This window comes from Melanotaenia boesemani, chromosome 10, assembly GCF_017639745.1.
Source record: "Melanotaenia boesemani isolate fMelBoe1 chromosome 10, fMelBoe1.pri, whole genome shotgun sequence".
NCBI lineage: Eukaryota > Metazoa > Chordata > Actinopteri > Atheriniformes > Melanotaeniidae > Melanotaenia > Melanotaenia boesemani.
In genome coordinates this window covers 7,109,967-7,182,055 of record NC_055691.1, presented here as the reverse complement: position 1 = coordinate 7,182,055, position 72,089 = coordinate 7,109,967, and the positions used below count along the sequence as shown (strand labels likewise).

The following is a 72,089-nucleotide window of genomic DNA, read 5'->3' as shown; positions in this document are numbered from 1 at the left end:
CTACACAAACACATACAAGCATCTGTGAGGCGTCACACAAACAAACATCACCACAGCAGAAGCTTAACGGACCACACACACACACACACACACACACACGCACCACTTTAGAGTATCCACCATAGATGATGACGCCCATGCCGTCTGGCGTGGAGGTCATCTGACAGGCTGAGCGTGGACAGGGGGCGGAGCCTGATGGAGTGAGGCGCGACCAGGAGAAGGTATCCAGCGAGAAAGAGTAGATGTCGTTGTAGTAGATAAAATCTCTACAGGGAGCAGAGGAAGAGGCAAAGGATACAACTCAGAATGACATGTGTTAAAATATCTGATAATATATAAAAAAATAAAAATTAAAAAAAAATTGTCCCCTCGCCCTCCGTGGGCGGTCTCTCATCCATCCAAGCTCGGGTCCTCTACCAGAGACCGGAGAGCTTGAGGGTTCTGCACAGTATCTTTGCTGTTCCTAGGACTGCACTCTTTGGACAGAGATATCTGAGGTTTGTCCTGGGATCTACTGTAGCCACTATTCCAGTATGGGGGTTACTGCCCCGAGTGCTCCGATGACCACGGGCACCACTATTGCCTTCACTTTCCAGGCCTTCTCAAGTTCTTCTTTCAGGTCTTGGTATTTCTCCAGTTTGTCATGTTCCTTTTTCCTGATGTTGCAATCGCGTGGTATTGCGACGTCAACCACAACGGCTTTCATCTGCTGTTTGTCCATCACCACAATGTCCGGCTGGTTTGCCATTACCATTTTGTCAGTCTGGATCTGGAAATCCCACAGGATCTTAGCTCGGTCATTCTCTACCACCTTCGGAGGTGTTTCCCACCTTGACCTCGGGGCTTCCAGTCTGTACTCCGCACAGATGTTCCTGTACACTATACCAGCCACTTGGTCCTTGTAAGCTTTTCCTGCCAGCATCTTACACCCTGTAGTATGTGCTGGATTGTCTCAGGGGCCTCTTTGCACAGTCTACACCTGGGGTCTTGTCTTGTATGGTAGATCTGGGCCTCTATTGCTCTGGTGCTCAAGGCCTGTTCCTGTGCAGCTATGATCAGTGCCTCTGTGCTGTCTTTCAGTCCAGCCCTTTCTAGCCATTGGTCGGATTTCTCGATATCAGCCACTTCAGTTATCTGTCGATGGTACATCCCATGGTGGGGTTTTTCCTCCCATGATGGTTCCTCCATCACTACTTGATCTTTTTTCCACTGCCTGAGACATTCACCGAGCACTTTGTCCGTTGAGGCCATCTTCCTGATGTATTCAAGGATGTTGGATGTTTCATCCTGGATAGTGATTCTGACACTCACTTATTACTTGGCATAATGTGGTTAGAATGGTGCCCATGTGGCATGTACTGTAATGCCATGTGACCTTGAGTAAAGAACAAAGGAAACATGATGTGAGGGGCCCCTGTGACCGATGACCAATGGGCTAGTCCAGCCCTGGACATCACCCAGGAGGTAGTTCCTCTTAAAAAATGCTAAAAAAGGTTTTTAATACATGATTAGATTGTAAGTAATGGTTTAACATCATCTGAGATGAATGCATGAAGATTAGGGGTCAAGGCTCTAAGAACTGTATAAATACAGCAGACAGGCAGAGTAAAATCAGTCATGAACCTGGGCATGACTGACTAATTTGTTGCCTGTAATTTTTTATGCTGGTTCAATAAATGCACCCTGCTTGCACCCTGCTGTTTACTATGGGTGAACCGATTCACCCTTTAATTGATTCATCACGATACGACACGTGCCGATTTAATCACGATTTGTAAATGTGCAACATCGATTATTTTTAGGAACACAGCTGCAAAGTGTGACAGGAGCCTAAAAGTTGCGCGTGAAGCCCAGACATGCATTGGTCCGTCCCCCTAAAGTCCAGGCGGCAAACAGTAAACAACAGAGATACCATGAAGGTGGCTGACAGCCAGTCTGTAACTGAGCGGGACATTTATTCTTCAGGTTTGAAGGCTAGCGTTTGGAAACATTTGGTTTTTATGGGAATGAGGATAACGGACAAGGCCTGGACAAGACTTACTCCATTTGCAAGTTGCCAAGTTTAAAGCCAGAATAAAATATATTAATACTGCAAATATGCAACAGCACCTCAAGGGCTCCCACTTAGGTTAGAGGAGGAGAAAAGCCGCTGGTTGTTATTCCTAACTATTATTAACACAGTTTTCCTGTAGATTTAATGGAAAAATATGTTTAATATATTTTGGATTTATTTATAGGTCAGCATAAATAAAATATAGTGGAGATGAACTTGTTTGGTTACTTGAATTAATGGATACTGAATGGAGTATAAAGTTGTATAAAGGTAGCCACGGAGTGAGAAAAAAAAAAAACCCTGAAAAGACAAATTAAAAATCCAGATAATCATTTAATAATCAAACCCAGGCCCCCTGAATCATAATCGAATCGTGAGGTTTTCAGTGGGTCATTAGACATTATTCAGAATAATGACTTTTATATAAGTTTATATGTTGTTTAAGTTATTAATGTTTGGCTTAATTTGCATTTAAGTTTTAAATCTATGCATTGATTTGAGGTTAAAACAGAGGAGTTTGACTTTACTAAAGACCAACACATTGTTTCTTCATTGGTTATTGTCTTTATACGACCGCTATGGTTACAGAAGTGTCTCAGCTATTAGAGATGCACTGACCAAAAACACTGAAAAGTTAACTTAATAAAGAAAACAATAAATATTTCCAAGCATGCTTTTTGTACATTTAAATAAAAATATATTTCAAATATCATGTTTAAGACAACCCTTTACAGTGTGTTTAATGCTCATGTTCATATTATCGAGTACCAGCAGGAGTTTAAAATGCAGCAGGTTTTAACAAGCATGCTTATACACACACACACACACACACGCACACAAACAGCACTTCTTTTAGTTTATTCTAGGCATCAGTTAGGTTGTTTTTCCGTTCATTCATTATAAATATCTGGCCCAACATAGTCACAATTAAACACAAATTGCTTGTTTACCTGTTGCTCTCATGGAAACCTCCAAAGACCAGCAGCTGCCTCTTGCTGAGGACCATCCGGTGGCCGCTGCGCCCTGACGGACCGCCGGGTGCTCTGGAAAAACAGCGCCAAAGACTCTCAGATGGTACTTATAAATACCAAACAGAGCATAATTAATCAGCTACATTTATTTAACACTGATCTCATTTTATTAACATCTTTAATGAAATAGTCTACAATTGATGAGTCATTATTTTTTTCTTTTTACTTCTAGTTTCGTACTTAATGTTTTCCCACGTGTGTGTAGCAAGGTGCAGCACCCAAAGGTCCTTGTAGTGGTAGAACTGCTCCCCGTTTGGAGAGGCGAACTCTCCCCCAAACACCCAGAGCTGGCCTCCACCCTGTGGAACCACCACAGCCTGCAGGGAGAACAGAAAAGAGGCGCAGCTACATAAATACAGAGATCAGGAGGTTTTTTTTGCCTCCTGGTTTAATTAGTTTCATGCAACAGGCTTCACTCTGATGAGTTTTAGCTTCTCCTGATCTGTGCTGCAGCAGTCTGCCCCCTTGTGGCCGAAATTATCAATCGGCTAAACATGTCCTGATACTTGTTCACTCATTGTCATACACAAGAGAGAACATGATTTTCTGTAACAGTTGTGCTAAAGCATCCTGTAACAGAGATAAACCGAGTTATAAGAGTCCTCGTGAAGTGTGGTGTACCTGGTGAGAGCAGCGGCGTGGAGGAGGGTTGGGGATCTCAGATTTAACCCAGCTGTTCTTCTTGATGTTGAAGAAAAAGAGATCATTGTACAGATACGTCTGCAAAAAAAGAGACAATAACAGGGTTTTGAAGCTGTTTATTCTGCAGCCAGAACATGAAAAGCTGCAAAGGCCTGATGGTCCACACAAGATGTCAACCGCAGCAGGACAGCAAGCAAGCCCACTTTAACTGTCACAAGATGCAGACTTTCCGTTTAGGTTACGATCATTTTGACTCAGAAAAATCATAAATAAAACATGAATGTACATTTTGATCTGTGTAAACAATATTTATAATAAATAGAAATGGCAAAAATACACGTGAACTCTACAGAAAACACTGATTTCATGTCTTTAAAATTGTGCATAAGAGTTATCAATGATAGACACAGGAAAGATTAACATACCAAAGAACAATTAACAAGTTGAGCAAACAAATCCTAATCTAAAGAGAGCGATGCATGAAATACAATTTTTTAGGAAACACTAAAACAGATAAATACTCTCAGTACAAAGCTGAAACAGACAAGTCAACAATAAAATAAACTTTAAATATGAGGAACAAGATGAAGTAGCTAAACAGAAACTAAAAGTCTGATTATGCAGGTTAGAAAACAAACATTAAATGTCGCTGAAGCAACTTATCAGCTGCTCCTTTCTTTCTTCATTACAAAAACGGACTGAATCATTTATGAAGAGAAGCATTGGGTTAGAGTATTTTACTACCTTCTTTCCATTGAAGTATTCTCCTCCGAACAGGATGAGTTCATCTTTCTCAGGATGGGCAGAAAGTGATGCATTCAGTCTAGAACGAGTAAAAAGACGACATGTCAGGCGTGATTGATGAGATGTAAACATATAGATAACTTCACCCTGCAGCAACTGGATTTCTAATCTAAAATGGTTAAGATGTTATTTGAAAAGCTGTAAAACTCTAAATATGTTAGAGTTAGTCAGCACATTTTCTATCATTATTTAGTTTAATAAGCCAGTAATAGCAAACACCATCATAAAGTTAAAAAGAAGACATACTTCTCGCTTACAGAAGCATCAATCTGGTTGAGCTTTTATTCTTTATTTGTTCATTTTCATTTTTAGTTAATTTTTGCCTCTTTTACCTCTACAGTCATTTTTCTTTGCTTCATTAAATATTGGTGTATTTTTGCAGGTGTACTGCACATATTTATGGTCATTTCGAGCCCTTTTTTTATATTTAAAGGTTTGCTTTCCATTTGTTTTGGCTTTTGGTCATTTTGCAATTTATTTTAGTTGTTTTCCTAATTATGTTATAATTACATTTCTGTAAGTCTTGTTTCACTTAATTTCAAATGACCCCTTCCTGGCTGGGGGTCAACATGAAATGTCATCTGTCACCTTGGTGATGGAGGAGGACATGTCGTCTCTACAACTTGGGTTTTCTTTGCATCCAGATTCTGAAACTCGGCAATGAGCGCCTCCAGATCTTCCTGCAGACAGAAATGAGGTGTAAGGACTTAATCAGAAACAAAGTTCACAAAACTCATCTTTAGTCACGTATCTGAGAAATATTTCAGAAATGTTTTTATGTCTTGCAGCATCGAAGTGTATGATCCTTAGCATTTGCATAGGTTATGACTTTATTTGGTGGTTGTAGCAGTTGTCAGTGTCAGTGAATTCTAGACTACATATATAGAGAGGGTTGTAGGTTTCTTCTAGGGGTCCATACAAGAAACCTACAACCATCTTGTAGGGGTAACATATTCTTGTAGGGGTCTTATGCTGCCATATAAAAGTCTTCTGAATGGTTCCAGATATCCACTTAGGAATGTTCTGTATTTGTAAAACCCTGCATAATGAGAGCTGAAACAGACAGATGCTGCAGATCTGTTTAAGATGTCACTTTTTGTAATAAAGGTCACCAGCAGTTTAAAGTATCACATCAACGCAGTACAACAACATGCCACAGTTTTAAGAATACTCTACATCTCACAAAAAACACAAATATTAGCATAATGCTGCAGATATCTAGTCCGAGCTGTTACCTCCTCTCTTTTCGACCTCTTTGAAACCTTTTTCTCCATTTTAGCAGCGGTCTTCTCCGCTCCCTTCACCTTCTTCTCTTTCTTGCCTTTTTTCCCCATGAGTCCTGTAACTCTCAGACAACTGCTATCAGATTTCCCTTTTTATTTAAAGAAATTATTTGCCTCATTGAAGCCCAAACATGCTCCACATGCCTATTCGTTGCTTTTCCTCTAACAAATGGGAATTACTTCCGGCAACAACCTCGCGACACTCAGGCTATTAGACTGAAACTGCGCCCTCTATCAGACCGGAGGAAGCACCGTTAGTCACCACACTTAATAAGCATAGAAACACGTTTTAATAAAATAATAAAAAAGACTAAAATAAATTTTAATGTTAAAAGGCTGATCTTAAATTTAATTTAATTTAATTTAATTTAATTTAATTTAATTTAACTCTGAGAAACATTTGATTTTTTATGAAGAAATTAATTACAAATAATTATAATAATTCCAGAGACCCTGAATTGGAAGAAGCAGTATAGAAAAATAAAGAATCAATGAATGAATAATACCAAAAATATTAAAGTCTAGTTGCAAGAAGTGGAAATTGTACAAGAAAACTGAAGATTCTAATATAACAAATGTTGAATCTAGAGGTATCATAAATAATGTTTAGGACAAACATCACCCCATTTCAATTAAGTATTTGAGTTTTCTTAAGCGTGGACAAAATTATAGAAATTATTCAGTTCAGTTCTGAAAGAAAAAAAAACCCTCCAAAAATAAAAATTAATAAAAAAAAACCTGATTTGACAGGTCTATTTAATGTTTAATGATTTATTTATTTATTTATTTATTTATATAAAATTCCTGACATGAACTGTACAACTGATAGCTGGTGTAGCGTGACTTTGTAACAAGTGGTTAATGTGTTTAAATGCACATATCCACTTATCTTCAGTGTGTGTGGAATGTCATAGAGAGGGACTGACAAGTAATAATCAGCCTTAAAGCTTCTTGACATTCTGATACAGCATCTGCATGTCACTGAAACTCCTCCGACACAGCAAATAGTCACAAGCCTGCCTGTTTACTGCATGTTCTGCAGTATTACCTGTTTTGTTTTCATATTTTTGTAGAATACATTGAGTTGCATATTGCATAAAAAGTGCTACACAAATAAAGATCAATTGATTGATTATACTGTTCTAAAACCAGCTCAGAGCTGAAAACCACAAAGAAATCCAGCTTAAAAGTAAATACTGGAAACTTAAAATAAATGTAGTGGTTCTCCATGCTATTTAGATTTTCTGTCATCTTATCATCTCTGCTAATTGTTGCAGGGCTACAACAAATAAATACATAAATTAGGAAAAAGTGTTTCTTTGAGTGGAGAAATGTTATTTTATTGATGGAGCTATATACATATAATGACCAGAAGAGGTCAGCTGTGAGTTTGAGTCAATAATTAAAATAATATATTTTTATTTATTTAGCACTTTTCTAAACAATCTTACAAAGAACTTAACATGGCAATAGAGAATCAAAATCAAGTAAAACAACCTGAGTCAAAAATATGAAACAATGAAACTCTAAAGCAGTATTCCACTTAATAAACAAACAAACTCAGAAAGTTAAAAAAGACTTGGATAACAGCAACAATGAAAATGACAACCACAGCAAAAACAATGAAGTTTATGTACATAGCATGCCTCCAAACAAAGTTACCAAATTTCTCTCCCAGAAAGGAGGGGGGCAAGACAGCCAGATTAGCATGATTAGAAATAAGAATATATATTAGATCATTTCAAAAGAACTTTGAAAAAGGAAAGTTTTCAGGAGGATTCAAGTGTATTGGATATGTTTTGTCTTTGAGTGCAGCAAGCAAAGATTTCAATAAGGTGGGAGCTCTTATGGAAAAAAGTCAACCCCTGTTTGTCATAAGCAGTAATCTGGGCAGGGCCGGACCAAGCCTTTATGGGGCCCTAAGCAGAATTTGATCAGGGGAACACCACTGGTATTCAACCATTATTGGTGTATATTAATTTCATACATTGTAAATGTAGCACACCCATTCATTTGTATTATTTGTAGTGGGCATACATCATACCAGTATGGTTTTTAACTTTACTGGGGTGCAAATAGTAGTATTAATTTGCACTTTTTAATATTCAGACTGATGTATGAGTGTGGTATACTGAACTTTTTATTTGAAATAGAAAACATCAGCAGACAAGACATTTACTGTAGAATAAACAAGTTAAACATGCAATCTTCCACTACAAAATAGCTTAAAACCATAGCTGATTGTCCTTGACTTCTCACATTTGTGAACCTCAGAGATTCTAGAGCCTTCTGGAGCTTAAAGCTATGTGCATGCATCATATGAAAGAGGCAGTAGCCTGCAACTGGAATTATTTGGCATGTAACATAATGGAATTTGACATTTGAAATGCACTTAGGGCCCCCCTGGTAGCTTAATTTGCTTATGCCTGGTCCTAGTCTGGACCTGGGGATGGTAAAAGTGCATTATCTGTGTATCTCATTGGTTGGGAGGGCACATACCAGGTTGGTAAGCAAGAGATAGATGTCGACGCCATTTGAGGCTTTGAAGGTGAGCAGTAAGGTTTTGAAATCAATACAAAGTTTAACAGGAAGCCAGAGGTAATATGCTCATACTTTTTTGTACCAGTAATGAGTTTTTGTGCAGCGTTTTGAGTTAGCTGAAGGCAACAGAGGGAGGTGACTAACACCTGAAAACAAGTAGATACAGTAGACAAAGTGAGAATAGACAACAGCATGCATAAGCTTTTGTAGTCAGCATCAAAACAAAGGTAAGAATCAAATGTTACTCTTAGATTTAAATATGTACATTAAGTAAAAGGTTGCCAAAACTAGAAACAACAGAAGTAACAGAATTTAGGGACCAAACATGATATTTATATATATATATATTTTTTTTTTTTATTTTTTTTTTTGTCATTGAACTGGAGTAAATAAAGACCCATTTAGGATTTGAGATCAGAAAGAAAAGCTGTAGGATTTGTAAAGTTGCAGGGCTCTAAAATTTTATGGGTATGTACCATTTGAGTACATCTGATTTAAAATGGTCATTTATATTATGAGGTTGAATAACCTGGCCAGATGGCTGCTTCTAAATACGGAAAAGAAGGGGACCACAGACTGAGCCCTGAGGTATACGACACTAAGCTTAGCCACTGAAGAGGTTACTTTATTCAGAAAGGTGGAAAAATTCTGTTAGAGAGATGTGAGATAAATAAACTAAGAGCAGAATATTTATTTTTGTCACCTATGACTCCTAATTAATGGAGGAGGAGGATGTGGTCAACAGCATCAAAAGCACAACCTCAAAATCTAGAAGACTCTCCTCTAAGGTCATTAGTAACCATAACAAGTGTTGTTTCTGTCTTAGGAGTTTGTTTTTTAATCAGGCTAAAAGCTGTTAAAACATCGTTTTCATTCATTTCATTTCATTCATATCATCTGTGCAGAGATTACTTTCTCCTAAGTCTTAAATTAAAAGGAAAGTTTGGAGATTATGTTGTTTAGTTGGGATGTTTTCCTTAGCCATTAAAAACCTTAAAGATAACAGGGTTGACTGGAGGAAAAATTCCTTAAGCAGCTGAGCAGGAACAATATCCAGAGTGCAGGAGGAGTGTGTGTCCAAACTTTGTAAAAGTGTAAGAATTAACAAAGGGAATGGAAATTCTACAAGAATCAGGATGAGTTTAGACAGTTTCTGCTTTATTTATAAGATCAATTGGAATTTTTTTCAGCAAGTTAAAGGTCTTGAAACAACATCAGTTACCCTGAACAGCATCCTAGGATCAGGATAGCTACTGGGTTTCAGTTGGGACACGTAAGCTTCATCCTGCATCTTTAACAGATTCTGATTAATCTGCCTTGCTCCTCATAGATCAGGGATCTCCAACTCTGGTCCTCGTGAGCTACCGTCCTGCAGGTTTTGGATTCTACCCTGATGCAACACACCTGACTCAAATCACAGGGTCATTAAAAGGCTTGTGCAGAGGTCTGTTGTAGTAGGAGACATCTAAAACCTGCAGGACAGTAGCTCACGAGGACCGGAGTTGGAGACCCCTGTCATAGATAATTTGCTTTTCACGTTTAGGTCAGAGACATGTTTCATTGGCTGAGACTCACAGAGATAAAGTGTTTGTGCTTTGAGAAATATTGCTAACCGTTTATCACTTTTACTTTATGAGCCTTGATTCCTACTCCTTTGAAAGGATCAGCTTACTCTGAATGAATGAATGTTTACTATCTCTTCTTCATCACTTCTAATTATTTCATATCACTTCAGAGATTCAAAAGGAATCACATAAGACCAGCTTCCAATGTGACTATCAGCTTTTTCCATCCATCTGTCAGCATATTGTGATATTCATTTCCCTTCCCAGTGTCCACACTCACAAAGGCTCATGCACACACACACACACGAGTCTCAGCTGACTTCAAACACACTCACAGCACATGACTTCTCTTCCTACCACTCCAATCACTCCTGACCAGTTGTTGTTTTCCTGAGGCTCAGGGTTGTACCCGATTGACTGAATAAAGGTCAAAACGTGAGGGAAATTTTATTTCCAGGCATATTTATTCCATTTACAGGCATATTAAATAGAGAGAGTGTGTGTGTGTGTGTGTGTGTGTGTGTGTGTGTGTGTGTGTGTGTGTGTGTGTGTGTGTGTGTGTGTGTGTGTGTGTGTGTGTGTGTGTGTGTGTGCCTTTCTTGTGTAGAGTAAAAGACAAAGAGAGAGGCCTGTTTGAAGAAAAGGTTAGCAGACATCTTAAGAGACTTGATGATCATCACCACCTCAGGCCATGGTAATCAGGAAGATCAGGAGACAGAGTAACACACCCAACAACCACATTAAGCCCACAACAGATGAAAATGCCACTCTTAAAATCACTCGTGTGGAGGATGTTTGACATCACTGGTTCGTATTCTTGGCATTTATACCTCAGTAATACAATTTAACTCTAACTGAACACAGGTACCTCTCAGGCAGTGGAGCTAAAATAGAACCTGGACGTTTACTCTCAGCTCAGAAGAACAGATGGCTGGATTGCACCTGTGTCCCTCTGAATGAACACACACACACACACACACACACACATATGCGCTGTTGTGACTCAACGCTGTTGCGTCAATACTGCCATCAGCATCATGTTGTCTGCCTGTTAGCCTGAACGTCTGGTCGTGACTGACGCTGCAGGAAGGGAATAAAGGACAGAGGTGATGAGATGAGCAATGATGCTGATTCCTGATGACACGGGAAATGACTTTCACTGTGATCATAAAGGTTTTTCAAATTGACATAAACAGAGAAAGAATTAATTCAGGTGGAATAAAGAAATAACAAACAAAACAAAAAAAATTGATTTCAAAAACAAGAAAATATGTATAAAACAGAATTTCTCTCACTGATTCTTGTTAAAGTGTTAGTCAATATTCCATTTGCTGTGTCTGGGATTGCATCTCTAACCTCAACCCATTTATAATATGGTTTTCAATGTTATTCTGAGCCCACAGCTCATTAAACATCTTTCTCAAATGAGTCACATCAGTACACACCTCTGTTATATATCTGTTACTGTTTCTTCATTGATAATATACACTTGTCAGCCATTTTATTAGGTACACCTGATCAATAGCATGGTAATACAAATATCTAATCAGCCAATCAAATGGCAGCAACTCATTTAGTCATGTAGACGTGGTGAAGACGACTTGCTGGAGTTCAAACTGAGCATCAGAATGAGGAAGAAAAGGGTTTTACATGACTCTGAACGCAGCAGGTTGTTGGTCTGTGCTCCTGAAACTGCTGATGTACTGGGATTTCCAAACACAACCACCTCTAGAGTTTACAGAGAATGGTCTGAAGAAGAGAAAATATCCAGTGAGCAGCTGTTGTCTGGACCAAAATGTCTTGTTGATGTCAGAGGTCAGAGGAGAATGGGCAGACTGGTTGGAGATGATTGAAAGATAACAGGAATTCAAATAAGCACTGGTTCCAACCAAGGTCTGCAGAATAGCATATCTGAACACACAACACGTCCAACCTTGAAGAAGATAGGCTACAGCAGCAGAAGACCACACCAGGTTCCTCCTGTCGGCTAAGAACAGACTTACCAAAAACTGGTCTGATGAGTCTCCATTTCGGCTCCACATTCAGATGGTAGGGTCTGAATTTGATGGAAACATAAAAATGTGGATCAATCCTGCCTTGGATCAATGCTTCAGGCTGCTGCTGGTGTAAAGATGTGAGGGATATCGTTTGGCACACTATTGTTGTGTCATGGCATTTGTGTGACAAAGTTATGCAGCAGTAGGACCCCACACAGAGATATGTAGATGTTTTAACCTGTTCATGTACAGTCAGACTCAAGTGCATTATTAGAATATACAACCACTTTGGACCCCTTAGTATCAACATGGCCTGGTTTAACCAGCACAGCCTACCTATTGCTGACCATGTCCATGCTTTATGTCCACAGTGTAGCATCTTCTGATGCTACTTCCAGCAGGATAATGCTCCATGTCACAAAGCTCAGATCATCTCCACCTGCTTTCTAGAACATGAGTTCACTGGCCTCCAACAGCCTCCACAGTCACCAGATCTCAATCCAGTAGAGCAGCTTTGGGATGTGGTGGAACGGGAGTTTCTTGTGCAGCCGACAAATCTGCAGCAACTGTGTGATGCTGTCGTGTCGATGTGAAGCAAAACCTCTGAGAAATGTTTTCTATACCTTGTTCAATCTATGACACCAAGAATTAAGACAGTTCTGAAGGTAAAGAGGTCCAACCTGGTTCTAAGAAGGTGGACCTGATAAAATGGGTGATGGTTGTATGTTCACATTAAATTTCTCAGATGCAACAGCAATAGGTCAAGTTCCCATATTTTAGGTAAGAACATTAAAATAACTCACATGTTTGTATGTTCAGTATGAAACAGGAGCCACATTTATCTCATTTAAATCAAAGTAACTTCCTTCTAACAAATATATTTGAATCTAAGTAAGAAAGAAAATGATCTAAAACTCCTAAAATGGTTAAAAGTGCTCTAAAGCTGGATTCAGACAAGAAAATGATTTTAGTCTCACAGGAAATTGGCTGCAAGGCTTTCTTGTTCTATCTGTCTTTATTTGACCCAGAGTCACACAAACGATGTCCAGATGAATGAAACGATAATAAGACAATAGATGCCTGTCAAGGCTTTCCCACTGTTTCTGCATGGAAACAAATCAACCACAATAAAAGAAACACACAATGATCAGAAACGGATGTGTTTGTGTCTTTTAGTGGTTAGTCACCATTGGTTTGTTTTTGCAGCTTGTGTTTATTTTGCTTTTGCTTTCTTGTGTTGCTTTACTGTCCTGGTCATTCAGATAGATTTTTATTTATTTATTTATTTATTTTCGACTGAATTGCTTGTACTATTTTACAAATTTTGGTAATTTGTATCGAATCAGCAAGTGTTTAAAAAAATCTTTTTTTTTCAATGTAGTGATTTTGCAACCATTTTTGTTAATGTTTCATCTCTTTTGAGGGTTACAGATTGGCTTTTCTATGTCTCTTTCTTTTGATTCTTTATAATCTTTCACATCTAAAGCACTGTATTGTCTATTTGGTCTATTTGAGTTTCTTTGTTGTTAACATTTTGTAACTTTAAGATGAACAAATAATGGAGGGGTCAGTGATGAGCAAGGTACAAATGGACACCAAATATCATCAATCTTCATGAAAAACAATATTACATAAAAAATATGCAACACATTAATAAATAAAATATATATATATTACACAAAAAAGCAAATGTGGTATCTTTTACTTGATGCTAAGTTGAACATGTAGCTTCTGTTGAATATTTTTGTTAAGCCAGCTCATGTTTATAAATGAGAATTGATTATGAAACATTTTACCTCAAAATAAAAGGAAAAAACTCTTTTGTAGTTTAACAGTTTTAAAGAATTTAAGTCATGCAGTTTTAGCATAACATGCAAGAACCTAAAATATCACAGAATAATTAATGTTAGCACAACATAATTCTAATGGACTTAGTTTGCAAATCACTTCCACTTACAACCCCAGAACACAGGGGGGCAGTAGTGTGCAAACTCTCTATTATTCATAAAGAGCAGCCATTTTGAGATGTTTGTCCTCTAACATTTTTCTTTGCAGGGACCACTTTCTGCACAACTTCACCAGCTTTGAGTTGTATCGCGGTCATGCAAAAGTTCGACATTCAGACACATAATGTTCATTTTTAAATGGTTTCTGCTTGAAATCAGTCAACATGTTCAGGAATGTAAAGTACATTGCAGATGGATTTTTTTTTTAAAGCCGTTTGAGCTTTTATGGCAACGTAGTCAGAAAAAAATAAAGAACAAATGTTTATAGGTTTCTACCATGATGTGTGCCCGAGTTTCTATACATTTGTTTTACTGAAATGAGTTTATTTTATATATTGATGACGAGTACAAGTAATATATTAACTTGGGAGCACAAACCATTAAAAAAATTTGAACTTCTGTTTAGTTCTCTCTCTTTTTTTTTCTTTTTCTTTTTATCTTTTAAACACACATGACACAATGCACAGCTTGTTGGCTTTTAAGTTTAAGGTTGGTGTTTTCACAGCAACATGTTCTCAAGCAGTTGCTAAGTCATTGTTGCCTTTTTTGGTATACAGTAAAGCTTATTCCAACAAATCCAGCTTGCTCTGTGTTTATCTTTCCCAAACTTGACACCAGCTGCAGGGAGCCTTGGTAGTTGCTGTGATCAGTCGTTGGGTAACAGGTTCATTGTTATGTTTCCCATGGTGCTTTGCGGCACCCTCAGTCTTTGTTCTGCAATGATTGAAATGAATGTGAATATTTGACAGTCTCCCAGTGTGTATTACTAAAATAGTGGTCTATGTTGTGTGATTCTTTACCCAAAACAGTACATGCTACAGTACATGTGATGTTTGTCCTTAAATGTGTTATTTTTACAGAAAGTAATGTCTATCATTTTATCTGGTACACATATTCAAAATATGTGTTTAGTATTAACTTTCTAGGACAAAGTTCAATGTAATGTACTCATACAAGGATAGGGACATACTTCATAATATATCCCCACACATACAGAGTAAAAGCAAGAAGATTGAGTTTCATTGGATTATGGTTACATTCAGTAAGACATTTTAGGTCACCAAGGCCCTCCAAAACCTGCCAAGTGGGTAAAATTATGAAATGCTGGGAAAGAGGTAGCTTAGCATCAGTCATCAGAGGTAGTGGAGCAGTCAACGTAGAAAAGTGGTTTGACAAGAAACCAGTTTTTATGCTTTCTGCTGTTCAGTGCTAAACAATCTGAAGACATCTACCAAACAACAGTCGTCTGAAAGAGACAAACTATGTGAGTGTCACACAACCACATGCTGTGTGCTAGTACAACTCAATTATGTGTAGTGTTGACTTGGTAGATGGGTGATGAGTTCCTACTGAATCAATTTCCAACCCAAGAAGTAGACAATTAAAATGCATTTCATGGATTTTGCTTGTCTATTAGCTGGTTATTGTATCACCGAAACAACGTGGAATTTGGTATGGCATTACATTTCAGCCAAATACATTGAAGGAGCATATTTATCAATTCAACATTGTGTTTCTTAAAGGAGTTTTTAATTAATCGCGGGGCTGTGAACGCAGCACAGCTCTGCTCGCTCTCTGTTCAGCAGATGTATTTGTCAGTTGGATGCAGCAACTCTTCTAATTAATCTGATAGGCAGGATTTTCAACTCAAATCTCGTGACGGCATGGGACTTGGCTTTACTTATTTCATTAAGTTTTTTAAGGGCTTGGTGCAACTTTATTGCACCAAAGTTCAGAAACATTTACAAACGTGACAGTTTAAACTGAAAATAAGCAAAAATCTTATGGGACCATCAGGAAGGTTTCAAATAACAGTTTAGGAAATAAAAATAATGTGTTGGAGACACAGGCCTGATTATTTATGGGTCATGAATGTGGTGAAAAAAAAAATATGAACAGGCTCTAAAATACAAATCAGAGCAGAACCTTCACTAACAAAGTAGCTGACAGGTGGTAGAAAGGATTTATACTTCAGGTATGCCAGGCAGGTCTAGAAAAGTTTAGATGAGGGGCCAGGCGAGGGCACTGACCTGGGAAAGGGAAACAAATGAGATATTTTTTTAAAGTCATCATTTTATGTGATATTGAACTGATTAAAGTGATCATCTAATGTAAAAAATCAAAGAAAACCCCAAGTGAGCATTGCCTCTTTCTGTTGATACAACACAGTAAAAATGGGTGTATTTCAGGCCTGGTGATTAATCATGCTTAATCATAATTAAACATGATTAATTAATTTGTAAAATGTGATTAATCTGATTACGAATTGTAATCTTTTGACAGCCCTAAATATTTTTTATTTTATTTTATTTTATTTTATTTTATTTTAAATAAAAAATATGTTTAATTTATTGTTTTATTTCATTCATCATGAATAATTTTTTTTTTTTTTTTGGAAACTACTTCTTGTACCAAGACTAAATTCACATGTATATTTATTGTGCCCATATTCTTATCGAACTTCATGAAAAAAAAAATGCACAAAAAATAAATTTCAGGTTTCTGAAGGTTAAAGTGAATTTCTAATAAATGCACTTTACTATGTTATGATGGATCGACGCAACTAAGCCAAGTAACTATTCTATTTTAAAAAGTAGTTGTAACTACCCTATTAAAACAAGTACTTCATACTAGCATACAAGTTTAAATAGCACTCTCAGTTGGGTAGTTGGGCTGACCCAAGTTTTTTTTGTGTGTGTGTGTGTGTGTGTGTGTGTGTGTGTGTGTGTGTGTGTGTGTGTGTGTGTGTGTGTGTGTGTGTGTGTGTGTGTGTGTGTGTGTGTGTGTGGGTGTGTGTGTGTGTGTGTGTGTGTGTGTGTGTGTACAAGGGGGCAAAAATCATCATCTGGTAAATTTCCTGTAAAAAATTCAACTAAGCAGAACATGTGCAACTAGATGCATTTACATCTGGTGTCTTCTTCCTCTGGACTCCTTTAAACCTCACAAACAATAGAGAAAGACAAACACAAGTTAACAGTGACTGTTGGATCTCAGCGCTCCACCCAACAGCTACGTGTGTGCATGTGTGTTCCTCCACACTATGTGTAGACGGTTAGTGTGTGTGTTTGTTAAGGGAAGTGAAAATCAGAGCTCACACCTGTGGATGTTCCCCCTCGTCTGCAGATACAGATTGTTTGTTATACTGCCCTCAGCCTCTTATCTGGTTTCCTCTCACGCTGCCTTTTTCAGCAGCTGTGAGCGAGTGTGGGAATGAGAACAGGCACATGGCTCCAAATGTGTCTGTGTCTGTGTGTGTGCGTGTTTTACAATAACTATTTTTCTTTTTATCATTTCTTAATGTTTCAGTTGATCTGGAGATATTTGTCTTAAGTTTGTATGACGACGACAACCAGGGGTCAAATTGGACTGGGGCTAAACTGGTACTTAAACAAGATGGTCATCTCTAGGATTCATTTCTGGGAAAATGGTTCTTAGTAAGTCATGTGACTTTATTGTTTATGGGCACAACCCAAACAGCTGGTTGATCATTTTAACCTTCATCAGGTCTGATATGACTCTTAAAAGAATTTTTACTCCCAGTAATGTACAACATGTCTTCTTCACCACCTCAGGAGAGCCATTCATTTTATTTCCTTTTCATTTGTCTTGTTCACATCATCTAAATGTAAATCAGTACTTTACAGCAGTGGTTTCCGAACTGGGGGTCGGGACCCCCATGTGGGTTGCGAGATAATTTCAGGAGGTCGCCAGATAATTAAAAAAAATATCATTAATCTAATAAATTTGTGATTTTTACCAGGACTGTGAAAATAAACCACTAATGAAGAGATAAATCTTTAAAATTAGCATCTTCATTTTTCAACACATTAGCTCAAAAACAACAAGGTTAGTACACATGTGGTATTAAAAACCTAAAGTTGACATTATCTTTGCGAGAGAAGCTTATTTTGGGTGTGTATGTGTCTTGTTGCAGCGGTAAACCACCAAAAACCATTTTATCCTCCTTATTTATGAGGATTGTGACAGTTTTCCAGCCTTACATTTAGAGGATGGCAGCATGATTCATCACACAATTAACCACTAAGTTGTCGTGTGGGGGTTAGGGTCACAAAGACCTTTGTCTTATCTTGGGGGTCGTGGCTCAAAAAGTTAGAAAACCGAAGCTTTACAGAATCTAACTGTGTTGTTTCTCATGCTTTGTTCCCAGTTCATAAAAAGAAAAACAACATTGTCATTCATAACCAGAAATATTCATAAAACTATTTGGAAAAAGTGTAACTGAATGCTAATTTCCTCCCACACTTTCTCATGTCATAGGTATTTGACCAGCAGTCTCATGATCTACTCTCACACATGCATTTCTCGGGCTGTTTGAAGACAGTACGGACACTTTCTGCAGCAACACTCTGGGTCAGCTGAGGCCTCGCTGTGAAATGTTGCAGCAACCTGCAGCAGTTTCCATCGTGCTGCAGTTTCCTGAAACCCTCCTTCAGAGTAACACATTGTGTTTCTGCTTATTAAACCCTGCTGGTGCATGAGACCACATGTTTTTGACTTGGCACGTGCAGTGGATGTGAATTATTGCATTTGATACAGAGGATGTACAATGGCTTCAGAGCACTGGAAGAATTACAGACGTTCCAGCTGCTGAGAAAAGGAGGAAACATGAAAGACAGTGAAAGAGATATATTTACTGTTGCAAAATCTGCACATTGCACACCTACCTGCTAAATACTTGTGTTTCATCTCTGTTGGAAGTTTGTCTAAAAGACTTGCAGCTTCCAAACTGTTACATTTGTCAGGGTCCTGCAATGTTAACTTTAATTTTACCAGCGGTCAGTAGGCCAACACACACTTCCTGTGACTTACTGAACAAGAGAACACAAGTGTTGAGAAGCTTTTGTAGAGCAGAATGTCAATAAAACCAACTTTATTATTAGAAATTGAAAGTCCATTCAGTTTTTTAGGAGCATATTCTCATTCGTAGAAAAAAAAACTCTCAGTAAAAAGTAGAAATTGGGGGGGAGGTATTAAGATTCAGCTGGTACTGTATGTGTGATTTCATCATCTGCTGAAGCCTCAGCTTGGCCAGGGACAAAAATACCATCATGAAAACATCAGAAACTGTTTTGATGACACTTCCCAGTACAAAGAGTCATGGTGACACAATTCTAAGAAAATTCCCGGAATCAAGACATGTACAAGGACTTTTCCTTCAAGTTACTCTAAGATTGCATCTTGTTAAAGATACAACTACTATCTAACATTCACCCTGTACGAGAGGTCCAGGGGTGAGTAAATGATGAAGGACCAGGGTGTGCGTGGCAAACCTGTTCTCTATCAATGTTTAATGTTTGTGTCGTAGTAGTTCAAATCATGAAACCTGTCAAGGCTACTTCAGGGTTCTTTGTGGAATAAAAACAAAGGAGAACAAGCTAAGAATTTTACCAGAAAATGTAGAAAAAAGTAGCTTGCAAAGCCTTTATTGGGATCAAGTGTTTGAAGTGATTTTGGAAGAATAAATCATTTTACTTCAGCTGGCTATGGATTTGTCTTGGTAAGCTATGTTGTGGCTAAATTACAGCTGATAAGGGAGATTAAAATCCGTAGTTGCTTTCCTGTTTAACTCCTGTGGTTCTTAAGCAAGAAGCTAACAACATAAGTTAAGCTACTTTTAACTTGAGCTCATTTTGTCTTCATCTACCAGGATGGCCTAGCAGTCTTCATGATGAAGACGACTTAGACTGAGAATCTAGGCCATGACACACCTGGTCGCAGTTTGTAACAACACCGATGGTAAAAAAAAAAAAAAAAAAAAAAAACATACTCACAGGTGCAAAATCAATGCAGGATTTTTTTCAGGGTTTTGACTGCTTACAGTGATGTTGGACTTGACCTCATCCTTTGCTACGGTTGATCATCACATCATGCTCGATAGGCTGAAACACTGGGCTGTCTGTGTCTGGACCTTGGAACGGTTTTTCCTTAAATCTGTCTGGACAATCCTTTTCTGTGAGTCCTGCTAAATTTAGGTCCTCTTCCTCACCCCTAGCTTATGATGTCCCATGAGATATTTTTAAGGTTCAGATCTTGCTCAGGTGTTTGGACTTTGTCAGAAACAGGATGTCTGACATTTTAAGAAAATTGAAATCCTTGTCTGTGCCCCTGATAGATTTCCGTAGAGCCTTTCAGCCCACTTGCCTCTTATGTTAAACCTTCAGTTAGGACTAAGTTAAAGACTAGAGGTGACAGAACCTTTGCAACAGCTGCACCTACTCTCTGGATCTTCGTCCCGCTGAGGCTGACATCGATGAACTTGGTGATCTCTTTTCAAAAATTTGCCAAAAACCATCTTTATAAACTTGTTCTTGCTTAGCTTTTGTAGTTGTGTTTTTCATCTGCTTGGCAGTGTAGAAGTTCATCTGAAGATAGTTCCAGAAAGCAGGGAGCTGTACTGACAAGTACTGCATATCCTGGCTTTGCTGTCCCTTAACAAGGTTTTTATTTCAAATCACACCCTAACTTTGGAAACACTTGGACGACATCCTGCATCTTCTTTGCACAACAATAGCTACTGTGGTTTGTTTGACCACCACTTTGTTCAGCAGGAGACGCAAACCAACAAAATCATACAACTGAATACTATTAATTTAAATGGAAATTAAGCTCATTGCTTCCTTCTCACTTCAAATAATTTTAGAAATGGATCTCAGTGGCGAAATAAGTAGCATCAGTTCATTTTCAAATCCAATTTTGGCTTCACTTTTCAGACCCTGAGGGTCCAGTCCATTTTCTATTTGCAAACTGTAATTCTTCAGCAAACAGCTTTTATTAAAACCCTGAAGAGCTGTTATGTTTTTCCTCTCTGATTTGATCCACAGAGGTTGAAGGTGTTAAGGATTTAAACAGATTCGTACATTTTCTGAATTTCACAGGTGATTCTTTTCCATGTGAAGCCATGATTCAAACATGTTTAACAAGATCTGGTGTTTACGTGTCAACACAAAATCACCAGCCCAGCCACAAGAGAAAACAATCCCACTGCTCAGCATTTTATTAAATCATCTCAAGACTTGGACACCAAAAGGGGACAGTGTTTGTGAAGTTCATTCAGGGTATTAAAATAATATAAAAGACATCAGACCACAAGTTCTTTTGATGTCTAAATGTAACCAAATTAGTTTGCTGGTGACTGAAGAGAAATGACAGATGTTGTCAGTTAACATCGAAGATCAATTTAATTTTTTAATCCGTCAGCACTTGCTGTTTTTTTCACTTTTGTTGCTCTGTTTTGTTTTGTTTTGTTTTTGTTTTGTTTTTGGTTTTTTTTTAGAGATTTTATGTTTAACATATGTTTCAAAGTTTTCAGTCTAAAATACCTATTTGTCAAGTCACAAACAATCCACTTTCTCTATTGATGGACAAAAAGACAATTAACTTATTTTCATTTGTGGTAGTAAATCAGCTTCAAAGACCCAACGAAGAAAAAAAAAAAACACATACTGTCCCTATTCTTGCAGCTACACAACCTTTCCCAAAACAAAAAACTTTCAGGTTTTGTTTATGACTTCTTTGTACTGTTAAAGGTTCACCTTCCCAGACCTCGTTCTTAAGCTTTAGCACAAGACTGTAAACTGGTCTTGATTCGGTCAACTTCCACCCTTTGGTGCTTTGAAAGCTTTGAATACTTGACAGGATTAGGCTTGTTTAATGAACTTTCTGTTGTTAATCTGACTATACACACACTTTCACGTGATCATTCATTACTCCAACACCCAAATCCAACATCATGCTCTGATTTCCCTCTTCTAAAAAATAAAGAGAAAAATCATTTTAGTTTGTTTTTCATTTATTGTCCCGATTAAAAACAAGATATACAAATTATACAAATATCAGGAAGAAAGAAAGAAGACAAAAGCAGCACAGTGGGCTCATTTTTGTTGCTTTCATGCTCTTCCCCACAACAAAACCAAAGTAACATGGACTCACAGCTTTTATTCATCATGTTTTACTCTTTAACACAAACAAGGTGCCATTTTGTTCACAGATCTCCTCTGCAGAGGCACAAACAAGACAACATCTATTCATCTGTAACTCACATCGAATGAGTGGGATGCAGGAATTTCCGACCACTCGAACATGTTCGCGGATACCGTAGTATCCGAGCATCAGTACTGATCCATGTGGAGAACTGTGACAAGAGCATGTGAAGGCAGAGTAAGACAAGAAAGAGCACTTTTCCCACAGACAACATGCAGCATAACGAGGAGCAAGTCTGAACCTTTGCTTTTTGTCCTTCAACATCACTCTTAAAGAGTTAAAATAGTCCACTCATCAGGCCACAAGGCTGAATTAAAGGCAACACAAGTAGAAAGAGAGCAGATTGAATGCTACAAACAAACAACTATATTCAGTATTTAGGCATTAACAGACCACAAAAATCAGTAGTTGGTGATGTTTTTGGCCGTATTACAACATCTGTTAGATGGATAGAGCTTCTAAATAATTATGCTCCTCAGAGGATGAAGAAAAATGTGCTTTTGAATCATGTTACATGTCTGTTTGAAGGTTTTTCTTGAATCTTTGCATTTGTAGCACAAGACAATGAAGGCAGAAACCACATTTAAAAGTGTTTACTGCATATTGTAGAAAATAAGACATGGTTGTTCAGTGGAAAAGCAAAACAATGCTGACGTTTGATGAGCAGGATGCTGCAAGCAAGGCTGAAGATCAGACACATTACATGGAAACCATGGAGACGGCAAATGAGGCAAAATCAAACCCGGTTAACATGGAAAGACTAGATAGCAGCAAATATGAGAGTCAATGTTTTCACAACACATTTTCTATTAGTTTAGTTTGTTTTTGGTAAATACAATAAATACCAAAGATAAGGCAATAATTCACAATTGTGTCTTTTTTTTACTGTTGTTTCTTTCTGCCTTAGAGGTTGAGCATTAAGTTTTTCTAAAACCATTTAGATTTTAGGAGGTTTTCAAATGCTTCTTGGGTTAAAGTGTTATTACTTAGAGGAAGTCATAAATGTTAAATTGGTTAGAAATAAAAAATCTCAAGCACACAAACTTGTTTCTTTGGTTGTTAAATGAAGGAGATCATAAGTAGAAGAACATCAGCTGAAGGTAACAGCTGGTTGGCAATAGTCTGATGTAGAAGGACTGAAGTGTGGTAAGGCAAAATGAATCAGACTGAATTTCATCATGATGAACTGGATCTAATAAGATTAAAATTAATTGGAAAGAAATGAATTGATTTGCATTAAAAACAACAAATTGTTATAAATAAACTGGACTGAATTGAATTACAAAGTTAGATCAAATTGGACTGAAATCAACTGGATTCACTTGGATTACAAATCTGAATTGTACTGAAATTAATAGAATTTTATTACAAAGTTGGATCAAATAGGACTGAAATTAATAGGACTGAATTGGATTACAAAACTGAATTGAATTGGATTTAAATTGAGTTTGATTACATAGTTGGATAATTGAATCGAAGTTGCCTAAAATTAATTGGATTCAATTGGACTACAAATATTAACTGGACTGAATTGAATAGTTTATTACTAAATTGGATCAAACTGAATTAAATTTAATTTTAATTCAATTTGATTATGATGATTAATCAAGTTATGATGATTAATCACATTATAGTGCATTATAAGAAATTCAACTGAAGTGGAATAAAAAGAACTATTAATATTGGATTAAATTATTTCAGAAATTTGTGAACTAGACTGACTAAACTGGGTTGAACTGAACATGTTTTAAACTTGTTTACTGTAATGTGCAATTAAAATTAATTCTTTTGTAACTTATTACATAATATTTAACTGAATCGTTGGTTACTGTTCACCATTAACATTTGAGTCCCATCCAGGTTTAATCAAAACTCAGACATAAAGTTTACATCAAACAGAGGAAACCAGGTTACTTTATATTTGTATGTGGCCATTTACGTATCCAGGTCAGTGATTACGCTAGTTGAGTTGCGCCAATTTTCTTACTATCTCAGATAATTCAATCTTTACCAGCAGAAGATGATCAGGATGCTGGATCAGGTGTTCAACCAGACACCATGCCCCAGTTTCTACTGAAAAACTCCAGGTTTCTGATAACCAGGATAAGACCTGTCCCGGGTCTCTAAAAAAAAGCAAACAGTCAATGTTGTTCCAGTTTTAGTGCAGTATACTGTTACTCTCTAATCCTGTAAAATAAAACTAAATACAAATAAGTTGTTGTTTTAACTCCCTGGTATAACAAATCTTACAAAGGGTATAGAGTGAATTAGCTAGTCATTAACTTCACCAGTTATGCATTAATTTTTCTGGCCACAAGGGGGCAACATGTAAACAATTTATTCTTCCAGCTGATTAGCCACATTAGCATTCAGAAAACGTTGCATTTCCTGCTATAAAACGTCATCTGGGTTTTGTTTTAGCTTCTGTTCATTTGTTTGATGCGAACGGTGAGGGTGAAGCAAATCAGTAATGTTACAAACCGGAAAAAAAAACAACAAAACAATGAGCTAAAAGATGCTAAAGTGCTGAACTGAGCAGTAAACTAACTCACTTTTTTTCTGTCTGAACTTTATTTTCTAAATTAATAGTAAGAAATAAAGAGGAATAGGTGAACCAAACACAAAATAACACAAGTGTGGACAAAAAACTCAAAATTTATTGTAAAACACTTTCCAAAAAAAAAAAAAAAAAAAAAAAGACAAACCCTGTAAACAAATTAAAGGACTACTGACAATAAACATAAAGGCTTTCTAAAAATAAATAAATAAACTTTCTACAGTCATATTCACGTTAGTCTTTCCATCAGCTCTTGCGATGACTGGAGTGTTAGAAAGGTTCTACCTCTAAAAAACATACGCCTTAACTCATCCTGCTTGTTTCCATGGCGACACATGTACTTTTGGTCCATTACCAATGGTGGTCAATGTCAATGAAACAAAATTAAACTTCTTTTCTGTCTTAACAGTGTGTGAAATGAAAACAAAAGAAGAAACAAGAAAAAGAAAAATAATGAGGAATTAAAACCAGCAGTTCATTGTGTCATCCGAAAGTTTGCTCCTTCTAAACTCAAACAACTTTCTCCTCAAAAAGGCAGAGAAACAAAAACAGAAACTCTTCACACATTTCTCCCCACAAAGCTCTTCTCATTTCTCTGAGTTGTGCCTTTTCATCCTCGTCTCCAGGATGTCTCAGTGCCCGAAAGGCTGCAGGGGGAACTGCTACGGTGAATGCTAAGTCTGACATCATGAAACACAGCAGAAGGCTGTAATTTTTAACTGGCACCTTTTAAAGTAACATCTGAGCGATAAATAAAATTCCCGACTCATCTCTCTGTTTCCTCCCTTTGTTCCTAGGTGAAAGGGAAAGGAAAGGAATCAAGGATGTACAAACTGAGAAATGGGAAGAGAGAATGTGCAAACCTCTGAGTTTTTTCTCCCACCTCCTACACGAAGGATCCTAAAAAACACAAAACGCAGCAAAAATAACAGGAAAATACAAAAAAAAGCAAAAAAAAACTCAGAGCCGCAGACACACGTATATATGACACACTTTCTCTCCCTAAACATGAACAAGCATTGGGTTTGTCTCCGCAGCTCCACTCCAACGTCTTTATGGTGATCTGAAACACTGTCTCTCGTTGTGGTGGAGGTACAACTCTGGAACACGGGGCTCAGAAAGCTGACTTATTGATTATCACGATGAAAATGTGATCACTGACCCAAAACATAATCGAAAACGTAGCACATTCTGACTCACTTTTCAGCAACAGCTAAAGTACTTTCCTCCACCTGCACCTCATTTAGCCTGACATGACCTTCATCCACGTCTGCTGGCAGAAACACTGGCTCTGAACGGACAAATTGTAAAAACCTGAAATCTAACAGGAATGTGAAATGCAGCAACGAGTCAGTATGTTATGGATCCCATCTAATTAATAAAAGCTTTCATTTAATTTCTTTATCTGCTCACAACTGCAAACATGAGCATCACAGTGACCGGCACGCCACGAAAAACTGATCACTAATCTTCGCAAATATCTGAGTCCTGCTTCCCTCCAGCTTCTTGAGAAAATGCTTGATCATTCACATGAAAACAGAAAACAATGGCTGTAAAAACAACAACAACGATGCATTCAACAAACTACAAATAATTGTGCCAACAAATCCTTAAAAACCTAAACATGTCAGTAACATGAGAAAAATAGTTGGTCAAGTCCTTATCAGCAACCTGCAGACAGGGTGTGTGTGTGTATGTGTGTGTGTGTTGTTGGTTTGGGGGGGGTCAACAGAGGTCAAGCTTCATCAGTTGTGATGTCAGAGCTCAGAAGTCACTGTTGGTGGAATCTGATTGGCCACTGGCTGAGGCAAAAGGCGTTGGGTGGGGGGTACTTTTAGGACTCCTGCGGCACAACCTCCATCATCTTCTGGCACATAGCTGTGGTGGAAACTGCAACAAACACAAGGGACAGACCACTGGTGTTACAATCAAACTGGGTTTTTAGATAAATAATAAATACTTGAAACTTTTAAAAGAGCCACAAGCAAGGACACAAAGTTAATGATTGGATGTTCCGGCTACTGTAACACCACATCACTACATTGTTGTAATTTTATCCTTCTTTAGAATGGAGTAAAATAAATATGGAGTATAATTTAACCTCTTATTGACTCAAGCTTCCTGCACAGGAGGCAGCATGAGATACGTGCAGTACAGAAGATCTTTGCACATGTTGGAAGCAGCAAACCTAACATGTGCAAACTAAAATCACAGGGTGAACTCAGCTTAAAGACTCTACGAACCATTACCACCCAAACGAAACGCAATTCAAGCCCCAAGCAATTACATGGAAATGTAAGAAAAACATGAGAACAACACTGTCCACTTTAGAGCTTCTGCTAATTTCTCCACTTCAAGCAAACTACACAAACACGGACTTACAAAGACCTTTTGATTTATCACTGTGGGACAGAAATTTTGGGAGCTATGAGTAAAAATCATCATCATCTCTTACTTTTGCTGTTTTGGAGTCAAAAGTTTGATACCAGCTCTAAAAAACTTTGCTAATGTGTTCTCCTGTGACTCTGACTTTGTTTGAAATTAATCATAAAGGTCCTGCTGGTTTCCATGGAGATGAAGGAGGTTTTATAGTGAAGGATTCACTCTTCCTATCATAGACTATCTTCACTTCTTTCTGGATCCTGATTGTGTTTCTAAGGTGAATGTGGGGGCTATCCTCTGATCATTGATAGAGGCGTCCATCATCAACATCAGCTGATGAGATATTTACCTGCATAACACGTCTATTAAAACATCTGTAAAACTTTTTTTTAGCTTGAACTTTTGCACATTTCCTCACCATCACCAGACATTACTTTACTAACTCATACATTAATTAGGCTGCTGAATTTACTCTGAAAAAGTAACATATAATTCTGATACTTCTGTGGTAATTTCACATGTCTCAGCTTTCTTTTGAGACCAAGATCATAAACTGTAGTTGTGAAGATATTTTTAATTTATTTTGGGTATGTCATTTCAGATGGGAGGCAGAAAAAACAGGCCTTGACAGGTAGAGGTACCGAAACGTACATAAAGGTAAAATAAACACAAAATGATGTACAGTACTCTGTAAAAAGTCCTTTCTTCACATTTTTTTCCTTCTTTTAAAGTGGTCTTGGATAATAGCTCTTCAGCTTTCTGATGGTTTATTAAAGTTTTCTTTGGACATTAACGACTTTCAGTCCAGTCCTTCAACATGACCATTTTCAGATTGTTTTTCTTTTAAGTGACTTAACTTTGACCTATGAACCATTTAAGCATAAAAAAGGCTCCTAACTCAAGGGATGATTGTTTCAACAGATAAGAGACAACTTAGCAAAGAAACTTTATTAAATTGGATCTTCCAGCTCTTTGTTACTAACAGACTGTCATCATGACAAATTATGTGTTCCCATTTCTTTGGAAAGTCCTTCAGGAAGGAGAACTTTTCCTGAAGATTGCTTAAAGAAATTGCAAAAAGCTTCTCCAGGAGGATTCAGACTGTGATGAAGAATAAAGCTGCACAGACCAAATATTTACTTTTAAACTCACCTCATGTACAGTATTTAAATGTATGTTTGTATATTTCAGTAAATCTCTGCACACAGTTTCATACTCCTATTAATATATAAACAAACAAGGAGTGGCTGAAGACTTTCGCAAAGTATTTCAGTATTTAGAAAATAATACTAAATAAAAAGACATCTTTTAAATTATTTCAGCTTATCTTTTATAGTGTCACATTAATTCTTATCTCCTGTATTCAAATGAAGCATCATGAGCGCTAAATGTGATATTAGCCAAATAAAAAACATCCATGGAATGAAATAAATATGGCTTTTGAAAAATATAATTTCAAAATAAAAAAACAATAATTTTTTTAACCAACTCGTCTATATATCCACAAGAAAATAATTTATTTATCAATTTAGTAATTTCTTTAATTCATTGGTGTGTCAAGAGTTGTGTCATGACAAATTTCTTGTGACCATAAACACCATAGAAGAAGAAACACCTTTTAAATTAAATTAAATTAAATTAAATTAAATTAAATTAAATTAAATTAAATTAAATTAAATTAAATTAAATTAAACTTTCTATCTATAAAAAGAGACATATGCTGTACTCACAGATTCCATGCAGCAGCCACTTGGGTTTGTTCTGCCACCACACGCCGATCAGGTAGACGGGTATTCCGGTGGCGATGATGCCGAAGCCGATGGCACATTCCACTGGAGTCTTCCAGATAGACACGATGATGAGGAAGAGGCAGGCCAGCACGAAGCTGATCGGCAGCAGGATGTTCACCTGTAGTGAGGGGATCAAGTCATCAGAAACAGCCCAGAGCTTTTCTTTTTATTACAGGAAAAGCTTGGAAAGATGTCAGAAAATAGGCTCATTCACTCCTGGTGGGATGATACAGAAGAGAAAACGAACACGAAGGACTTCTTGGCCACATGCTGATTAACAATGATGCTTGTCATTAAAATGTTTCCCATTTTATTAGTGGGATCAGCAACAAACAAGCTGAAACCTCTGAGTTATTAGGATTTCTGTGTTTGTCTTTTTGTTTTTACAACTTATTACATTAAATGTAGTCGTGAGAAGTCTAATTGTAGCAGATATATAACCGGTGCAATCACTGGAACTACATGTGCTAATACATAAAAGATGAGTGTTTCATCCAGCTCTTTTCTAATAAAAAGTATGTATAATTACACAAAACGACTCCAGTCAGCTCAAATCAATGTGATCAGGCAGTTATATGTTCCTGGTGGTGGTCAGGTTTTTCTCCACAAAAACTTAAAACTCCATGCCATTTTTTTTTTGGTCCACTTTTTTCATTTCTTTATGTAAAGTTACATGTAGAAACTGAACCCTTTTAATCTCAGCCTCCTTTTTTTCACAACAGCCTCAGATTATTGGGCTGAAATGATGTAAAATGAATGCATCAGTAGATCTAGCTGTTTTTATTTATTTTTTTATTTTAACTATTTACAGTTATTTTATGCTACCATTTACCTACTATCCAACCAACTCCAACTCAGCTTGTTTTTGCAGGCATGGTGCATCAAAAATGTCTCCTGGCCTTTATTCCAGCCATAGAGGAGCATTATTTTTGTGAGTTTTCCAGACAGACAGAATTTCCTGCTCACGTGTTGATCTTTGGCTGCTCCTGATTGGACAATACTGTCACTTTAAGCTGATTGGTTGAAAGTTTGACAGGAAGTGGCTTTATCATTTCTGGGTCAAAATAGAAGTTTTATAGAAACAGAGTAGTGATAGTGATATTTTATTATTATGAAAATGTTTTAAATAATGTTATAAATCCAGTTATAAGGGATAAACGTCCCTCAACTATGGAAGCAACTACAGAGCTGCTTTTCAGAACTTCATTCTCATGTGTTTAGTCTGGTTTTATTTTTTATTGTTAAGGCCCACAAGTTCTGGTTTTAATTCTACTGCTGGCTTCAAAAGCAACAGTTCCCATGGATACAATGTTTAAATAAATATAAGCATGTTTACAACCAAAGGAACCAACTGCTTTGGTTTATCTTGCTCAAATGCATGGCTTGCCCATTACTTCTTATGGCAAAAAACCCAAGAAGCATCAGCAAACCAGCGAATGACGTCCCGGTGGCTCCATCCATTATGTCATATGGAGTCTGTTGGAACATCATGTTTCAACATTTGCACACAGCAAGCGGCTCAGTTTGAACACAAACCTGTAAACCACCTCTGAGTCAAACCTCATTCATTCTCTATCAGTAACAAGTTGGAGAGAGAACAGCTGAACATAAAGAGAAGTTAAAACATGCTTAAACATGATTAAAAGATGTTTAATGTCAGCATCTCAGACTCTGCTGCCGTCAGCTGGACTGCAACTAGACAGGATGTGGTCGACTTGTTCTGGGACAAAGTGCTTGTAGACGAATGGATGTTAAGGGCAGGAGACGACCTCCCTTTGTTTTCCGAATGAAACGTCACCAACCACATACAGTAAACAACCTTCAGGCATCCACGTATCTGCTGAACGTAAACCGAGAGCATCGTCAATCAGCTCATACTGATGCTCGGTGTCTCGGTGACTCTCTGCTGCAAATCTGTTGAGCAGCAGGAATGTGACAGTCACAGAAAAGAGGAAGAAATAGGGTGAGAGAGGAAGAGGAAAGAGATGAAGGTCAGCAGAGACAGTGTCACCACTGTCCCAGCACTCACACACTCAAACACCAATACATCCATCTGGCTCTTCGATTCACTGACAGCACAATACTGTGCCAGTAGAGGAGTGGAAGCGGCCAACAGGCTCTAACGAGGGACACACTTTTAAACTCACATGCACAAAACAACACAATAGTCTTCTGTGCTTCGGGCAGTCCTGCAGCAACCGGCTCTGTCAGGAGCCACAGTGCACGCTCTAACATTTGTGTTTCCATTACTTTAAGTTAACTATAATTCATCTTTTAGAAATTACAATACAACATCCCAAACTTTACACAAAATTTTCAGCTTAAAAATGTAACTTGAACAGAAGGAAAATGTGCTTTTGTCTGGAAAATGGTAAGCTAATTCTCTAAAATAGTCCTCACAACATGAGAACACACACACACACACACAAAGCTACCCAGTGGGCATCGAGACCAGCTGACAAGCATCCAGCTTCACTTCTGTTCTTTAATCTGCAATCAGACCCTTTCCGACGGAGCAGCACTGAATGGATCTTTGTAGTGTCGTATCGGCCTTGTGCCTGTCCTCCTACCAAACTCCACACAGTAGACTCACTTTGATCGGTCTTTCCAGATCGGGCTTCTTATAACGGAGCCACATCATTCCGACGATTGCCATGGCGATGCAGAGCCAGTTGAAGAAACTGAAGAAGTTTATGACGGAGAAGATGTCGTTGGAGAAGGCGTAGAGCAGGGTCATCAAGCACTGGACAGAGAAGAGCAGAAGGTGTGTGAAGAAACAAAAAACTCTAACTATGATATTAAAGATGTCAGGTGCAGAATTACTTTTTCCCTTAAAACTCCAAGTTATTTTTTTTATTTGTGGTCCACATGGTTTGTTTTAGTGTAAAAATGTATGTGGAAGCTCAATTCTTTTAATCCCAATCTACATCCAGACATGATGTTTTCTGGACAGCCTCAGCTGTCTCATTATAAGGCTAAAATGATGGAAAATAAATGTATCAATAGATATAGCAGCATAAAGGCCAACCTTAACAACAAAACACAATTTATAACTAACAGAATTTTGCAGAAATAACACACAGATCAACAGTGACCAAGCCTTTTCTCATCTGCATATCATTCTCTCAAGTCTTGGCTTTCAGGAGAAAAAATATTGGCATTGAAACAAACATATTTACATATTTAAATTTTTTTTTTTTTTACTATTTACAGTTGTTTATGCTACTATTTTCCTACTATCCTCACTAAGCCATCTCCAACTCAGCTAGTTTTTGAAGGCATTGTGCATAAAAAACATCTTCTTGCCTTCATTCCAGACATAGAGGAGCATTATTTTCCTTCTTTTCAGACACACATAGAACTTTCAGCTCACTTCTTGAGCTTTGGCTGTTCCTGATTGGACATTACAGTCAATTTAAGTCATTCTGATTGTCAAAAAGTTTGACAGAAAGTGGCTTTATCATAATTTCTGCATCAAAACAGAGGTTTCTTAGCAGCATAGTGGTGATAGTGATCTTTTCTGTAACAAAAACATGTTTTTGAATAATGAATAATGGTGTTATCGTGTGGATTTACCATATAGAGTCTCTGAATATTGTGGCTAGATTGTAAACCTCCTGGACGGGATATATGTGCCTGGAAAGGTTCTGTGGATCACTTAAAAGGGTAAGCTATCCATCACAGTTTACCCCACAGAGTTACTCACTGTACACAGTGTAAGTGTTAGTGCTAAGGGGCACCAGCAGTTTTAATATAGTTTTAAAGGTTTAGGCTTAATTCATTAACACTTAACAAATAAAGGAGATTACGCACAGTGAATATAAGCGAGGGGAGCGGGGTCAGCAGAGTTGGGTGGATCATCGACAGCAGGCTGGGCAGGTGACCCTCACGGGAACCCACAAAGAACAACCTGAGAAAGAAAACACATGGGAACCTGAATGATGGCTGTTTTAAAAGATTCAGCAGCTTCTCCTTAATTCTTCTTCTCCTAAAGATGATTTTTTTGTAAGTTAAAATGTTTTCACAGTGTGTATGTTACCTGGATGATGTGAACAAAGATCCATTAACTGATCCAAAACAGGAAAGGCCTACAAACACTGGGATGATCCATGCCATGGGGCCCAGGTGGTGGTTTCCAAAGTCCTGTAAAACACACATGCATAATCAGTAAATATTCTGAAATAAACCTATGTGAAAGAAATATACAGTTGAAAGATTCATTGGTCAAGGTATCATCAATCGCTGGTAAAAAAAAAAAAAAAAAAGCAATCACAAAAAATGTGGAAACAGGATTCTACTACTATTCTCCTAGAAGGAATCTACAACTTCAGGAAGCTCAACTTGAAGAAGAATGGAAAAAAGCAGAAGAGCAACCAGACCACAGAAAAGACAGCTGATGGGGCAGGAAGACAATAGAAAGAAGGTAACTACATGGAGATGGGCAAATTTTAAATCTAATACAAAAAATATCCAGCTGTCTTGTTTCAATAGTAGTACTACATAACTTCCAGACTTAAAGCTATGTGCTTCTGACTTGCTTTGATCCCACATTAGCATTTACTGTGCCCATTCCTGGAACCACTGTTGCCCTGTAGCATCCTGAGACCCGGAACATCACATGACAGCTGTGTTTCTCGGCACTGTATCACACGGTAATAAACGGAAATCAACACACTGGCTGTTTTAATGACTGATTCAGCAGAGAAACGCAAAAGGACACTACTGGAGGAAGCAAGGAAAAGAAAGAGAAAAATGACAGATCAGGAAAAGAGACAAGAGTCATCATCAGACTGACTTTTACTGACTGGAGTGATTTAAAGAAAAGACAGAATGCAAGATGGAAGCTGAATTACCCGCCGTTGGGCTGCCTCTGAAAGTACAGTAATGGGGCTTTAAGATGTGTAAAGATCTGAATGTGTTACTGGTGATGAATAAATGAAGATGGCACATACCACAAATGAAAAAAAATTCAGGCTCGTCTACAAAAGATAAATAAATAAATAAAAACTTTCAGAATAAATATGAAAATCCCTTTGGAACAATCTAGCTGAGTCAAATGGGACTGATTTTTACTGACTGAAGAGAGCTCAGAGAAGAGACAGGATGAAGATGATGCTGAATTAACAGTAGTTAGGGGGCAAAAAAGTCTGCTAAAGTTTTCAGTAGTCCAGCTTTAACCTGTACCTGGTAATGATGTGTCACTACCACCACAAGGTGACATCAATTCACAAAGCTGTTTGCTAACCACCAGGAAACAATAACAGCTAAATGCTTCGTTTATGCTCGGCTCTGGTACAAAGTTTGTAGCACTGTGAGATTTGATGCTAATAAAGAATAAATATAAGAAACATGCAGACTGAAAGACAGAAAATGGGTTAAAGGTTTTGTGTGAAACTTCTCCAAGAAATTAAACAAAAAATAGGTCAAGGACAGCCTCTGCCAGGTGAAGCTAGCTCATCACAATACTATCACATCTATGGTAGCTTTGTCACCAGATGAAGTGAGTGTGATGTTAGGCATGAACAGCAAACTGGACCCCGTCTCTAAGTTTCCCATTGGTTTTGTTGAAGATGAAGGTTTTTGAAGTTTGGCTGAATATGTTGAGCCTGAGCTTACAGTCCCCTCAAGAAAACCATCAGCACAAGACTAAAGAAACTGTATGATGATACTGCAGGTGAGCAGAACACTCAGCAAATATTGAAAAGCTGTCAAGTCATTTCAGTGATTTCAAGTTGTATTTTTGTTTTAAATGCTTATCTGTATAACCAAGGGGTGGAGGAAGATCTCACTTAAAGTGGAATAATTGGTTTCTTATTGAAAACATTAAAACGTCCAGCTCAACCTTTGCTTGTAAAGGCAAAGTGTTTTCAAAAAGAGGATATATGACTACACCTGGTTGCAGAACATGCCAGTAAATCAAAGAAATACGAGGTATATTAAGTATTTCCAAGTTGTGCACCTTGTAAGTTGTTGTGTGCTGTGCATGTGGTGTGTTTGTAAAACACAAAGAGCTGCACTATATGGCAACAGGTCCATCTCCATAGGTACCTGTATGACCCATTAAAGCCCAGGAAGCTACATGCTTCATTGCAGATGTTACAACATCGTCAGTCATTGCTTATAAGTACAACAGTTTAGCTAAAACTGCGTAATTTTGCAGTTTTGTTTATGAATGAACGATATACTTCTTGAAAAGTCTTCTTTAGTGGTACCACTGCAGAACAGCAGTGTTATTTGCTCAGCAGTGACATCTACAGTTTAGCAATGACAACTGCAGTGAATCCAGCCCACATGAGGATTTTTTTTGTACTGCACTGTTTACACTTCTCTACAAAAAGGGCACAGCCCAAAAACGGCAGAGAGACCGTTATCGTAAATAACAAGAAACTAAAATCATCAGGGAAACACACCACCACACACTTCTAATGGTTCAGAGGACAAAACATGATTACTGAGTATGCTTTCCAATATGCAAAATGAACATTTATATTGCCTTGAACAGTCCTGGTTTCTGTTACTGACGCACCAACATGCACCAGTGTTTATTTTAATACTATGCATACTGTGGGCTCAGTCTCTCTAACATGAGGAGTTGCTTTGTCTGTTTTCAGTCCTTTTAAACTCTCAGTTTTGTCACCATAGACTGACAAACTCAGATGATCACTTCTGGTGAGTGTTGTGAAATTTCCAAACAGTTCAAACAAACAAATATATGGATTTTTACATAGATTAGCACTTAAAAGTTACAGTGCATTTTTTTTTCCAGACCATTTTTGTCTTATCTTCCAATAAGTACGACAGTCATAAGTGTCATCCATGGTGCAGTGGATTGTGTTGCAACAGCAGTGAGTATTTGTGCACCAAAGACTTAAAAAGAAAAAGATGTGCTTGTTTGAGGCTTCTCTGTGACTGTGTCCAGTACTGCGTGTTTGTTGTTGGAATTCTGGTTTTGATGCTTTAGTTTTGAAAGTGTTTAACAGTGATGTACATGCAATGGTTGCCAGTGCAGCGATGGTTTTGCTGGTTGAGTTCCTGCTTCTTGAAGTTTTGTGGTGAGTTAAAAAATGAGTAGAAAAAAAACAGCAGCTGGACAAATCCGTCCATAGTGTAAAGTTTGAGCCACAACAGAATGAGCAAACAAATTATTTTGATCAAAGAAGAGAACTCCGGTTTGCCTACAAACGTAGCTCTCAGTTCGCTTCAAAAGAACCAAATACAGGAAGCGGACTACAGCAGAAAGGTATAAAATATACGCTTGTGTAGGACAATATGTTGTGAGAAATGGCTCCCTGGCATGAAGAATGTTGTAAAAGTTCTGATATAAATATTATCATATTATTATATTATTATAATATTATCAAGACCGCTAGCATCTGATTCAGCTCCATTTTGAAAACAGAAGTTGTCCTGCATTAACCAACAGATGAGCCAGTTTTCTTCTTCACTGTTTGTCTTGACAAAACCATGTTACGCATTTCCACTCAAGAAGTAGTCATACTCACACAATAATAAAAGATGCATCAATAATCGTTTTATAATTGCATCATAACCATAATTGAATTGTGGCGTCCCTAAAGAGTCCCCCTAATTCATACCAGGATATTCTGTCTTTAAATGGGATATTCCAAAAATTTTGCACCTTCCTTTGGTTTGGTTTGCTTTCACAATGGATTTCACTCATCTAGACCAAACCGCCTGAACATATCACAGTTAAAAAAACGGCTTCTTAGGGGGCAATGTTCCCCAAAACAACCACTGGCCAAGAAGGAAAAATGTAGGATGAAGATAAAGAATCCGGCTTATTTATTGGTCAGAACTGACAGCGGCTCATTTACTGCAAGTAAAATAAAAGATTTCTGTTTTTACTTTGGTATTCAAACCTAATACTGTTTTCACCAGAATCTGTCCAGTATAAGCAGCGGGACAGGCAGAAAGTTATCCAGCTGTGCCATGATACGTTCTACATCCCTTCCCCTCTTTGGCTCACTGGATGGTCTGTTTGCTTTCACACTGCAAGTGAAATGCACCACGGTTCATTTGCAAGTGAACCGAGTTTTCAAGAGGACCAGGGTTCACTTCTTTGGTCCACATCAGAATGTGAATGAGTGTTCACACTACTCCAAATGACCTGGACTATCCATGGAAGCTGAGCAGGGTTTGTTTAAAGTAGACCAAACAGCACCAGTGTGAAAGCTCCCAAAGTCAAATTTATTCTATCCCTGACATCTAGTGCTATCATTGACTTAATAGCTTTTTTGGAAGCATGTGCACTCACCACGGCTACAGCCTCCGAGCCGAGCATCTGGTCAGGGGAGAGCGTGGTGAAATACGCCAGGTTGGTGAGAACATACACGGCTGTTACGATGGGCAGAGAGATGATGATGGCTCGAGGAAGGTTTCTGAAGACGACACATAAACAGTCACAAGGTGCACCACTTCAATCACTCCTCTACAAACACTTAAAGCATTTTAAAACACGGCAGCTCACTTGTAAGGCTCGATCATCTCCTCTGTGACGAAATTCAAGTAATTCCTGGAAGGGGATGACACAGCAATTACACATAATGAAATTACAAAACAATTTAAAGTATGTGGATAAATTGGAGGATTTTAAACTAAGATATCTGCTTTATTAAAGTAATAAAAACTATTATTTACAGGTGACTAAATTAACAATTCCATTTCAGGAACTGTGATCACATATTTCAAGCTGATGTGCTGACTCACCAGCCGCCGTAGGCAAACAGACCACTGTAGAGCGCCAGGCCGATGCTACCAAACTCATACTTAGATCCCTTGAAGGAATTCTCTGGGAGAAGATCATCTGTATCACCTGGGGGGAAAAAGGGGGGGGAGAAATAGATTTAGATCAGAAAAATCTTATGGTGTCTCACTGTGCGGTCAGGTTCAGCAGCATGTCTCAGATGTGGAACATGTACAGTATGTAATGAGCATAATAATGGCTGTTTGCTCAACACAAAACCCAAAAACCCTAAAAGTAGGAGAACTATTCAGCTTTAATTTGTCTCCTTGTATGGAAGAACTGCAGGGGCACTGACGTTACGAAGGAATGAGACGACCAAAGATTTTCCCAGATTCTGTCAATGATGCCTCACACAGAACTCAGACTGGGCTGGAAGATAAAAAAGTTTAACTCAGAGAGGTGGTCCTTTTTCAATACCTTGTTTAAAGGATCATTTCACTTCATTTAAACTTGGACAAAGTATTTTTGGGGCTTTCTGGGTCAAAACTTTAAAACCGCTCATCTATGCCGTTGAGATCTGAGTGGATAAAGATCCATCTGTCTGAACATCTGTTTTTGCAACACACTTCTTTGGAAAGTTGCAAAAAACTTGTTTTTTTTTTTTTTTTGTGTGTTGTTTTGTTGTTTTTATTTTTATACCTATCTGTGACAGTATAATTATTTTTGGTGTTAATCAAAATGTTTCAAACATCTTAAGTCTGTGTAAATGCCTTCAAGTTTAAGCCCAGCCAACATTACTTACACTATCATTCAAAAGTTTGGGGTCACTTCCCTATTGAATCCCATAGCAAAGTGACCCTAAACTTTTGAACGGTAGTGTATAAAGAACTTTAAAATATTAAGTACTCACCAAAGTGCTGAACAGTGAGAATACATAAAATATTTAAAAAATATATAAAATAAATTTAAAAACATAATAAAACAATGTAAAATAAGACCTCAGCTAAAATAATAAAAACAAGAATAGATAAAACCAAAAATAATATTAAAATAATAATAAATCAACTCTTGAGCTGGGTCAAAGGCCAAAGAGAAGAAATGGGTTTTAAGCAGAGATTTAAAAATGGACAGTGAGGAGGCCTGTCTAACATGCAGTAGCAGTAAGTTCCATAATCGAGGAACTGCCACTGCAAAGCTCTGAGCTTACATTGCGTCCTTGTCACATCCAAGAGAAGCTGCTCATCTGATCTGAGTGATTGGGAGGGGGAGTGGACATGCAACAGCTCAGAGACCTTTCATGTCTTAAAGGTCCCATATTATGCAAAATTCACTTTTTAATGGTTTTGGAACAGTCATACTGGTCCCCCCGCATGTGTAGGAGACCCGTAAGTGTGAAACTCTTTCAGGCGCTCTCTCTCCCCCCTGCTCCACCTCTAGGGAAGTAAGCGCTGAAATGAGCTTGTTTGAAAGCGTGTACGTTATGACGTCATAAGGGACAATAACCACTCCCCACAGAGCGATGGACCCGTCTACCGGCTCCAAAAGCCCGCCCTCTAAAAATCACCTAGCGCCCAGTGTTTTTCCCTCTTCGGCAACCCTCGTTAGCGGACATGGCTAAGCGACAGAAGCACTGTTCTGTTTGTGGCTGCATAAATGAACACGAAAACGTTTTTTTACTTCCATCCACTGAACCCACGAGGACTGAGTGGATTAATTTTATTTTTGGAGGAAATGTACCCGGAAAACTTCCAAAGGTTTTGCATGTCTGTGGCCAGCATTTCAAAGAGGACTGTTTCCACAACATGGGGGCATGGAAAGCAGGCTTCGCCAACCGTTTGAAGCTGAAGCCAGGTTCAATACCAACTGTCCGTGACACAGCTGGAGAGGTAAGAGCTGGCAGTTATTTTATTCGGCCTTATTAGTCTGATAGCTTGAAAATATATTAACCTGTCAATCACCTCATGACGGGCGATGCGATGGGCGGAGCCAACAGCTGAGCTGCTCCACCAGGGTTCCGCCCACCATAAACGGCACATTTCTGAAGCTGCTAAAAAGAGGGAGGTGAAGAGAAGCCGCTGCACTCAAACTGAGGGTCGATTTGTCCATACCATGGCGGAAATATTTCATTTAGATATTAATGAATGGTCTCAGATTGGGAATAAAGTGTATAATATGGGACCTTTAAAAACAAATAAAAGAATTATGCTATCTCTTCCGTGAACCGGAAGCGTCAAAAGACATGCAGCAGTGTTTTGCACCAGCTGGAGATGGGATAAAGTAGGGATGTAACGATATTGACGATATCGCGATATCGCAGTAATAAAAGTGTCTCGATGTCGTCGTGGTCATGTTACGATATTTAAAGGCCAGGAATCCGTCAAAAAACAAGAATAAGCAGGCTCCCTTGGAATAAAGCACTGTAAACTACATAGACCATGATCCTTTGCGCTTACGAACCGCTGTTGAGCCAATAGGAGTGCACGCTGTTCATACAAAAGACGAGCATGGCGGATAGCGGTGAACACAGCGCGACTCACGTGAACGATGATGAAAACAACCCCCAACTTGAGATGGTGCAAGCCCCTGCAGCTTTTAAGTCCGATGTATATAAGCATTTTGGTTTCGCCGTGTCACAAAACGCTAAAGGAGAGAGGGTAGCGGACAGACAGTGGACCATGTGCAAGCACTGCCACGCTACAGTGCGATACAACACAGGAAACACAAGCAACATGCGGAGTCATTTGACGACCCATCATCCCGAAAAGTTTACAGATTCTCTTACAAAGAAGGTCCCGTCCGGCCAAAAAACATTACAGGAGGCATTTTCAGCAACTATGCCACACAACAGCGCAAGGGCTCAGGAAATCACGAGGTACATTGCTGAATACATGTTTGCACTTAAAGGGAATTTCCTATTGTTCACAGTTCTAGATTTAATTTGAACATTGCACATAAGAAGAAACAGTTATGTGACCAAGTATTACCAAACATTGTATTAATGTTCCTGACTTGAATTTGCACTTTAAAAGCATTAAGTGATCAGTGTTTTATGTTGTCATGATCCATAAATATAACAATAAATGGCATGGTGACTGGCAAAAGCAGATTAAATGTCAGTTTTTTTGTTATTCTCATCATAAACACAATATCAGGAACAATTTTACAATACCGTGAGCCCCTCCACAATATCGCAGTAAATATCGTACCGTGAGATCAATATCGAAATCGTATCGTACCGTGAGATTTTGATATCGTTACATCCCTAGGATAAAGGTAACTGAGAAAGACCAACATAATGTCAGTTGCAGTAATCCCGCCGTGTTGTGATGAAAGCATTCACTGTCTCAAAATCATTTCTTGAAAGGATATGTTTGAACTTGGCCAGTTTTCTTAGCTGATAAAAGCTGCTTTTTACCACTGCACTGATCTGCCTGTCTAAAATAAAATCACCGTCCAGTTTTACACCCAGATTAGTGACAGTCAGTTTGACAAATTGTACCCAAAGGGCCCAAATCAACAGGAGACGATCCAGTGGTTACACTAGGACCAAATAATAAAACCTGAAATACAGAAAGTTTAAAGCCATCTAGGACTTTACATCTTCGGGGCACTTTATCAACAATTTATGGGAAGTGGAGTCCTTTTGTTTCAGAGGCATATAAACCTGGCTGTCATCAGCAAAGAAATGGAAAGCACACTTGTGTTTTCTAAAAATAGAACCTAGATGGGGGATATATAAAGAAAAAAGCAAAGGCCCAAGAACTGAGTCCCCCCACACGGCAGAGAAACACTGCAGAATTTAAAAGCTGACAAAAATTCTGAACCAGTCGAGGGCAGCACCTTGAATGCAAACATGATGCTCTAAACAAGGTCAATATGATGTGATCCACCGTATCAAAGGCAGCTGGTAAGTCCAATAAAACTAAGATAACATAATCTCCAAAGTCTGTGGCTACAAGAAGGTCAATAAAACCCCTCAGTAGTCCAGACTCTGTGACTATGAAAAGACTTAAAACTAGGCTAAAGAACCTCTAAAATATTATTTACCTCTAAAAACCCTTTCCACTGTATATAGACTATTTTCTCTAAAGAAATTTTAAATAAAAAGTAAGTTTGGAAATTGGTCTAAAATAGGACAGCACATTGGGATCAAGGCTAGGCTTTTTTATTTAATGGCTGAACTATGCCCTGTTTCCAGTATCTTGGGGCGACACCTGAGGACAAGCTGCTGTTAATAATAGACAGAACATGTGGTCCCAGAGTAGAAATTACCTCTTTAAATAAACAAGGTGGAATGATGTCGATAGGGGAACCCGAGGGCTTCAGATGATCAACAATCTCTTGTAAGCAACCAAAGGATACAGGTTCAAACTGACAGAAGACAGCAGAACAAGAAACAGAGACTGATGAATAAGAGATGGGAGAAGATTTCTGATCCCTAACGTTAGCTACGTTATCCACAAAGAAATTCAGAAATTTCTTCAAATGAAGGTTTAGTGCAGACTGTCTTAGTACTATAGCTAATAAGTAAAAAAGTATGTGGGGTTTATTGGGGTTTGAATAATATTTGAGAGATATTTTCTTTTAGTATCTTTCAAAGTTGCCTGATAGAAATGCCAACAGTCCTTTAAGATTTGAAATGACACCTGGCCATGACCATTTTTGCTGAGCTTTGTGACATTCACGTCTAACAGCACAAGTTTTTTCATCCAACCACAGCTCACATTTTGTTTTTGGCAGCCTGGGTTTTAATGGAGCCACCACATTAAAAACTATCTGGCAGGTGAACTGAAGCTAAGAACTGAGCCAAGACTCAGGAATTACAAACTTTTGATCGAAATAAGACAATAATGTACACGAGGTTTAAAAAGGCTACACATTTAGCATTTGAAGCTTTTAAGATGCTAATAATTTAAAAATGTCATTTAAATTTCTTCATCTGAAGAGATCAGGACCTTACAGTCTTTGTTCACAGGAGTCTTTATTATCTCCCTTTGCCTTGAACAAACTGCAGAAAGCCTTGAAACTTCATGACTTAATGTTATTAGACGCTTTTAGATGTTTGATGATTTGGAGGTTACATCTGCTTAATTTGGGGTTTTAACTTGTTTTTATTTATTTATTTATTTTTCTTATTAAGTGTGTTGATGTGTGTTTGTAAAATTTATAACTGTGCTGCTGCTGTCTTGGCCAGGACACTCCTGATTAAATAAAAATTATATGGATAAATAAAAAAATGTTTTACATGTAAACCAGCTGTAGACCCTACTGTCCAAAGATGTAAAACATTAGTGGTTAGGATTAATGAGATTCTGATCCCAGCCTGGTTTCCCTGACTTCCAGGTTTTTGCTGGATTGAGGTCCGTGCCACATTCCTGCTCAGCTCAACATCCATGCACATTCTCAGACACAGCGACGTTTGTTAAACCAACAGCTCTGGGTGGTGTTGGTACAGCGAGGGTTAGGCCTAAGCCAGGACACAGCGTGGGAAACACCAGTGTACTGTACTATCTGTCGAATGGAGAGTCTCACACAGTCCAATGAGGCGGTGCTGGGGATCTCAAGCAAATTCTGAAGACAACTAACTTACCTTGAGCTTTTTAGGTTGATGCTCCAGTTCCCAAATATTTATATTAAAATACTCTTTGGTATTGTGTCAATAGATTGAGGATGCTGATGCACTAATCTACAGAAGCTGAGAGCAGCCATTTCTGCAATTAGTTAGTTTTGATGGTGTTATCAAGTCAGGACCACCAAATCCAAGACCATGATCCTCAGCTGGAAAGGGGTGCAATGACCTCTCCCGGTTGGGAAGAATGGAGCAGGAGATCATCAGGTGTGGTGGTGAAGAAGAAGCCAAGATGAAAGGCAACACTTTACTGACCGATCAACATTCTTACTTTCACCTATAATCACAAGCTGTAGGTAGAGATTGAAAGAACAAAACCATGGATACAAGCGGCTGGAACGTGCTTTCTCCACAGTGTGTCTGGGATTTTCCTTTAAAATAGGGGTAAGAAGATCAGTCATTCAATAGGGCTCAAAGTAGAGCTACTTCCCCTCCACATCAAGTGGAGCCAGATGAGATGGTTCAGACATCTAGTTAGAAACTCCCCCGATGAGCCATAGAGAGTGAAGTCCAGGCTTCCTTGCTTAAGCTGCTGACTTTTGATTAGTGGTAGAAGAGCCATCATCTTGAAAAAACTAAGCTTGTTTCAACACATTACATTATACTTCAGAAGTCAACATTTTCAACATATTCCGACTGGTTTCTGGCTGTTTTTTGTGTTTGTTTGTTTTGTTTTTGTTTTTTTTTACTTGCGATCATGACTTGATCAAAGTTAGCAAGTTAGCATAACAAATGAATTTATTTCATAGGTGTATTTATTGATTTCATCACTTATTTGTTTCATTTAAAATAAAACAAAATAAACAAATAAAATTGAGTTCCATAGGTAAGAGGTGTTGCAGCATATATATCTTTATGTATTAAAACAGCATTACATAACTTTCCGGCCTTAAAACTCTGTGCTTCAGACTCGTGTTGATGTCATAGTGATATTTATTATGTACATTCCTGGAGCTCTTGTTGTCCTGCAGGACCCCGAGGCTGAAAAACTGCACTTGACAACATTTTTTCCACCCTGGCGCATTACTTAACAGCTGCATTTCCTTTTATGCTAGCAACTGGAAATCAACACACTGGTCATTTTGAAAGCACACTTTGGCTGATTCTCAAGAAATTCAAGAGGACATTATCAGAGAAAAAGAGGAAAAGAAAGAGACAGAGGAAGAGAAAAGACAATAGTTGACATCGGACTGACTTTTGCTTCCTGGAGGGAGCTTAGAGAAGAAACAGTATGCAAGATGGATGCTGAATTAGCCGTCATTAGGCGGTGCCTCCGAGAAAATCTGTTCAATAGTAGAGTTTTAAATAGTATAAATATGTTAAAGCAGATGTTTAAAACAAATTGTGATGTGCATGTGCTCTTTATGGGCTGTTTGACTCAGCAAGTGGAATGTGGTCATTGAGCGTACACATGTACGAGTTTTAGTCAAGACAAAAAAAAATGTTTGGCATGAATGTGTCCTTTTTTATGTAACAGGCTTTTAGTTATCATGTGCGTTTCACAAAATCCTAAGCAAATAAATTTATTGTTTACTTTTCATGCCAAAACATAAAGTTCTCTCTTGAATGGTGAAATCTATTTGCAGAAGAGGGTGTTTTTAAATCCACCTTAGCTGTCTGCGATACTCAGATACATGTGATTGCTCACCACCTCAGGCCTTGTTAGCCCATGTCTTGGCTTGTCAAACTTATTTGTCATCATGCAGCTTTTGTGAAGTTGAAAATCGATGTGACACCTGACTACTTTCTAACCTTTACAGCTTTTCATGGTGGTGAGATCTGACTCATCCCTAGCATTAACTCTCCCTCCTCCTTTAGATGCTAAGATGAGGATATATATATATATATATATATATATATATATATATATATACATTAACGTTAGAAATTTATATTAAAAGAATTTCAAGAAGACTTAAAGAAATAAAATGGATAAACCTCTTTATGTGCATTTAGCTCAGTTTACCCAAAAATCTTGCCCATCTTTACCCAAAAAAAGCTAACATGGTGAAAAGTCGTGACTGAATTTGCATTCTGGTTTATGTGGAACGTGGATTAGCTGTACTCTAAAGTCTTAGATAAATCAAGGGAGGATCCTTCAGAAAACATTAGTGTCTAAATTTTTACTTTGCTCTTTGAAATTGTAGTATATCAATTGTGTTACTAATAAAGTAGTAAGATCACTAGAGGGAAAGTCTGTTGTTACACGAGGAGTGTGACATGATGACTTGATCTGAGAGTTTCACTTCCAAACAGCGTGGGTGGCTGTCAGATTAAGAAAGCAGGGGCTAATCTGATTAAACTGTTCTCCAATCTAAAACACCAGCAGACTCTGACCTCAGTGATCCACTGGCACACAAGCAAAAATATGTCTGCTGTCGGGAAACTTGATGAAATCTACATTCCTAATGACACTCTTAACTTAATTCTGAGTTTAATTATAAAAACTATTCTCACAGGAGCTCGGTATGGTGCTCTCAAAGTCTGATATATTTAAGTATCAGCATGGCTCATGCCTGATTTATGCTACTAAAATTATAATTAATCAAATAAAAAAGAAAACTGGTCCCACAGCCTACAGAAGGCACATTTAAGGCACACTTCAACAACCAATCAGGAGGGAGAGCCACAACAGTTGTGTGTTGATATAAGCTGTGCAGCCCGACTTTGATAAACAGTTATTACTGACTCCATGATGGCAAAGACAGGCAGGAAAGATTTAAAATAGACATCAAACTAAACACCAAATCACAAAAAGCTCTTAAGAAAGGACTATGACTACAGATGAGTAGCTGTAATCTTCATGCTCCATTGACAAACTAAAACAGCTGGTAAACATGAGAAGTTTGCATTCGATTTATGTGGATTATGACCTGCTCTCGAATGAAAGGTAAAAATGTTTCTTGAGGGTAAATTGAGCTCAGGTGTGTTATTTATTTGATCCACTAATAAAGGATAAACAAAGGTTTCAGATAAATCGTTGCAGAGCTATGCTGATGACACACAATTATATATTGCCGTGACTCCTGATGAGCACGGGCCCATTGATGCCTTGTTAGATTGTATTTTAGATATCAGAGGGTGGATGGCAGAAAACTTCTTGCAGCTCAACCAGGACAAAACAGAAGTTTTATTGATTGGACCTGAAGCTGAGAGAGAGAAACTGGAGGCCAAACTGAAAACAATAGCACTCAACCATTTTAACCAAGTAAAAAACCTGGGAGTGATTTTAGATGCAGATCTCAGTTTTGAGCCACATATCAAAAACATAACTAAGACTGCTTTTTATCACCTAAAGAACATCTCGCGCATCAGGCCGTTTCTCTCTCGAGCCAGTGCAGAGACACTGATTCATGCTTTTATCACATCAAGATTAGATTACTGCAATGCTCTTCTTTCTGGTCTTCAGAAGAAGTACCTGAACCAGCTGCAGCTTGTACAGAACGCAGCTGCACGTCTGTTGACAAAGACCAGAAAGAGGGCCCACATTACACCAATTTTAAAGTCTCTGCACTGGCTCCCCGTCAGCTTCAGAATTGATTTTAAGATTCTTTTATTGGTTTTTAAGTCTCTTAATGGTCTTAGCCCACCTTATTTATCTGATTTGCTTTTATCTTATGAACCCACTAGACCCCTCAGGTCCTCTGGTACTGGCCTTTTAACTGTTCCCAGAGTAAAAACAAAAACCCACGGCGAGTCCTCCTTTTATTTCTATGGCCCTCGTATGTGGAACAGCTTGCCTGAGGATGTGATATGGGTCTTAGCAATATTACTTTTATACCCAGGTTGGTTTTTAGATTGTCTTAGATTTAGTTTTACAGTGTTTTATCTCAGTGTTTCCCCACATCACTAGACCCCAGAATTTACGACAGCGTTTCCTTGGTCCTTTTAACTTGCTTTTACCCTCTGTGATGTGTGTGTGTGTGTTTGACGGGGGGGGGGGGGGGGGGGGGGGGGTGCTATATAAATAAAGTTTTATTTGATTTTGATTTGAAGTGCACAGCTGGAAAAAAATTCTGGAAATTAACAGACATCTCATTGAAATGAGGAAAATAATTCCTCACATTTTTTGTTTGGTTGGTTGTTTGTTTGTCTTAAAAGTGCTCCAATCACAAAGCATCACAAACAGTTTAAATGCTACCTGTATGTATGTAAAAAAAAAAAGAAATATAAAAAGTAAAATTATCAAAAAAAATATATAAAAATATATTTTAAAAATCTGTTTAAATTAATAAGTTTTACGCTGCTTTTTAAGTGTCCACAGAGCACATAGATCTAAAAGTCAATGGAAGAGAGTTCCAGAGTTTCAGGGTGACACACCTTTAGTTCTGAGTCTCGATGAAGGGACAACCAGCACCCTGATCAGAAGATCTCATATCCCTGCTGCTGTGGCAAGGCTGCAGAAGAGCTGTGACGTTACTTGGCTATGCAAGGCTCCATTATACTTGGAGCCAAAGCAGAGGAAGTAGAGACAAGGACGTCAGTTTTAGTTTAGTTTAAGTTATTGTTTATACAGTCGTCGATGGACTTGATCCAGCTTAACATGACAGACAATTTGGAGAAGTCATTAAGTTTAAAAGAAACATACTACTGAATATCATCTGTGTAACAGTAATAAGATACACCTTTGAAGGTTCTTATCAAATGACCCCGAGGAAGCATTTAGCAGTGGGCCCAGAACAGAACCCATATGTCAAACTGCCAACAGTGACTGAAAACAGAGGCAGTCCAGTGGCAGGCTGTGGTCTGTGCAGCCATTAAGCACATCAAGGCTTCTTCTTCTTTGTTCCTTTCGCGGGTCACATATTAGCTATACTGCTCAACACTGCTCCCGTGGTTTCCAGTGCCACTACTCTGTTTGCTCTGTCAGGATACATAACTGCAAGGACTCCGAAAACAGACCAAATTATGCAAGTAAATGGTCCGTTTTCTGATTAAATGAAGACAGATGAAATGATCCACAGCGATCTTTTTTGTAGAGTATAAATGGGACTTAAGAACCATTTAGTGATCAATGCAGTGAAAATTATTATACTAATTAGCTGTAATGTTGCATTCAAGTCTAACAGCACAGTTGAGCCAAGCTACAGTGAATCTTAATGGGCTGCTTCCCAGTCACAACTTCTTCTGCATTTAGCTATCTAAGAAAAGAAACTGAAAAATATGCAAATTAGAGGAGCTTTAATGGGAATGTGGTTGTAGTGATATAAATATACACTGTGTTGTTTTTGCAAAAAGATGTAAAGACATGGAGCATGTGCAGAGGGTCTAGCTCCATTTGAGTCTAGTTGAGCATTTACATGCATAATTTTTTTTCAACCACTAGCTGCATTATCTGGATGTGCTGCTGTGGTTTTGTTAGTAATAATAAGATGTTTACGTGCATTTAAAAAGTCCACAATGATTTGTATTTTTATCCCATGTCATGTTAACATGCTGATAACAGTTGTTTGTTCTGAGAAGGCAGACACAGCTGACGCAAAATGTACTTTTCCATCCTCTTTGTGCGCCTTAAACAAAGCAAAACCAGCCATTTCTTTTTATTTTGAAGTTTCCATCAGCGTTTCAAGTGTGACCCTGCCAAAGGGGTACAACCTGGCCAAGTGTTTGGGCCTCTATCTTTCTAACTTTCTCTGTAGCAGGTTGTCGTACATGTAAATATAACTAAAATTACTGCACAGATTTTTTTGCTTTAAGTTAACTTGAATTGTGATTTTTGCAGATGACTCTGCAGTTATAAAAATCTGGATTTTATTAGAGAAGAACAACAGTCTGGAAATGCTTGACAGAACACAGAAAAGTCTGCCACTGAGTCCTAATGGGCTGCTTTCTCAATTTCTGCTGCATGTAGCTGTCTGATAAAAGAAATAGAAAAATATGCAAATTAGAGGAGCTTTAATGGGAATGCGGTTGTGGGAACATGAACTTAAACTATACTATTTTTACAAAAAAGATGGAAGCATCTAGACTCATTGATTCAATCTCCAACTGCATTATCTGGATGTGATAGTGTAGTTTTGTTGATCATACTAAGATGTTTATATCCTTTTAAAAAGTCCAGTTTTGGTTGGACTAACATAATTTAACACCTTAGTTTTTTATATCATGTCATGCTAACACATGATATGGTATGGATTGTTTATCCTGAGAAGGTGGACACATCGTGTCCTTTTCCATGTTTCTTATGTGTATCAAACAAGGTAAAACAAGCCATTTCTTCTTATTTTGACGTTCTGATGCATTACTTTAAATGCACTTCACCTTAAAAATCTGCTGACTGAAACACATCAGTTATTTTTTCTATGGGACAACATAATATATGTTTCTCTGACCCCCTTGCTGCTCGTCCACCGGAGCAAAAGCCTCATTCCTCCTCACTTCCCCTCCCTCTTGACCTCTGTTTCTGCTCCATGTCTGAACAATTTCAGCTCCCGGTTGAGGCCCTAAGTGCCCACCAGTCAGCTGATCCAAGACCTGTGACCTCCCACCTCCACACAAATAGCCGTTCTGAAGTTTCATAAACCACGCATTGTGCATGTGTTTAATGCAGGATGAAATCTGGCTTCAGCTTTGTATTTGGGAGGAAACAACTTGCTAGAAATGTTTGATGTATTTTCCTCGTTTTTTTTTTACTGTAATAAATAACTAAAAACATATAGTTGACCTACTTCAGAATGAACATGCAGAGGTTAATTAAAATTCTGCTCCAAGAATTTGACAGTGTGCTGGCAACTGTGGAGGGACATGTATAAATCATATCCAGCGCTCTCCAGTCCAAGCCCTTCTCTGTTTATGCCTCCGTTTTATCTTGAATTGTCATATTTTTTGGGACAGGACTGTAAATAAATCACAAAAGAACACTTGGAATACTCGTTGGCTCCTTCAGTGTCATTTTTCCATCCTGTTTGAATTCATATGGTTTAGTAAAGTTATCGGTTTGGTGTTGCAGTTCTAGTTACACTGCTGAACCTTACAGCGTGGTTAGAGTTAATATCTTGTGTCAGTTCAAAGCGCAAGAGGTCATATTTCAGCTTGGACCTCCAAACAGATGAAGCACACCTCTTTAGAAAGCAGATAGGATGGACTAAACAAACCTGTTTTGTCTGGATTTGCTTTATTTCCAGAACCTGCTTGTTAACTCCCCTTTCAAGGAATTTGTCCTCTAATGTTTTGTCTCCCACTGCTAAAACTCTGATTTAACTCTGATCTAATGCACCAGTTGTCTGATTGTCTCAATTTCCCAGAGGAGTTCAGCAGCTGACGGATAGAGGAAAAACACCTGGGCTTGGCAGCAAACACAAACACAGGCAGCAGGGAAGGTGTAAGTCTCCATCGCCTGCTGGAAAGCCTTTCCATCAACAGAACGAAAGCACCGGGGTTTCATGTACCCTTGGATACCAGCTATAGTATTTCCTGACAGGGCTACTCAGTCTAGTCCTACAAGGGCCACAGTCCTGCAGGTTTTTAATGTTTCCCTGCTCCAACACACCAGACTCAAATTAATGAGTCATTATGCAGAACTTTATAGGCTGATTGATCTATTAATTTGAGCTAAAAGACACATTGAAAACCTGCAGGACTGCATCCCTCGTAGGGACGAACTGAGTACCCCTGACCTAAAACATAAACCCAATGAACTAATGAAGCAGCCAGCACTTGCACAGCCTTCCTCCAGAGGGCAGGATCTGATTCCCTGAGTTCATTTCATGTCAACACACTTTCACTGTTTTGATGTTCTGATGGATTTTACTGAATTGGAAGCAAGTTACTTGCTTTTCTTTTTTTCTCTTTATTTTTTTGTGCAGCAGCTAATGAGCAGATTTCCAATGAAAGGGGCTGTGTTCAACATTAGAGCCATTGTGCGGCTCCTCTGGTCTCTGGCTGCACTTCACAACATCCTGTGGTCGTAATGAGGGTTCATTCTGGCTCCAGGACGCTACACTCCTGCGCCTACAAGGTTGCAAGGGTTAACCCAGAAAGACCTCTAATAAAAACTTGAAACAGGGTCTTTCAAAGATGTAAAAGGTGTCTGTATCAATAACTTTATCTGTTAAAGTCTTTGATTTAAGGATCACATTATAGTGACTTCAGGGGAAATAAGTTTGTGTATTCAAACCAAAATAATTCAGCTTATAGAAAGAAAAAGATCCCTTACATCCATGACATAATCTAATTTACGGAATCCCTATCGGTGATTGAGGTTGTGTGATTATGTAAGAGGCTGGAAGGAGCCAGCAGGCAGCTCTCAGAATAAAAGTAAGCACCTTCTGTCTCAAGTTATGTGGCAAACAGACACTGTAAGAGTGTTAAACACTGCCATGTGTTTGTTTTGTTATGTTTATTTTATGTCTAATGCATGCATAAATACTGTGCATTTCATACATTTTAAATGGACCATTTTGTAGAGATTTGTTTCCACTTGTGTAAAAGTGCAAAAGTTGGTGTTTTTTTATTAAAGAGAAGCAACAACTTCAACAACAACAACAAAGTATTTATTTGCATTAATGGCTTTTGTTCCTAATCTATCAATATATTGTAACTTAACCAAAAACATTAGACCTTATTTGAGATTATAAATCATCTACATCAGCCTGCAGAAGATATTTCTATTAAGAAAAAGAAAAAGGCTCATTTAAATATCAAGAAAGGTTAAGAATTTGTTTCCAAGCAGTCACTTTCTATGAACCTTAGATGTGGTTATGAGCCATAGCTTTCCAGGCTTTCTGAAGATCTTTCCATGTTTTATTTGGATTTTGGCCATTATGTTATTCATTTTTGGTCCAGTCCTTTTACCTTGACCATTTTAAGATTTTTTGTTTGTTTGTTTGTTTGTTTGTTTGTTTGTTTGTTTGTTTGTTTGCTAAGCTACTTAACAGTGATTATGAATTATTCAAGCTTCAGCCTATGATGAAGCTGAAGCCTCTTCAAAAATGGTTTCTATGGAAGGGTGGCTGTCAAGAAACTATTTTTAAGGAAGGGAAACAGGGAGAAAAGGCTTATGTATGTCACATGACACAAGAACTGGACTGAAACAGGACTGATGGAGGGATGGATCCTTCCCAGAACCCAGACCTCACCATCAATAAAGTAGTGTGGGATCATCTGGACAGATAATAGAGCAAAAACATCCAAAGGAGAGCTTTGAAAAGTCCCTCAAGAAACACAAAGAACAAAGAAAGATTACTTTTTTAGATTTTTTTTTGTCTAAGAGGTTTCAGACCGTGTTGAAGAATAAAGCTTTTCAGACCAAATATTGACTTTCAAGTTTGTTAGAAATGTACAAACTCATGTTTTTGTCTTGTGTTTTAATCAGTTACTGGACTTATTTCCTTTTCTTGGAAATACATAATCAAACGGAGGTTGGCTCAAGACTTTTCTGCTGTACAGTATATTCATAAACTTTGGTTATATTAAGTTAAACTAATTAATGATATTCAGCCTCATATTTTGCATTTATTCAAACACAACATGAGATTTTTACAGTGCTTATGGTTGTATTGGAATATTTGCAAAAAAGCAATGATTTATATCAACTTTCACATTCATTTAATTATTTAATCTATTTAATGTTGTCTTCAGTGCATCCCATGTGATTGTTGAGCTTATGTTTCATTCCTGTTCGTCTTTTGCTTCTCAACCTTTGGAGGGCGAGTCAATGAAGCTGTTCAAGATGTTGGCAAACAGAAAACTATGTGGATGCATATGTGTGTGTCTGTGTGTGTGTCTGTGTGTGTGTGTGTGTGTGTGTCTGTGTGCGCGCGTGCGTGCGAGTGTGCATGTGTGTGTGTGTGTGTGTGTTCTACCTTGGCCAATCTTAACAAAGCCGATAATGATGATGAGTCCGAGCGCCAGAAGCTTGGCTGCAGCGAAGAAGTCCTGCACTCGGGTGGCCGCCTTCACACTGTAGCAGTTCACAAACGTCAGCAAAACTGCAGGAAAAAGGATGGACACAAAACACAGAGATGCTTGACCATCGCTGTCAATATGTTCTTTGGTGTTACTGCCCCCGTTTCTACCACCAATAACGCCAGAGACCTCTGCACTTTGTTTTAACTCTTATTGTCCTACTGCTTGCATGCACTGGAAATGTTTTTGTGGGACCCATCAGTTGCCGTTTAGTGACTTCAGTAGTGGCACATTGTTGTTTAGAGAGCTGGATCTTTTGTTTGGTCCTTCCCGGCATGTAGAGGACCCATGTGTAATTGTAAATAGCTGAATAAACGGTTCATTTTGCCTTCAATCCGTCTCCCCTGGTGATCTTCAGAGACGGTGTGTGCCTGCATTTCTCACAACACAATGTGAGCTGCAGGAGTATTCCCTGAGATAGAAAACACATTCTTGGGAGAATAAAAGCCACCCCACTGCCCCCGTTTGCCTGTCCAGAAGCATGCGTACAGTGCTGGTACTCACCCCCTCCTGCACTTACACACACACTCATGGCCTTCCTGAAGAGGCCCAAAACCCTGGACCCCATTAAAAGTGATTAACTAAAACAGCAAGGTCCCTTCAAAGCTCCTAAATCAGGTTGGTGCCGCGACAAAAAGACGAAGCAACACAATGGGACTCTGTGTAAGAGAGTCCAAGACAAAGGGAATGAGGCTGCGTACAGTAGAGGGTCAAACACATACACGCCTGGCATCAGAATTCACACTAATACTTGAGCAAACACACACATTGTTCTGAATTCCCACAGAAATGGGTTAAATAGAACAACAACCTGTACAAAAATAGACATATAGAGCTATATGTGTGGAGGCTTGTAGCCCCTTCATGACCCTGATTACTCCACTGTACACACACATCGTGAAACACTCACACATAACTGAGCCTCCCATACCACAGATTTGTCATGTGGTCTCAGTCAGGATTTAGCCTTCAGTCAGTCTGAAGATTAGGTACCAGAGTTACAAGCTGGCACCACACACACTTATTAATTCACATGCATATGCAGTGTCACGTGCATTTACACAAAAATGGGAGTGTGTGCAGTGTGTGTATGCTGTTTGTGGCATCAAATGCATTAATACAAGCAGAGACTGGTGCAAACAGGCTGAAGCAGCTAATAATCCAGAGTAATCTTGTTAAGAGTCTAAGACAAGGTGCTAAGCAGAGTGTGTCTTTGTGAATTACGTTAAAACTTTAGCAGAATCTGGAGATGAACGCTGAATGTGAAGTAAACATTTCCAGGAATTCAGTTCTGCAACTGAGAGATTAGAGACTAATAAAATATACATCACATTTATCTATTATTACATTACACTGTATTTTTCCCATGTTATTTGGTATTTAGAAAATATAAATATAGGACAACTAAATCAAGGAAGATTTGGCTATCTTTTAACATTATTTAATCTGACCTAACTTTAATTTTCTTTTTCAATAAATATAGTTTTTAAAATGCATATTTAAAAATAAATATAATTTAACAGCTTAATATGACTATATTTTCTCACATTCTAAATACTTTTTAAGTAAAGGAAATGCATTTAACAAACATGCTAGCTTTGTACCCTGTCTGGAGCAAATATAAGCATCTTTATCGTCTAATAACTTACAGAAAATGTATTAAATTACAACAAAGAACTAAATTACTTTTTTTTAATTGTCACTCAACATTTAATACATGATAAATAATTTTAATGAAAACCGGCGACCATCACCGGAGCTGATGTAATAACGTGTCGTTTTTTCAGCACAGCCGTTGACGCTGCGCGCGTGGACATAATGTACTCCACTGTACGCGTGTGAGCGCGTCTGTTGCGGAACGTGCTTCTGAGGTCTAACTGTGTGTATGTGAATTGGAACAGTTGGAGGTGGTGGTTTATTAACTATACAGGTGATTTCTTTAGGCAGGTGAAACCAGGAAGTGTTACTACATCCAACACATGTCCGCCTTAAACGTTGCATCATCCCCACCAGGGAAGCATGGTTCGCTTCGGTCTGAGATACTCACGGATGCAGAGGCAGGCTATCAGCTTGGCCCCTTCCTCCGGCACCGGGCACACAGGGAAGATGGGCTTGAGGAGATAAGTCGCGAAAACGTAGGCGACGATGTACTGCGAGGACGGCCGGATGATGAGCAACTCGATCCAGAGTTTGAGGAAAGCCAGCAGTGAACCGTACACCTCCAGGATGTAGGCATAGTCCCCCCCTGACTTAGTGATGGTGGTACCCAGCTCCGCATAGCAGAGGGCTCCCACAGTGGAGAAGACCCCGCACACTGCCCACACGATCAGGGACAGACCCACAGAACCCGCTTCCCTCACTACACCGGTCGGCGTCACGAAGATGCCAGAGCCGATGATTGTACCCACGATGATGGCCACGCCGTTCACCAGGGTGATGGTCCTCTTTAGGACGACCCCGTCCTCTCCTCCCTCTGCAGGGACGTTGGGGCTCTTGGCATCGCCTGCCGGTATTCCGGCCGGACTGGAGATGGTGGAAAGCATCCTCTCGGTGACCGTCTTGTCGTCCTCCCTGTCTGCCGACGAATTGGAGTTTCTCTTCTTTATCGCAGACATCACTGGTTGAGTCGTTTCCCCTTTCTTCTTCTTCTTCTTCTTCCTCACTCGGAGGTAACAAAGCTTCCCGTGCTGTCGCCTCTCTCTGTCTGCCTCAGTCCGGGGAGAGGTCTGATGCTCAACCGGGCTCAGCCACGAGGAGTTCGCGGGGTGTGATGGTGTGAGTCAGAGCAGCGTGGCCACTCGTATGTATCTCTATTCTGTCAACGAATAAAGACGCGGAGAAAATTGGCATGATGGCCCTCCTCCATCAAGGACTGCCCATGATCCAACTCTATTTAGCGTTGTGTTATTTCCTGCCCTCTAGCGGCAGACTTGGTACTACACGACGACCCCTCAGCATCCCTTAGCGCCTTTGCTTTTGAGGGACCATAACCCAGTTTTATCGTGAAAACTTCTTTGAATGAATCAGACATAAAACACCAGTGAGAAACACTGAAAAAAGGCTTTAGGATTGTTTCCCAGAAAAGCTGTGAAACCAGCTGAACTGGTTTTTTTGGTGTTGTAATCTTAGAAAAAATAAAACACAGCTTGCGGGAAGCTCATAGATGGAGTAAAGGAATGTATGATAGCGCAACATCTTGTGTTGCTTAACTCAGAGTTCTGGGCATAGTTTAGATACCTCTGTTATGAATATCTGCAACAAGCTATCACCTAATAAACAAATAAATGAGTACAGCTGTTACTGGAGGTTTGTTTTCTCGTCCCACCATGGAAAGGTTTGGTAATGCTGCAGGAAATAAAACGTTCAAACTTTTTTTTATCAACTCATTGACATGGCCTGCAAACAATCCGGATCTCAATCCAATTAACACAAGCTGATCTGTCAACTCTTACATAAGATAATTAGAGCCTGACCAGTAAAGAATGTTGTTTTTCATTAGTGAAGTGCAAGCCTCAAACAATGCACTCCAGGCCAGAGGAAGTACTAACTATCTGTTTTAAGCACAAAGCAGAATGTTAAGATATTGAGTCTGTTTTGTGTTTTATCTGTTTTATTAGATTATTAAAGATAAAAAAAAAAAAAAAAGATCCTTGAAGTTTGGTGATTCAATCATTTTTGCCAATAAAATCATTTTCTTGTTATTTTAGTAAATAAGTTAGCCTGTATAAGTGGTTGTTTTATTCAAAAGTAAGGATCAGGGGTTTGTTTTAGAATAAATTAATAAACTGAACGGAACTTCTGATCAGGTCATTTTAAAAACTAATTTAAAAAAACACTAGAGAAGAAAGTCTAGACCTGATATTCCCCCTGTTGGTTATGTTTGGATTTTATGTTTGTTTTTTTTGGTTTGTTTGTTTGTTTTTTGTTTTTGTTTTTTGTCTTTATTATTATAATTATTATTATTAGTAGTAGTAGTAGTATTTTATTTTCTGTTGGAGTTTAAAAAAGAAAAAACTGGTAAAACATTACAGTTTTCTTCTGGAATTATGAAGTACTTTTTCACTTTGCCTAAATTTATAATAATACGAGAGGAATTATTAGTGAGGTGTGCAAAAAATTAATGGTCACAAAGAATTTAAAATTAAAAGGAGAATTTTTTGCGTCTTGTTTAATTTACAGCTATTTATAATTATATCTCAGTTTAATTGCAATAAATGAGGAGACAAATCTTGTTACTGAAAAGTGATTTAACATATGGATTTATGGTGCATTAAATGGTGAGAGCTTAGTTTATGCTCTGATTATGTAATTTAGGGCTAAAGCTAATAAAAAAAAACTATGTAATATATTCTCATTAAGTGGCCAATGTAATTTTTAATACATACTATGTTACAGACATATTAAATAAAGCTTCACTGTGATGTTCTAATGAAATATTTTAAAATGTCATGTGTATTGTATTTGATACTTACTGTACATAGACCTATTGCATCACAATCATATCATAGAAATCCTTCTGGTACTTGTCTTCTGCCCCCTGGTGGATACCTTTCACACTACAGTATTTCTAACATGTTGCATGGTACATATACCATACGTATGCAAATTACTATTATTATTCTTTTAAATCAAATAAAAATTTAACATTTTTAGAAAATGTCATTTTCTTTCCATTATTTCTTGGATCAGATGTTAAATGATTAAAACTATTCACTATTTTTGTCTCAGCTGTGAAAAAAACTGCTGCATCTTTGCAGGCCGTGCTCAGAGCATCATAAACAGTGGAATCAAAGCAGCTTTGCAGAACCAGCTATGTTCTGATATCATGTCTTACCTTTTCTTATAGTCTAAAAAGTCTTAAAAAAACACATTTGCAAACATATGTGAACATCAATTACATTTATATAAATGAGACCCTGATCAGATGCTTCATTCAACAAAACTTCATCTGCTGTGTTGAAGGCTTCAGCCTTTAATTTATTTACAATTATCTAAAATTAAAACTAAATAGTTTTATATATATATATACATTTTTTTAAGAAAAAACAGCAGTTTGTAGGAAATTTGCAACAATAGGTGTCAAAGATCACAAGCTTGTGATCTAAACAAAACACCTTTGAACACTTTGATTAGTGCCCCCCCACCTCTTGCTGTTGCCTTAACAGTCATATGACAGATTAACTTCTGCTGTTTGTTTTTTACCCAGCTCATCATCATAAATGTGTGACTCTGACAGCTCTCTAGTTTTTTTCCAATCTGTGTTTCTTATCCTCATACAGAACAGCATCTGCTAACAGCTCACAAAAAGTAAACAAATGATGAAGGAAAATATGAAAGTGGAAGAAATTAATTCAAACTCGCACAGAAAGCTTCTAGATGGCCTGCCAATACAGATCTGGCTTTAGGCTGATTGTATCCTCAACATCTGAGCTAAAGCTTCTGCCTTAAAGAGAAATCTCCCCAATTTTACTTTGTAGCAAAGTTTTCTGATATATGAACTGTTTTTATTTTCAGTGCGCTCTCCCAGTGTGAGGGTTTTGTCTGCAGAAGCCTCTGAAATCACAATCTTGTTATGTTGCCTTTAATCATGACACACAATGCATTCGTTCAGTAAACTGACACATGGCGGGTTGCTGGAATCAGAACGATTCACAGAGACTTCATATTAAATGTGTAGTTTATAAACAGCTTTGTCTCAGGTTGTCAGGCTGGAAAGGTTTGGTACCACAGGATGATGAATCCTTAACAGGAAACCTTGTGGGGGGTTTTACTTCCTGGTATCTTCTATTTATAGATACAGTCAACATTTAGATTTGAGTTAAGGTGTGTCCCTTTTTTAGGTGTTTATTTCCAGTAACAAGATAGAAATATTAAAAACACAGATATGAAAAATATTTATATTTTTCTCGTGATCAAATTGAATTAAAAAGGTGCTGTTTAAATTAACAGTGAATAGATTTAAAGCCACCACAAAGCTGACAAATGCCATTTAAGCAAATGCCACCATGTGATGAATCACATTTGGACCAGAAAGAATGAGGTTTCAGAGAAAGGAGCAGCTCCAGAGTTAAATTTGAGACAAGGAAATTGTCAGATAAGTATCTAAAGACTTAGGGCAGCATGTTGGATGAGTTTAAAAGCACTGGGAGTACATCCAGGACTGCAGCTGACTCTGGTACACAGACACACAACAGAACAGTGACCTATCACAGGTCAAGAATAGTTTGCCCATCTTTTACAGATGGAAACCATCATATTAGACAGATACATACAGTAAATCCTGAGCTGAATGCATGAGCTGATACATATCCACATGCACAGCCATATCCAGGATTTAGAGAGACAATTTCCTGTGTTGAGATGAGGTGAACAGGTTCAACATTTATTGGCAAAATCCAGCCTAAAGGTTGACTTATATATGGAACAAAGCTTAAAGAATGCAGGACCTTTATTCAGGTTGGATCACTTCACAAATTCACTTTAATCAGTGTCTGGCTCCCTGGCTCATCCCGCTGTGTCCTCCTTTCTCAATGCAACAGCTCCTTCAGGCTCCCAAGAGACATTAAAACAACGTGGGAACATTTTTTGCTCACTAAGGGGATGTGGGTGAGATGACATCCTGTTGTCAGACCTCTGACATGCAGTCTCATACAGGCAGCAACTGTACGTGAAAATAAAATGATGATTCAGGTTGATCATCCAGATGTGTGGTTTCTTCAAACTAATGCAACATGACTAAAACTAATAACATCTGTCATAATAAATAAAATACAATTTCCCCAAAAGTTTGGATTGGCTCATTTTGAATTTGATGGCAGCAACACAACTAAAAAAAAGTAGTTCTTCTTGTAACAGCTGTTTGTAAACATCTGGGACGTGAGGAGACCAGTTGCTGGAGTTTTAGAGGAGGAAAGTTGTCTAGTTTTTGTCTGATACAAGATTCAAGCTGCTCAAAAGTCCTTGGACCTCTACTGTATGTCAGCCGTCCCAAACTGGGGTTCCTGCTAAGATCATTTCAGCGGGGTGCCAGATGATTCTACTATTAAAATATATAGCCTACATTTATCAAATAAATTGGGGATTTTTATTATGGCTGTCAAAACGAGCACATTATTGCAAAGATTTTAATCTGTGAAATTCATAAAGAACAAAGTTATCGCTCATGCCATATTAAATCTAAATTTGACATTACTTATCTCGGCAAGAGAAGCTGATTTTGGTCATATAGGTGCTCTACAGGGATGAACCGAATCCACCAAAAACCACTTTATCTTCCTTATTTTTGAAGCTTCTTATATTTTTTAAGACTTACATTTAGAATTTGTATCATCAGGTGGGGGGAACCACTGCTCTATGTTATAGTTTTCCTTTAATAACAGAGCTGTCCACTATGAAACCATACTGCTGCAACAGATGCAGTATGAAGTTTAACATTGTCTCGTTAAAATATGTGAGGCCTTTCCAAGAAAAGATGTCTTGATGAGAATATTTGCTCTAACATCCACATTTATCTTCTCTTTCTATATGTGCAAGTTACCAGTTCAATAAGCTGTAATGAACCCCACAACTTCAAAAAATGACTTCAGAAAATGTTCTCCACTTTGCTTTAGTCAGTTTTAAACTAGCTTTGGGCCAGGAAAGGCTGTAGATTTTCTTGTTCATGTCCACATATGGCATTCCTTTGTGTTATAGAGGTTTAACCTGCATATGTGGATGGTACAGTACATTAATCTGAATGCATGGCTGTCGGCTCTATGTACCACATATCCAGTTCATTTCATAGACAACTTCAACTTCTTCTGGGACCGCAGGCACTTTTTAAGATGGATGGATTCTGCCTGAACAGGTCAGGAGTGAAGCTGTTTGCCTCCAACCTGTTTTATTTTCTGAACAGACACTCTGTTTCCTCGGACAAGGAGAACAGACAAGAGAGACCAAAACAACGTGATAAGACAGAGCCTAGAGGAAACCTTAGAAAAAAAACACCTCAGCCCCCTCCCGAAGAAAGTTCCAAAGCTCTCAGCGAGGACCCACCTCCTTCATCTCATCATACTCCATCCAAGTCACCCTCCCTCTCCCCATCCTCCCCGCCCCTCCTGGACTTCACTTCCCAGATGAAGGAGCTGGTCCCTATTGCGACCAAACTAACCCCATGCCCCAGTATGCTTTTGTCCCTCATAAAACCCCCACCAGAGCGGCTGAAGGGAGGGCACCCAGCCCCTCCTGTACCACCTTGCCAGCTTTATGTTTCAGATGTATGATATGTGTAAGATAACAGCAGTCATGATTTTTCCCAGGACCAGCTGGATCCCTGTTTATTAGGCAAGGCAAGGCAGTTTATTTGTGTAGCACATTTCATGTACAGGACAATTCAAAGTGCTTTACATAAAACAAAGACATTACAGATATTTAGAATAGAAAAAGGCATCAACACATAATCACAATAAAATAATAAATTACATTAAAATGATTAAAAGCAAGATAAGTTTAAAAAGTTACCTTGCAGATTTCATGCATAGGCGCATTAGAAAGGTTAGAAGGTTCAAAAATATTTGTAGTGTTTGGTAACAGAAGGAGAAAAGTAGCTCGGTCAGAACACAGAGAGCTGCTTTCTAAAAGGTTTCCAAGTAGAGTTAACATACCCTGTGAGCCACAGCGTGCCCCCAAACATAGGGTAAACAATTCTAAACCCATCAAGTTAGCTTTTTTAAGTGTTAGGACATTAGTAGGGAAAAAATTTTTAATTAATGATTTTATAACTGAGCACAACCTTGATTTTATGTTTTTAACTGAAACCTGGTTAAACCAAAATAACAGTGCAGCCACTCTTATAGAATCAACCCCTCCCAACTTTAGTTTTATCAGTGAGGTCAGACTGAACAGGAGAGGAGGTGGGGTTGCAGTTTTATTTAATTAATCATTTCAGTGTAAGCGGTTATCTCTTGGAAGTTTTACTTCTTTTGAATATGTGGCTCTTCTGTTGAAAGCTTATTATAATATAATTTATCTAAATTTCTATAGACCACCAGGGCACTGTGCAGAATTTTATGATGAGTTTAGTGAACTGCTGGTTACAATCTATTTAGACTTTGACTGTGTAATTATTGTTGGTGATTTTAACATCCATGTAGACAGTCCTCAGGACAAAGCGACTAAAGATCTGGGTAACATTCTGGAGAATTTTGGCTGACTCAGCATATAACAGAGCCCACACACATTAAAGGACACACTCTAGACTTAGTGATTTCTAAGGGTTTGGATGTTTCCAAGGTTACTGTGTGTGATGTGGGCCTGTCTGATCATTACTGTGTTTTCTTTGAGTGTACAGTTCACACAAATGTCTCAATGGAGGTCATCACAAAACAATGTATAACTGAAAACACGAGTGGGATGTTTAACCAGATCTTCTCTTTAACACCTGCTCTATCAGGGGGTTCAGCCAATGAACTTGTTGCTAGTTTAAATGCTAAAATGTTAAATATTATGGATGCTATTGCTCCTATTAAGGTGAAGGTTGTCTCTGGAAAGAAAAAGTCTCCATGGAGAAATTCCACACTGGTAAAGCATGGGAAAAGAGAGTGTCGGAAAGCCGAACGTAGATAGAGAAAAACAAATCTACAGGTTCTTTATGACATGTATAAAGAGAAACTTCACTCTTAGAATTTACGATTAAGGAATGCAAGAAAGTTCTATTTCTCTGACATTATTAGCAAAAACTATCATAATGCTCGGGTCTTATTCACTATTGTTGACAGGTTAACAACCCCTCCTGTGTCAGTAGCACCTGAACTTTATTCCACCAAGGCCTTTTCACTGAAAAAATGCAGAATATCAGACAAGCAGTTTGTTCATCAACAGCAGGTTCAACAGACATACTGTGTCCATTGAAAACCAGTTTAAGCACCATGGCACAGTTTAATCCCATTAACAGCAAAGATCTGGGCGACATCTTATGTTAGCTGAACTCCTCCTCTTGCTGCTTGGACATCCTGCCCACAGGTTTCTTCAAAAAGGTCTCAAAGACTCTAGAGCCAGATCTGTTACAGATTGTGAACTTGTCTTTAATTTCAGGCGTCTTCCCAGAACTTCAAAAAACAGCTGTAATCAAACCCCTGCTAAAAAGGGACAATCTCGACCAGACACAAATGAGCAACTACAGGCCGATCTCAAATCTTCATTTTCTAAGTAATGTAGCAGTAGGCCTCTAGGGGGCTGCAGTGGCTGGAAATTTATCCACAGGGCTGGAGATCAATCAGGAGGAACTGATTGGTGGCAGGTTGTGACTACTTAAACCCAGTATGGGCAAGCTTTACTATGAGCTTTGATTCCCTGGCCCGCTAGTGAAATGAATGATTTTTTCATGTATCATTACCATTTTAATTGTGGGTCTGCCATAAGTTGTAATAAGAAGCTTACTGTTTTATGTGCTTTGTTTTTAGGGAAAGCACTGGCTGCCTTTTATTTTAGTTGGTTTTATATGGTTTGGTTTTACCTTTTTTATTTTAGTATAGGTAGTTTAAGTTGTTTTAGTTTTTAACACTGTCTTCTTCTGTTTTCTAGTGCTGCGGCTGGTGTGTCCTCCTTTCACTGGTGCCATCTGGATACAGGGAGTTCACTTAGACAGTGATTTGGTTTGTGGTTGCACGTAGTTTGTAGCATGGCGTTTTTATTTGGAATTAATTGGATTTACGTTTTATATGCAGTATAACCTCAGTCCCGTTGCTGTAATTGCTTGGGTTCTCAGCCATAGCACGACTCTCTGTCATGTCTTTCATTTCTGTATTTTTAAGGTTTTAGTTATGTACAATAAATGGCATATGTCTGAGCCACACTGACCGTTGTGGCCTCGTAATTAAAGCCCCTATGTGTCTTTACATCCTCAAGGTTACAGTAAGACAATCGAAAAAGCCGTTTTTCATCAACTAAACGACTTTTTAACACAAAACTGCTATGATGTCTTCCAGTCAGGTTTTAGATGGCACCACAGCACTGAGATGCTCTAACCAAAGTCATTAATTACATATGTTTGAACACAGTCGATGGAAAAATGTCAGTCTTAGGCTTACTGGACCTCAGTGCTGCATTTGATACAGTTGATCACAATATATTACTTCAACAACTGGAGAACTGGGTGGGCCTCTCTGGTGCTGCACTACGCTGATTTAAATCTTATTTAGAGAACAGAAAGTACTTTGTGTCAATAGGCAATTTTACATCTGAGCAGACAAGAATTACATGTGGAGTTCCCCAAGGTTCCATCCTGGGGCCTCTTCTGTTTAACATTTACATGCTCTCACTGGCACAGATCATAAAGAAAAACAAAATTAGTTACCATAGCTATGCAGATGACACACAGATATATATTACAATGTCACCAGGAGACCGAGGCCCTGTACAGGCTCTTGGTAAATGTATTGAGGAGATTAATGACTGAATGTGTCTAAACTTTCTTCGGTTAAACAAAAACAAAACTGAAGTGATTGTATTTGGAGCCAAAGAGAAACAATTAAAGGTCACCCCAGAGCTTCAGTCTATACACCTAAAAACCACCAACCAGGCCAGAAATCTGGGTGTGTTGATGGACTCAGACCTTAACTTTGAGAAACACATTAAGGGAATTACAAAGTCAGCCTACTATCACCTTAAGAATATATCAAGGGTAAAAGATCTGATGTCTCAGCAGGACCTGGAAAAACTAGTCCATGCTTTCATCTTTAGTCGGCTTGATTATTGTAACAGTGTCTTCACAGGTCTACCTAAAAAATCAGTTAAACACCTGCAGCTTATTCAGAACTCTACTGCTCGAGTTCTCACTAAGACCAAGAAAGTGGACCACATCAGTCCAGCTCAGAGGTCTTTACACTGGCTGCCTGTTCGTCAGAGGATCGACTTTAAAGTTCTGCTGCTGGTCTATAAAGCTCTGAATGGTTTAGGACCAAAATACATCAGTGACCTCTTGACCCAGTATGAACCTACCAGAACCCTCAGGTCATCTGGTTCCAGTTTCTTATCGGTTCCCAGAGTCAAAACCAGACATGGAGAAGCTGCATTCAGCTTCTATGCTCCACATGTCTGGAACAAACTCCCAGAAAGCCTCAAATCAGCTGTAACCATCAGTTTATTTAAACCCAGGTTAAAGACCCACCTGTTCTCTGCTGCATTTCAGTAGTTTTTATTTAGGAGTCAAAATCTACATCTGGTTATTTAAGCTGGAATCATGTTTTAATATTAATATTGTGTTTCCCCACACTGGAATTTTATTTCTTGCATTTTATCTATTTTATTTTAGCATCTTCATTCTGTTTTTATTTTATTAATTGCATTTCTTTTAATCTTTTTTTAATGCACTTGTATTGCTTTCTGCACCCTGCTGAAATGTTTTATGTAAAGCACTTTGAATTATCTTGTGCATGAAATGTGCTATACAAATAAATTTGCCTTGCCTTGCCTTACAGTCAACTTTGTTCACAGAAGGTTATTTCTGGAAGAGTTCCTGAGCCCATGCAAAAATTTCTCTGTCAGAATCATCATGTTTTTAATGAAATGCTGTCAGAGGACCTGAAGATCAGAGATATACAATGCTGATTTTCATCCATGTCCCCTGTCTACAGAGATTTCTCCAGATTCTTAAAATCTTTTGATATTTTAGACTGACAATGACAGAATACTAGGTAAATTTGACAAGGAAAAATATTAATCAGAACCTGCTCCACAAGTTGTAGTCACATCTTTGTGCAGATCGCTGAACATTTGACCACTGAACTTCACACCAGGACAATCCTCGGTTCAAACCCCCTGGTTTTCAAGCAGGACAGAGTTCATTCGTTTGGTGCATACCAGAGTGTGAATGAGCATTCACACTACTCCAAACGAACAGTGCTATTCGTGGAAGCAGACCAGGGTTTGTTTAAAGCAGACTAAACAGCATCAGTATCCATGCATCCTGAGAGACTCTGCCTCTGCAAGGTGCTCTTTTCATACCCACCTATGTCACTCACCTGCTGCCAATTACCGTGTTTAGCTGCAACTAATTTTTCCTGCAGTTTCTTACTGAGCACCCAGTATTTTTACAGCCTTTTGTTGCCCATCTTTTTTTATAAGTCATAAAAACTTAAAATTTAATTATTTGATATTTGTTTTCATTGTTATAAAATACCGGTGTATAAAATAATTACATTCTAGTTTTACTCTGTCAAGTTTGACTGAATACTACAGTTTATCATTCATATTAAAATTCTTCACATGGCACTAGATTGAGGTAAGCGATTTTTTATAAAGATTACAACAATGAAAATAGATTTGTACAGTTATTCCAGCTTGGCATCTGACTGCCCACTTCAAAGGAGTGAAAGGGATTTTTTTTGTCAGGAACATAAAGTTCTGGTTGTGAGAGGGAGTGTAAACAAAGATGGACCACTGTGGTTTTGTTGTGGGAGAGGTCCTGTCCCAGTGGCTGTGACCTGCTTCTTTCCCTGGGAATCTGAATGTGGGTCAACTAGTGTAACGCCATATACTCACAGTATAATCCACAAACAGCTGATAAAGACTGCACTTTGAATTGTCCTGTACATGAAATGTGCTATACAAATAAACTGCCTTGCCTTGCCTTGCCTTCTGTCCATAATTCCAGCTGATAATAGCTGGACAAGCTTTCCTTTGTAATTGGTTGGTTGCAAGAAAGAGTTGCTCTAGTGATGAAATGGGATCCAGATCATCATGACACTTTTTCAACACTTGAAACTAGCATTTGAGCTCATAAAAACATTAACAAAAGTCTATATGAGGAGACAATGACAATGAGAAAAATCATTTAATATATAATTAAAAACTGTGTTTCTATTGGTACAGTATCTAATCACTTTACTAAATAACTACAATTATTTCATTTATTTCCTTAGAATAAAATATCCACATGTTGTGGTTCTACTTACATGGTAGCTGCCATATTTGTGCCACCATTTTTACTACGGTGTCTCAGAATGAACAAACGGTTCTGTGTGTGAAGTGAGAACCCTCTGAGCTTAAAAGCTGCAGTACTGGCTTAGTATGATAACTGCTAGAGCACTGTTTGGGATAAGTGATGCCTTAAAATCCATTCATGCTCCCTTACGTACATAAATAGCAATGTCCATTTCAACGTTCCATTTCTGTCAGGCATCGTACTTCCTTGCATCTTTTCTTGCCATAGTTGTTAAGTCAATTCCTCCACCAGTGGGCAGTGCTAAGTCCAGAGTTCATTCCTGCGAGCCGACATCAGTATCAGAAACCGTTTGGCAGTGGTAATGCACCAGTATGAAGTTGTTTCGAGCCGCCCAACACTCCCTAAACACATATATCTTATCTTCAAATGCTCACGCAATTTCTACAGTTCTTCTGCTTTTTTTCTTTCTGATCTTCCTCTTTTTCTCTGGTTCATTTCTTTGGCTGGTCACATGTCCGCTATTCTGCTCAGCATTGTGCCCATGATTTCCGGTGGTATTGCTCCATCTTCTGTATCAAGCAATGAATAGCTAAGCACCGTGAAAATGGACCAAATTACATGCGGAACCAACACAGAAACTGTTCATCCGTCTGAGTTTCTGTATTCTGCGTCAAGCATAAATTGGCCTTTAAAAGGACCATAAAAGAAGACAATTCACACACACACAACGGTGAAGTAGTGGACCCAAGAACACACCCACAGATAAAAAACATGTTTATGTCAGGAAGAATTTTGGCCACTGACAGCCACCATCCATTCACAACTGTGCTTGGTATTTGAGGTTATTTCCATGCCCATCTTTACTACTAGATGGCAGTTTTTCTTACATGCTGTACCTTTAAGTGATAAGTACCAGCCATTTGCTCATGGACATCTACAGTATACGATCCTTCCTGATTTGTACATTTTGTCCACTTTTCCTCAAAAAATTTATGTCAGAGTCACATAAATAATAAGATGGTAATGCACCACTAGCGTGTTATTTAGACAGCATTCTTATGACCACAGGAATCACAAGGGATAATAAAAATGTTTCACTTTCCATCTCCCCTTTCTACCCCATTATATGTGTTTGTGGCAAAAGAAACTGTCATAATCTGGCTCATAAGCCATGACAGAAATGGAAAACAAAGCAGGGTTTAAGCAAAAGTAATACTCAAATTTATTAACAACTTAGGAAATGTACAACTAAATATAAAGGATATATAAAGTGGTGTCAGGTAAAGGGATGTGAAGTCTAAAACTAACACGGTGTACTAAATAAAACATGGTGTCAGTGGATAAGGAAAGGGGGCGGCTGGCTTTTCCAGGCTGTCGGGAGAGCTGGCCAGGTGCTCCCAATCACAGAGAACTTGTGATGGTGTGATGGAGCCCTGTGAATGTGTCAAGTCTTTCTGGCTAATTGCTTCGCCAAAAGTTTCATTACTCAAAGTCTTGTTTAACAGGGATGGTAGTACTGACATCTGCTGGTTATTTGATGTACAGCAGTATGATATATTACATGTGGGCTCCACACATGTGGAAACTGTAAACACAATGATAAATGTGTTATGTCAGAATCCTGACATGGTGTGTTGTACAGTAAGATTACATGAATCTGTGCTGACTCAGTGTATTAATAAAGTATCAATATACCAATCTTGGTGTAAATGAATCATATTATATAAATATATCAATAAAGCTATAGTTTTATATGAACTGCATTGAGCGATATAGCTGTTTTACGTAGCTGAAATCAGGTTGCTTGTTCTTGCATTGCCCCCTGCTGACCATGAGACAAAACCTGCAGGTTCAATCCACTTTTGGCTTCACTTTTCAGTCCTGGATGTTATTTTATAATTTGTTAGCACCCCTTAAACAATTAAATGCATCAATGATGCTGATTACCACCACGAGATTGGGATAGTTTAAACCTAACCACGGTCTTTTCTAACCCTGAGAAAGTAATTTTAGTGCCTAATCATAATCAAGATGTTATGTTACCCCAATCAGAAAGCAGTTGAAATAAAACTTAAAACTACAACTAAATGGAAGGAAAAATATTGTTCTAAGGTGACACCAAATCCACTTTGTAGTTATTTATTGTCCAGATATTTCTTTTTCCCTATAGGAATTTTTTAAGGTTTGATTACGCCATCACCACCGTAGTCACCATGTAGATCCGCAGAGTCTCAACGCGCACCTCTTCCAGACTTGACATGCACCCTCTGCTATGCAGAAGTACTCCCTTGTGATTGATCAGTTTGAGATTAGGCGTTTCCGGATTTCTGGATCTTCTCACTGAATTTCTGTGGTAATTGCCATTTTTAAAAACAATACCCAATGGACCAAGTTGATGAGAGGCTGATCGAATTATTTCTTTGTTTGTTTCCACAAGCTCATGAAGACACTGCACCTTGTTGGACGCTGGACACTGTTTTAAAACAGGGAATACCTATCGGAACTGAAGTGAACTATCAAAAAAAAAAAAAAGACTCTGTCCTATTGAATTTACCAGCTGATACCACCCCTGCTGCCACCTTCAGATTAGGAAGAGAAACTGCAACATGACACCAAAATGACGAGTACTACTCTCGAGTCTGAGAGTAAACTAACCAGCGTCAGCTACGCCGTCACCGACCTTACACAGATGCCATGCAAGTATAAATCCAGCTTTACTTAATTGTGATGAAGACCGCCTATACTGTGGAAAATAAAAAAATTTTAATTTCTTTAAAGAACAGGATTTTGTGGGTAAAAAAATGGCTCATAACGTCCCCTACAGAGTAAAACCAGGTTCTGTTTTTCATGATGTAAAGCTGTACTAGAGCTGTACTTGGTGCTTCTCTAGGTCACAATAAAAAATTTTAAAACCCCACAGCCCCTCCCTCCAGATGCAAATAGGCGGGTCCTCAACTTGCAGGCATATAAAACCACGCCCACCAATGCATATGAACAAATGTGAACTTATCTGATGTAGATTTGCTAGTTTCAGACTTCTATTCTTTCACAGAGTTTCTGATTAAATATTTCTGCAATGCGACAGATTTGTGCTTTTGAGGGGTGTAAAAGTAACATCGGACATTATTCTCTACCTTCTGATCCTCATCTGGAGACAGACAGCAGCTCAAATCATAGTAGCAGCAACTTCCAGCAGCACTTCCTGCAGCTGCCACAACCTGCCGCGAGTCTCCACAGCTTACAGAGCTGCTGACAGACTAGCGCAACAGCACTAACGGCTCAGATACGGTTCAGGTCCACCTTGTTTTTGTGTAGCTGAGGAGATTCTGGAGGGGAAAAGTCTTCCACCTCAAAGACCGCTCTGTTGCTTAGGTGCTTTGTGAATCTTGCTTTCCATCTTGCAAGCGGCTGCTGAGCTTCTGTCTGTCAATCATTTCTGCCTGTGTATTCCCGACCCGCCCACTTTCCCCTCGCTGATCACCCCACATCTCACACCCCAACCCTTGCAGTTTCTGGCATTTTTCAAAATTTGGGTGGAGTTATGCAAAAAGTAGGGGGTGTATCTTAACCTTAAATGCTAGACCCTGTACCAAATTTGGCCACTACGGAGTACTAACTGCAAAATTGTCCTTGTACTTGTCCGAATTTGTTTGTTATAGTGAATATGCTAAAACAAAAAGTAAAGATTAGCAAAGAATAAGATGGCTGCCAAGTAAACGGGTTAAAAAGTTACCCTGATTTAAGAAATATCAGCTATTTCAAAACTGTTTAAAAAAGGTCAAATGCTGCTATGCATCGCTTCGTAGTATGTTATTATACAATGCAATTTTAAATCCAACTAATTTCTGTGCCCCCAATTGGCAAAAAATAAATAAATGAGTGAAAAGAAGAAATAACAGCTTAATATTAATACAATTAATTTTAACTCAATAGAGCCCAACATGACATATTTGATACTCACAGTTTCTTAAACATTTTGCATAATTTTATAGTAAAACTTTGCTCAAAATCCTATTGAACACAATCTAATACTTGCTTCTGTCCCTAACAGACACCAGGAAGCAGAAAACTGCACTATAATCATTTTGACATATCTCACGGTAATAAATGGTAAATGTTGTTACATTTTATTAAAGGGCCGAATAAAGACATCAAATTAAAGTAAAGGTTAAAGTAATCTCTTGTGATAATAACTCAGATAAAGCCAGAAAACAATCATTTTTAAATACAAACCTTTGATTTCAATAACTTTTTTATTCTAAAGAAGCTAAAAGGAGTGCTTTGTAAGTTTTATGGTTGAGTCTGAATTGGACATAAAATGAAGCACAATAACTTTTCATCCTAAGCAAACCAGTTTAGACTGCCTTCAAATGAAAACAGGAATTCCATTATGGGCCCCTTTTGTCTCAAATCTCTGAAACACCAAACAATCACATCAGAGAGGAGCTGAGGAACGCAGAGGTGAGTAAACCAAGAGGAAGATGAGGAGGAAGAGCAGCTGGCTTTGAGTTCAGAGGGAGAAGGGCCTCTCCATCTTTGTTCCTGTTTATATCTGTGTCTGTTCGGAGAACTGGAGGGGTTTCTAGATTGTTGATCTAAAACAATTCCTCTCAAGCAGAGAACAGAAAAACGGCAGGAAGATGAAGCTCTTCATCTTCTTCCTTTCTGTTCTTCAATGAAGACATTTGAACATTGTCATTACGGTGAAAACTTAACATCTAATTAATACAATCACATCCTGTATTTACTGTAATAGTACTGTAATGAGTCTTCAAAACAAGGTTATTTTTTTCGTTTGTTTTTTTTAAGAACTTGTTTCCTTAAAATAATTGTCAAAGATCCCACAGTTGCAGGGTTCAGATCATGTTTTGTTCTTACAAACAATCATCATATCAATCATATTTTGATTACAACATGGGTAATTATGATTATGGCTTTTCAATTGTCACAACTTTTCAGAAATTACAACTTAAGGGGCGATGATTACCACAGGAGACGTTTTCACGTGAACACAACCCATTGAAGGCATATAATGTAACAACAAACTACAAAGCCCCTTTCACACTGCCTAAAACACACCAACACGCACTAAAATCTAGTTTTTGTCCTATAAACAATCAGAAAATGATTGTGCAGAATTTACAGGTTTTTGTTGATTGCAGCTCTTATCAGCAGTGATGAATGTAAACAATCAAATTTTAACTGGTGCCATCTTTATGCCAAAATTGGTTTGTTTAAAACAACACATGGTACACCTGTCAAATGGTTTTCAGTCCC

General features: G+C 38.3%; 2 protein-coding genes and 1 long non-coding RNA gene across 3 annotated transcripts in view; 1 reads left to right on the top strand and 2 right to left on the bottom strand.

Moving 5' to 3' along the window:
* klhdc4 (kelch domain containing 4) overlaps positions 1 to 5,992 on the bottom strand; it is a 12,961-nt gene extending 6,969 nt beyond the window's left edge. The window contains exons 1-7 of the mRNA XM_041997716.1: positions 5,766 to 5,992; positions 5,119 to 5,210; positions 4,471 to 4,549; positions 3,706 to 3,804; positions 3,265 to 3,401; positions 3,004 to 3,096; positions 104 to 266 (exon numbers count right to left, since the gene is read on the bottom strand). Coding sequence (XP_041853650.1) covers positions 104 to 266; positions 3,004 to 3,096; positions 3,265 to 3,401; positions 3,706 to 3,804; positions 4,471 to 4,549; positions 5,119 to 5,210; positions 5,766 to 5,864 — 762 coding nt within the window. The 5' untranslated portion in view covers positions 5,865 to 5,992. The remainder of the gene's footprint in view (positions 1 to 103; positions 267 to 3,003; positions 3,097 to 3,264; positions 3,402 to 3,705; positions 3,805 to 4,470; positions 4,550 to 5,118; positions 5,211 to 5,765) is intronic.
* Positions 5,993 to 22,725: 16,733 nt separating this feature from the next.
* Positions 22,726 to 55,874, bottom strand: slc7a5 (solute carrier family 7 member 5). Its single transcript, XM_041997431.1, has 10 exons — positions 54,939 to 55,874; positions 52,789 to 52,914; positions 37,380 to 37,485; positions 37,141 to 37,185; positions 36,928 to 37,051; positions 32,692 to 32,795; positions 32,466 to 32,562; positions 31,246 to 31,395; positions 28,593 to 28,770; positions 22,726 to 26,370 (listed from the first exon to the last, which is right to left on the bottom strand). The coding sequence occupies exons 1-10, from the start codon at positions 55,504 to 55,506 to the stop codon at positions 26,315 to 26,317; spliced, it is 1,554 nt and encodes a 517-aa protein (XP_041853365.1). The 5' UTR covers positions 55,507 to 55,874; the 3' UTR covers positions 22,726 to 26,314.
* Positions 55,875 to 69,525: 13,651 nt separating this feature from the next.
* The window catches only part of LOC121647213, an 11,949-nt gene continuing 9,385 nt past the window's right edge, over positions 69,526 to 72,089 (top strand). Inside the window, exon 1 of the long non-coding RNA XR_006011814.1 lies at positions 69,526 to 69,536. This is a non-coding gene — a long non-coding RNA (uncharacterized LOC121647213). The remainder of the gene's footprint in view (positions 69,537 to 72,089) is intronic.

Excerpts from the sequence above, each read along its gene's own strand:
- slc7a5 (XM_041997431.1), bottom strand. The coding sequence starts at position 55,506 with ATGTCTGCGATAAAGAAGAGAAACTCCAATTCGTCGGCAGACAGGGAG. Across the intron at positions 32,563-32,691 it reads TCTTTGTTCACATCATCCAG|GTTGTTCTTTGTGGGTTCCC; the intron begins GTAACATACACA and ends TTTCTTTCTCAG. Across the intron at positions 31,396-32,465 it reads TCCCCTCGCTTATATTCACT|TGCTTGATGACCCTGCTCTA; the intron begins GTGCGTAATCTC and ends TTCTCTGTCCAG.